Raw genomic sequence first — 68,524 nt, 5'->3', positions numbered from 1 at the left:
CGGGAGTCTCAGGATACCCGCACCGACCCCCCCCATCTCAGACACGCACCTTTCCCTCGACAGCTCACCTGCCCGGCCTCCATCAGATACGGTTGCCATCTTGAGGCTCGCCCACCACCTGCAAGAGCCAAACGCACGTTGCTCACGACCACCTGCAACGCGACCCCTCAGGACGAAATCGCTACGCTTTCAGCCCACCCGTCACCGCTCACCCCGTGCGATTCCCCTCCGGTGCCCGGATCCCGCTCGGCTCCTCGCACGCGCCCAAAGAAAAACACCATAATGGGCTCATAGAGCCAACAGCCACATCTTCCCTCTAGATACACCGCACACCAACTCACCTGCTGACAGCGCCGTCCTCCATCACCCTGCACGACTCCTCCCTCGGCACCTGCCAAACCGATGCCAAACAAGTCACCTGCGTGCACAGCGACAGCTGAACCACGACGCAGGTCTCGATCGCGTGTAGGAACACCCCTCGAGAGCCCAACTAGGGCGGCTCTTAAACATGAGCACGATACATCAAACATTAAGCCCAGCACACAGACAAGCCAGAACACCCTTGACACGCTACCTGCTCAGCTAAGACTCTAGCTCCCTCCCCCAGACACCTACGGTTGTTCCCTGGGGGCCCATAAAACCCAACAGGAATTACTTCCCTCACCCACCGACGATAGCCAGTCGATCCAAGACGGCTGCAAAATTCCTTCCCCCCCTCCCCCACCCCCGCAAAGCCTGGGCGCATCCCTAGATGCCAGCACCACCCACCTCGCCCTGACTCTACATCCCCGGGCAGGGCGGCTCCAAGACAAACGCAGAACAACGCTACACAGAACGCTACAGGCAACGCGCCCCGAAGGGTGAGAGGCAGCTCTCGGAGAGAACGACGACACCCAGACGGAACCCCCCGTCCGGCAAGACCGCCTGCGGGGCCCCGACGGTGACGTCGGCAGGCCCTACGGCAACGCCAGAGAACGCCGACAGCTCCGTGGCCCGTGACGAGAGCTTCCTCTCACAACCGAGACGACAGACGCGCAACCGGCCCAGCTTCAAGACCTAACCGCCTAAGGATGCGAGGAAGAAAGGCCGGTCCCCAAAAAACCTCACAGCGACAGAGCGGCGCCGCTCACACGGCCGGGAACGACGACGCCCAAGACGACCGTCCGAGACGCCAAAACGATCCACGCCCGAAGCTTGCGACGCCAAAAGAGAAGCGCCCGACGGGCGCCGAGCCCACGACTAGGGCCTCGCCGGGCCCTAGTAACGCTGCCGAGGCACCTGCCTGGCTCCTAAAGAACAAAGAGAACAACCGAGACCCGAGGAAGGTCGGAGACACCCAACACAAAACACACGCACTGCGCAATCTCACACACACAGCCTGGAACCGCCCTGCCCGGCACACGTTCCCGTCACATTGAAGAGGAACCCGCTCCTTTTCCCTGCTCTCAAAGGGGACCGCTTCCCGGACAGCCCGCTCCGCTGCGCCATCTTTAAAACCCCTCCCTCCCGCAACCCCTTCCTCAGCACCGTGGCCTCAACTTAGCTTTCAAGGGGCCGAGAGTCTCGGTCCACCCATCCTTCAGAAGAACGAGCGCACAGGCAGCCCACTGCATCGGTCCTCCAAGTGCCAGGTGCCTTTTCATCATCTAAACAAAAACAACAAAAATACACACACCGCCCTGTCAGTCAGCATCCCATCGCTCCACAAAGACCTAGGCCGCTGCGTCCGTCTACCTCAGACGCGCCCGGCTGCTCCGCTCACCCGGCTGCTCCGTGCCCGTTCCGGACGAGGACGAACGCCATCCCCTGCGGCCCCTAGAGATACCACAGGGCACACAAAGTTACCGTCGCTCTGCCAAAAGAGGAAGAACGAACCACACCGGCCCCGCGCCCCTCCCCTCTGCGACCCGGCTCACCTCAAACGCGCATCCAGGCCCAAAGGCAGCCGGCGCGCAACCTGCAACACCAAAGACAAGCGCTTCAATTGAGTGGCCGTACGACACCTTGCTCTCAAACAGCCGCCTGGCCTTCAAGCCCCTCACCTCTCGGACCTCTCGTCGGCACGCGGCGTCTCCCCTCCGAAGCCTGCGTGCGGCACCTGCAAGAACCCAAGCAAAAATGGACCCGCTCACGTGCTGCGGGAGTCTCAGGATACCCGCACCGACCCCCCCCATCTCAGACACGCACCTTTCCCTCGACAGCTCACCTGCCCGGCCTCCATCAGATACGGTTGCCATCTTGAGGCTCGCCCACCACCTGCAAGAGCCAAACGCACGTTGCTCACGACCACCTGCAACGCGACCCCTCAGGACGAAATCGCTACGCTTTCAGCCCACCCGTCACCGCTCACCCCGTGCGATTCCCCTCCGGTGCCCGGATCCCGCTCGGCTCCTCGCACGCGCCCAAAGAAAAACACCATAATGGGCTCATAGAGCCAACAGCCACATCTTCCCTCTAGATACACCGCACACCAACTCACCTGCTGACAGCGCCGTCCTCCATCACCCTGCACGACTCCTCCCTCGGCACCTGCCAAACCGATGCCAAACAAGTCACCTGCGTGCACAGCGACAGCTGAACCACGACGCAGGTCTCGATCGCGTGTAGGAACACCCCTCGAGAGCCCAACTAGGGCGGCTCTTAAACATGAGCACGATACATCAAACATTAAGCCCAGCACACAGACAAGCCAGAACACCCTTGACACGCTACCTGCTCAGCTAAGACTCTAGCTCCCTCCCCCAGACACCTACGGTTGTTCCCTGGGGGCCCATAAAACCCAACAGGAATTACTTCCCTCACCCACCGACGATAGCCAGTCGATCCAAGACGGCTGCAAAATTCCTTCCCCCCCTCCCCCACCCCCGCAAAGCCTGGGCGCATCCCTAGATGCCAGCACCACCCACCTCGCCCTGACTCTACATCCCCGGGCAGGGCGGCTCCAAGACAAACGCAGAACAACGCTACACAGAACGCTACAGGCAACGCGCCCCGAAGGGTGAGAGGCAGCTCTCGGAGAGAACGACGACACCCAGACGGAACCCCCCGTCCGGCAAGACCGCCTGCGGGGCCCCGACGGTGACGTCGGCAGGCCCTACGGCAACGCCAGAGAACGCCGACAGCTCCGTGGCCCGTGACGAGAGCTTCCTCTCACAACCGAGACGACAGACGCGCAACCGGCCCAGCTTCAAGACCTAACCGCCTAAGGATGCGAGGAAGAAAGGCCGGTCCCCAAAAAACCTCACAGCGACAGAGCGGCGCCGCTCACACGGCCGGGAACGACGACGCCCAAGACGACCGTCCGAGACGCCAAAACGATCCACGCCCGAAGCTTGCGACGCCAAAAGAGAAGCGCCCGACGGGCGCCGAGCCCACGACTAGGGCCTCGCCGGGCCCTAGTAACGCTGCCGAGGCACCTGCCTGGCTCCTAAAGAACAAAGAGAACAACCGAGACCCGAGGAAGGTCGGAGACACCCAACACAAAACACACGCACTGCGCAATCTCACACACACAGCCTGGAACCGCCCTGCCCGGCACACGTTCCCGTCACATTGAAGAGGAACCCGCTCCTTTTCCCTGCTCTCAAAGGGGACCGCTTCCCGGACAGCCTGCTCCGCTGCGCCATCTTTAAAACCCCTCCCTCCCGCAACCCCTTCCTCAGCACCGTGGCCTCAACTTAGCTTTCAAGGGGCCGAGAGTCTCGGTCCACCCATCCTTCAGAAGAACGAGCGCACAGGCAGCCCACTGCATCGGTCCTCCAAGTGCCAGGTGCCTTTTCATCATCTAAACAAAAACAACAAAAATACACACACCGCCCTGTCAGTCAGCATCCCATCGCTCCACAAAGACCTAGGCCGCTGCGTCCGTCTACCTCAGACGCGCCCGGCTGCTCCGCTCACCCGGCTGCTCCGTGCCCGTTCCGGACGAGGACGAACGCCATCCCCTGCGGCCCCTAGAGATACCACAGGGCACACAAAGTTACCGTCGCTCTGCCAAAAGAGGAAGAACGAACCACACCGGCCCCGCGCCCCTCCCCTCTGCGACCCGGCTCACCTCAAACGCGCATCCAGGCCCAAAGGCAGCCGGCGCGCAACCTGCAACACCAAAGACAAGCGCTTCAATTGAGTGGCCGTACGACACCTTGCTCTCAAACAGCCGCCTGGCCTTCAAGCCCCTCACCTCTCGGACCTCTCGTCGGCACGCGGCGTCTCCCCTCCGAAGCCTGCGTGCGGCACCTGCAAGAACCCAAGCAAAAATGGACCCGCTCACGTGCTGCGGGAGTCTCAGGATACCCGCACCGACCCCCCCCATCTCAGACACGCACCTTTCCCTCGACAGCTCACCTGCCCGGCCTCCATCAGATACGGTTGCCATCTTGAGGCTCGCCCACCACCTGCAAGAGCCAAACGCACGTTGCTCACGACCACCTGCAACGCGACCCCTCAGGACGAAATCGCTACGCTTTCAGCCCACCCGTCACCGCTCACCCCGTGCGATTCCCCTCCGGTGCCCGGATCCCGCTCGGCTCCTCGCACGCGCCCAAAGAAAAACACCATAATGGGCTCATAGAGCCAACAGCCACATCTTCCCTCTAGATACACCGCACACCAACTCACCTGCTGACAGCGCCGTCCTCCATCACCCTGCACGACTCCTCCCTCGGCACCTGCCAAACCGATGCCAAACAAGTCACCTGCGTGCACAGCGACAGCTGAACCACGACGCAGGTCTCGATCGCGTGTAGGAACACCCCTCGAGAGCCCAACTAGGGCGGCTCTTAAACATGAGCACGATACATCAAACATTAAGCCCAGCACACAGACAAGCCAGAACACCCTTGACACGCTACCTGCTCAGCTAAGACTCTAGCTCCCTCCCCCAGACACCTACGGTTGTTCCCTGGGGGCCCATAAAACCCAACAGGAATTACTTCCCTCACCCACCGACGATAGCCAGTCGATCCAAGACGGCTGCAAAATTCCTTCCCCCCCTCCCCCACCCCCGCAAAGCCTGGGCGCATCCCTAGATGCCAGCACCACCCACCTCGCCCTGACTCTACATCCCCGGGCAGGGCGGCTCCAAGACAAACGCAGAACAACGCTACACAGAACGCTACAGGCAACGCGCCCCGAAGGGTGAGAGGCAGCTCTCGGAGAGAACGACGACACCCAGACGGAACCCCCCGTCCGGCAAGACCGCCTGCGGGGCCCCGACGGTGACGTCGGCAGGCCCTACGGCAACGCCAGAGAACGCCGACAGCTCCGTGGCCCGTGACGAGAGCTTCCTCTCACAACCGAGACGACAGACGCGCAACCGGCCCAGCTTCAAGACCTAACCGCCTAAGGATGCGAGGAAGAAAGGCCGGTCCCCAAAAAACCTCACAGCGACAGAGCGGCGCCGCTCACACGGCCGGGAACGACGACGCCCAAGACGACCGTCCGAGACGCCAAAACGATCCACGCCCGAAGCTTGCGACGCCAAAAGAGAAGCGCCCGACGGGCGCCGAGCCCACGACTAGGGCCTCGCCGGGCCCTAGTAACGCTGCCGAGGCACCTGCCTGGCTCCTAAAGAACAAAGAGAACAACCGAGACCCGAGGAAGGTCGGAGACACCCAACACAAAACACACGCACTGCGCAATCTCACACACACAGCCTGGAACCGCCCTGCCCGGCACACGTTCCCGTCACATTGAAGAGGAACCCGCTTCTTTTCCCTGCTCTCAAAGGGGACCGCTTCCCGGACAGCCCGCTCCGCTGCGCCATCTTTAAAACCCCTCCCTCCCGCAGCCCCTTCCTCAGCACCGTTGCCTCAACTTAGCTTTCAAGGGGCCGAGAGTCTCGGTCCACCCATCCTTCAGATACGGCTCGCCCACCACCTGCAAGAGCCAAATGCATGTTGCTCACAACCACCTGCGACGCGACACCTCAGGACGAATCGCTACGCTTCAGCCCACCCATCGCCGCTCACCGTAGCCTTCGCTGAGGTCTCGTCACCACACCGTGTCTCTCCCAAGAAGCCTACATGGAGCAGGTGCAAAAACTAAAGGAAGAAGATACATGCTACGATATTACCCAGAACAGCAACCTACCCACGCCGAATCCCGTTCTCACACATGTTCTCTTTGACAGCTTGCCTGCCCAGCCTCTGTCAGTTCCAGCTGCCGCTTTGAGGCTCACCCATCACCTGTAACACACAAGTAACACAGGTCACTTTTACCTTCGCTATCAACACAACACCTCAGAAAGAACCGCTACTTCAGCGCACCGATCACCTCTCATCCTGCTCCGCTCCCCTCCTGTGTCCAGCTCACACTTGGCTCATTCCTTACTGCCTTCTAACCCCCCAAAACACACTGCAGACTCATTCAGCCGTCAGTCACATCTTCCTTCTATATACCACACACTGGCCTACCTTCTTACAGCATTTCCCCGGCTTTCCTCTGTCACCCTGAACAACTCCTCCTCTGCCTCTGGAAAAAAAGAACATGGTGGAAGTCACCTGGATGCACAGCAATAGCTTAACCGATCCATAGGTCTCGCTCCCATGTAGGAATACCACGTAGAGCCCAACTACCACTTGCCGTTAAAGGATGTACGTTAACTCAAGCATTACACCCTATACACGTACAAACCCGAAGACCGTTAGGATGTACTCTCAGCTAGCACTCTAGCTGCCAGCTACAGTCATCCCCTTAACATCTACAAAATACTATTAAAGTTACTGACCTTTCCCATTGCTTTTGGCTATTGGCTCTGCACAAGGCTACACAGGGTTTTACAGAAGTCTATGGATATTAACCATCCACTTGTATTGCTCTTCTTTTCCCAAAGAAACAGCATATATAAATTCCCATACATAAAAGCATACAGAACACTCACCCTAACCCCTACCGCATCTTATCAATACCCTTAACAGTTAATGTCAACACCTTCCAGCTTACACAAGAGAGTTAACGAAAATAATTTTAAGATTCAATAAAGTTGAGAGTTCCAATAATAAAAAGAAACATACTTAAAACTAAAAAGAAAAAAATAACAGAGCAACATACTATCGAGCCATCTTACCACACCTGAGCCTCCAATACAGTATTAGATAAGGAAAAACATATAAGTTTAGACACAAATGATCTTTCAAATTTCAATGCCACCAACCCTTATCGAGTTCTAAAAGCCTTACCTCCCACAAACGCCTGCGTTTCTTTAAATATCAAAACATACCTATCCAAAATATTTAAACAGCTCAAAACTTACAATTAAGTGCAGGAACGCTAAAGCACCCACACTGGAGAAACCCAGGAAGAAAGTGAGCTCCCTCCCCAGAGGCTGTGGCTCATATACCCCGGGCCCTGCCCGCCACCCTTCCCACAATCACCTGGGAAAGGGGAGGGGTGAACCACCACAGGGTATAAAGGCAGCTGAAGGAACAGCAGGGAGTTTTCTCGAGTACTTTATGTTTACAGCATGGAAGAAAACTAAAAGAGTGGTTCTTACTTCAATTATACTACCGTTTGTTTTTCTTCACCTTCGTGTATTGCATCAGCAATGTAGCCAGGTAAGAAATTGCATTTCATTTTCCTGGGATGTATACAGGGAAAAACCATGTCTTACTAATTTATATAGAAGAGCAGCTCCTGGATTATAACAACACTATTATGACCATTAGTTGTATGTTTTACTTTTCTGTAAAACAGAGGAGTTATACGGTTATGGTTCATTTCTAGCAAAACCACACGTACTATCTACATACTAGCAGAGCTATAGTCTAGATATGACTGAATGGCAAAGTGAATTAAATCTCTGGTTCAAACAAAATTATTTTGTATAAATCGCTGATAATTCAGAGTAATTTTGACACTCTCTGACTGATTTCCTTAAGAGACTGATAGCAGTCTCAAAGGACAAAAATTACAAAAGGGAAATACAGGAATGGTATCAAAAGTTATATGAAGAGTCCTAATGAGCATATAAGCAGCTAAATAAAGAATAAATGGGGAAGTGCAATAAAAACTCATTGAGACGCGTGTTGCTAAAAATAGATCCACGCTATTGATTCTCCAAGAATCTCAAGAGACGATCAGAGCCACCCGTAGACATTTTTGGGGTACCAGATACCAAAGAGAAACATACAATAAGACAGAAAACAAATTAATTACTGCAGAGTACAACGATGGCTTTAGGAAAGGTTCTGGCAGAACAAGAGGCGTTGTCACAGGGATAGGAATAGTTTCTAATGGACCAGAGAAACTAAAGCAGTGGTGAGAATGCAGGAAGCTCAAAAGGGAATTCACCAAACTAACAGATATTCTCGGGGGAGCCGGAATAGGGGGGCGGCAAAGAATTGAGAAAAAACGGGGATCAGGGTGACAGATACCCGCTCAGGAATAGAGCTGGAGGGTAAAGAGGGGTGCAAAGTGCCCTTCTGAGCTAGAACAGGGTCCTGGGCTATAGGGGATGTCTCACGGGAACTCAGCAAACGGAGCAGAGGAGTGCCGAGGGAGCCCAAGACACCAAAGAAGCCTTGGAGCGGGAGCCTGAGGGAAGTCTAGGAAAGGACTGTGACTAGGATAGAAGATGTCCTGAGGAAGGCAGAGAGACAGAAAAGTATTTGGGGATGTGACAATTACATCCAAGAGGGCATCTGAGCTCAGTAAACGCAACGTGAGAGAGCCAGGGAACAAATGGAGGCACAAACGGGAGGAAGAAAGGACAGAATGACTGCTGTGCGCAGCATATACAGACTTGGGAAACCTTCAGATGGCGAGAGAGGGGTGCGAGTGCCACGGCAAAGCTAAAACTGCGCAGAATGCGACCTCAAGGGGACCGATAGGTGTTGCGGCACCCTGAGGGGTCCCGGATGAGGCGCAGAGACAAAAGAATGCTCTGGGAAACGAGGATACGGTCTGGAGGGGTGTGACCAAATTACAGATCTCCTCAGGAGCCGGGGACCGGCCGGAGGTACCGTAGTCAGCAGACGGTACGCTAGGAGCGCTCCGAGGCACAAGCAAACCCGAAGACTGGGTTCAGAGATAACAAGGGAAGACCAAAGTCCGCTACTGAGCTAAAACAGGGTTGTGGGACGCAAAGGGGCTCTCTGGACGCACGGCGACTGGGAGCGGAGAAGTCACGAAAGGCTCGCGGGGTAAGAGATTGAAAAGGAGAGTAAATGCTACCAAAATGCTGTGGAGCACAGGGAAGGTCTCGGGAGGCATCCTAGACGGCATAGAAAAGAAAAAGATTGCGCTTTTTTGGGAACAGATGTCTCGGGAGAGGTGCGCTTGCCACAAAAATGTGCTGCTGGGGAACGTCTAAGACGGTGAGGTAAAAGGACGATGAGGTAAAAGAAGAAATTTAAAAAGCTGTGACGCTAACAAAAGACAAGAAATGATTCAAGTGCTAATACGGCCAATGGATAACATGAGGCAGAAAGGTTAAAAACTGATAGTAAAGAAATAGGGAAAAACATAAATACCAAAGGCCAACTGAATTGGAGATGTAGAAAAAAAAAAAATTAAACACTGAGGGACGTTAGCAAAACAAAGAGAAAAATGAAAAGACAGAGACAGCAAACTGAAACGGGAGCGAAAAGAAAGTTAAAATGCAGCGGTACTAATGAAAGATAAGAAATAATTCTGAGAAACAGCAAAGGGAATAACAGTAGACAGAACACTTAGGAAGCAACACATTAGGAACAGGAAGGGCAAAAATAAACAGGGACCGCAATCTAAAAGAGAAAGCAAATTTAAAAATCTGTGACGCTAAGGGAAGAGAAGAAGTAATTTTAGAATAAGACAGCAAAGGGAGTTAAAACTGGCATAGAAAAGGTTTAAAAAGCAAGGGGGATTATGGAAATAAAGATAAAATTTAACACATAGGGACAGCAAACAGAGATGGATGAAGAAAACTGGTAAAGTGATGGTGTTAAGGGAAGACATATACTTGAAAGAAAACAGAGCAAAATAAGCACAGGACACTGGCTAAAGGAAGAAATCTGAAAAATGACGGGGATTAGGGAAACCGAGAGCAAACTATTAATAATAGGGATGAAAAATAGAAAAATATTATAAAAGCAAAGGTACTGCTACTAAAGACAAGAAATAACTCTAAAACATAAAGACACCAGATAAAATTATACAAAATTTTAGAGGCAAATACAATTCAAGAAATGAGGAAAAAAATTTAAAAATAGCAAAGGTCAAGTAAAATGGAAATGTAGAAAGTGGAAAAAGCAAGGTCATTAGTGAAATAGAAGAAATAATTTTTTAAAACTTCCAAAGGAATGAGAGTTAACTTACAAATAACATTTAAAAAGGAAGGGCTTATAGGGAAATAAAAGAAAAAAAATTAAAACAGAGACGGTAACCTAGAAGAGAGGTAGAAAGAAAATGGAAAAAGCGAGGGCGCTAGAGAGAGACGAGAAATAATTTTGCAAAGACGGCAAAGGGAACGGAGGTTGCTGTAGAAAGAATGCTTAGCAAGCAGTGAGTATTAGGAAATAAAGACAATCTTATGAAATAGGGACAGCGACCCCAAAAAAGACACGAAAAGGAAATGTAAAAAGCGAGAGCGCTATGAAAAAGAAAAATAATTGAGAAGTAACACCAGCGAAAGAGACAAAAGTAGAAAACTTTAAAAGCCAAGGGGTTAAGAGACAATAATAACTAAAAAATAGTAACAGAATTAAAACACAGACATAAAATTTAAAAAGTGATGGTGCTAAGGAAAATGCTGAAAATGAACAAGTGACCACAGCAAAGGTGATAATAGTACACAAAAAGAACACGATAAAAGCAAGGGTGGTTACGGTACCAATGGAAAAAAATTAAAAGGGATTGAATAAGGAGTTCTGCTATCTCAAAGGGGGAAAAGCATTCTTCCTTGGGAATTTGCAGGGCTCGGGGAGGCGGCTTTAAGGGAGACTCGAAGGGAAAGGGATATAGCCAGGCTTGCTAAAGAAGAGCCTAGGGGTGGCGTGCCGAGCTCGAGGGCAAAATCGACATCCCGGCTTGAGCGTGTCTACCCCGATGCACGCAGCACGGATGCCGTAAGGCAGGAGATAGAAGCTGTCGTGCAGCGGGATAGCTTTGATTTTCTTGCCGTCGCAGACATCGCAGAATCATAGAACGTTCTGGGTCAGAAGGGACCCACGAGGATTAGAGTCCGACTCCTTTCCCTGCACAGGACAACCCCAAATTCACCCCACGCCTCCGATGGTGTTGCCCTAGTGCTGCTTGATTATTGTCAGGCTTGGCGCTGTGCCTGCTTCCCTGGGGAGCCTGTTCCGTGTTCCGTGGCCCTCTGAGTGAAAAACCTTTTCCTAATACCCACCGTAAACCTCCCCTGGCGCATCCTCCTGCCATTCCCTCAGGTCCTATTGTTGGTCACCGGAGAAAAACGATTGGCACCTCCTCCACCCCTTGTGAGGAAGCTGCAGACTGAGATGAGGTCTCCCTGTCTCTAGGCTTAATAAACCAAGTGACTTTAGCTGCTCCTAGTACGGTTTCTCACCAGATGCGGTGGGATGCCTCGTACGATTCGAGTGCTGTGACGGACGGCTCTAATCTCTTACGAAAGGTTAGGCAAGGAAGGAGATGTGGTGGGGTGGCTCCGTATGTTACGTAGTGTTTTGGCTGTAGAGAGATCAATGATTGGGAGGATGAGGTTGATGGCTTATGGGTAAGGATGAGGGGAAAGGCCAATGAGGCAGGTATCCAGCTGGGGGTCTGCTGTAGACCACCTGACTGTAATGAAGAAGTAGCTGAAGAATTCTACAGGCAGCTGGCAGAACTCTCCCAATTGCTACCCCTTATTCTCACAGGGCACTTGAACTTACCAGATGTCTGCTGTAAAGAAAACACAGCAGAGGAAACTGTCTAGGAGGTTCATGGAGCACGTGGAAGGTAACTTCCTGAGGCAGCTGGTAAATGAGCCTACTGGGGAGGTGCCTCGACTGACCTGCTCTTTAGAAACAGAAGGACCGGTGGGAGATGTGGGGGTTGGAAGCCATTTTGTGTCTAGCGACTGCACCCTGATGGAATTCCTGATGCCTGGCAAAATAAGGAAGGGGGGCTGGCAAAATCTATACCGTGGACTTGCGGAGGGCAGGCTTTGGACTCTTCGGGACGCTGGTTAAAAGGGTTCCTTGGGAGGAAGTCCTGAAGGGCTAAGGGGTCCTGGAAAGCTGGACGTTCAAGAAGGAAATCTGGAAGGTACGGAACCAGGTTGTCCCCGTGTGTAGTAAGACAAACGGCCAGGAAGATGACAGGCCTGGCTGAACAGAGAGCTTTTGCGGTGGCTCGGTGGGGGGTGAGGGGTACGGAGAGTTTACTGCTTTTGAAGACTGGGTAGGCAAGTCAAGAACAGAACACAGAGCTTGTTATGCCAATCGGAGAGCAAACCAGGAAGGCAAAAGCCCAGCTAGAACTCAACTGGCCACTGTTGTTAGAGATGACAAAACATGCTTGTACATATATGCTAACAGCAGAAAGAGAGCCAAAGAGAATCTCCATCCTCTATTGGGGCCGGGGTGGGGAATGCTGCCACTGAGGAACAGACTGAGGTACTTGAGGCCTTCTTGGCCTCAGTCTCTAGTAGACTGGCTGTTTATCACCGGGGTAGTAATGGGTCACCTTCAGTGCATTCACCAGGCATGTACAGGATGACCAGGGGATCAGGCCCAGACGCCGCAGGTTCTTGAAAGGCAGGTTCTGCCTGACCAACCCAGTCTCCTTCTATGACCGGGTGACCTACCTAGTGGATATGGGAAGGGCCGTGGATGTTATCTACCTGTACTTCAGTAAAGCCTTTGACACTGTCTCCCACAGCATTTTCCTGGAGAAGCTGGTGGTTCCTAGCTTGGACAGGTGTACTCTTTGAGTACAAAACTAGCTGGATGGCTGAGCCCCAAGAGTAGTGGTGAAAGAAGTTAAATCAAATTTGTGGCTGGTCATGAGCGCTGTTCCCCAGGGGTCAACTTTAGGACTAGTCTTGTTCCATGTCTATATCAATGATCTGAATGAGGGGACAGTGTGCCTTCAGTAAGTTTGCAGATGATACCAAGTTGGCCGGGAGTGTTCATCTGTCTGAGGGTAGGAAGGCTCTGCAGAGGGATCTGGACAGGCTGGACCCACGGCCTGACGTCAGCTCTATGAGAATTAACAAGGCTGAGTGCCGGCTCCCGTGCTCGGGTCACAACGACCCGATGCAATAGGCTTGGGGAATAGCGGCTGGAAAACTGTGTGGCAGAGAAGGACCCGGGGGTGCCGGCTGACAGCCGGCTGAACGTGAGGCAGCAGTCTGCCTGGGTTGGGAAGGAGGCCGCTGGGGTCCTGCCTTGTATCAAAAATAGTGTGGCCAGCAGGAGTAGGGAAGTGATCGTACCCCTGACTTGGCACTGGTGAGGCCGTACCTTGAGTATCGTGTTCCCTTTTGGGCCCTTCAGGACAAAAAGGACATTGAGTAGTTGGAGTATGTCCAGAGAAGGGCAACAAAGCTTGGGGAAGGGTCTGGAAAACAAGCCTTATGAAGAGCGGCTGAGGGAACTGGGGTGGTTTAAGTCTGCAGAAGAGAAGACTCAAAGGAGGTTGTAGTGAACTGGGTGTAGGTTCCTTTTCCCAATGAGCTAGCGATTGGACAAGAGGAAATGGTGTCGAGCTCCATCAGGGAATGATCAGATAGGGTATTAGGAAAAATTTCTTTACCTGAAGAGTCATCAGGTATTGGAACAGGCTGCCCAGAGAGGTGGTGCAGTTGCCCTCCCTGGAGGCGTTCAAAAGATGCATATACGTGGCACTTGAGGACGTGCTTTAGGAGCCATGGTAGTGTGGGGTTGATGACTGGACTCAATGATATCACAGGTCTTTTCCAACCTTAAGTCTATTAAAAAAATAAACAGTGGCCTTGATAAAATATTTTAAAAGCAATGGGGTGCACGAACAACAAATAACCCTTAAAATTAGGGATTGGCAGCTTTGTAAAACTAAACCTAGAAAGAGAATTTTAAAAGCAATGGGGTAAGGGACAGACAGGAAAAAGTAAGAAATAGGGTCCGCAAACTAAATCAGTGAAGACAAACAAAACTGAAAAAGTGATTTAGTTGAGGACAGGCAGGAAGAAACAAACGTGGATGCGGAAGTGAACGTAGACAGACAGCGCAAATGTAAAAATCAACGGGGTTCTGGCCACATGGGTAGAAGTTAAATATCAAGAGAGGGAGACGGATAGATGGCCACAGAGAAAGGACGTAGGAAGAGCAAGCCGGGGCAGAGCAGAGGGAGTCACTTCAATGGAGATAGGTCGCTGGGTAGAGGCAGACCTGGAAATGCAATTTTTACAAGTAATAGGGAAGAAAGAAATAATAGCGGGTGTGGAGCCAGAAAAGGAGAGGCATAGGAAGGCCACACAGAAGGCGACGGGGTGCAGGGCAGTATTGGCAGAAGACCAAAAAAGCTTTGGAAAACTGTGCAGCCCGAAAAGCAGACAGAGGCAGGGACAGGCAAGGAGGTAGACAGAGACCGGGAAAAGCATAGCGGGTGGAGTGAGCAAGCAACTCCCTGGTGCAGAGTTGCCAGCTGGGGCTAAACCACGGCACGCGCTTGTCCTGGTTTGGCAGGGAGCGGACCGTCGGTCGCCTGGCTCCTGGAGCGACGGGCTGCTGGGCAGAGGGGGAGGCCACCAAAGGTGAGGAGCAGGGCACAGGACAGTAGGAGGAGAGAAGAGAAAAGCAGCATGCGGCTGGACGGGGGCGGGGGGAGCGTGTGTGCCTGTAGTGAGAAGGCACGAGGCAGGGAACAGGATGGCCAGAGAAGGACAGGGAGCCTGACGGATGTGAAGATAAAAGCAGCAGAGAGAGGGGAAGAGAGGCAGCAGAAAGAGGGAAGAGCAGGACAGAGACCAACAAAGAAGGATGAGGAGCAGGCTGGAAACGCACAAAGAACCTGGGGCAGGCAGCACGACAGCGAGTGAGGAAAGAAGAATAGGGGCAGAAAGCTGAACCGAGCGAGATGGAGAAAGACAAGAAAAGCGACAAGAACAGGGCAGAGAGGGAAGAATGAAGCCACGGGGACAGGGAGCCGAGAGAGCCAACGACGGAGGGAAGGGGCCGGGGTAGGGAACACCACAAAACAAACCATGGGGCTACGTGGTACAGAGCATGAGCAGGGAGAGAATTAACCATTAGGGACAGGGAGCCAGAGGAAAAAGAAAATACACCAAAAGGGAGATGGAGAGCAAAAGGAATCGCAATGCGTACAGAAAGAAGAGCAAAACAGTTCTAAAATAGGGACATGGGGAAGCCAGAAAGGACAAAAGCTACAGGCTACAGGGCAGAGAGGGAAGAATTAACGATAGACACAGAGAGCTGGGCAGAAAGAGATGGAGAAAGGCTAAAGATCACACGGCCAACAGGGAAGAGAGGCAGGAAGTTTAAAAACAGGGGCAAGAAGCCAGAGAGAGGGAGAGACAGGCAACAATAAAATGGGGACGGGCCACGGGGCAGCGAGGAGGGAACCGATGAATAAGAAAAGGAGGCCAAAGAGAACACAATGTAGTATGGAAAAAAGGAACAGTGGCCTACGGGGAAGGAGGAATTAAAGATCAGGCACTGGGAGGCAGACAGAGACAAACGAAGAAACAAGTGAAAAAACCAACAGCAATGGGCTACCAAGACAGAGAGGGAGGAAACTGGGCAATAAAACATAGCAGCAAGGAGCTGGACAGAGAGAGTTGAGGACAAACAAACAGCACGGGTCTATGTGAAAGAGAACATGGAATTAGTACACAGAGAGGGAGCCTGTCAGAGGTGGAGATAAAAGCAGCAGAGAGGGGAAGAGAGGCAGCAGAAAGAGGTAAGAGCAGGACAGAGACCAAGAAAGAACGATGAGGAGCAGGCTGGAAACGCACAAAGAACCAGGGGGCAGGCAGCACAACAGCGAGGGAGGAAAGAAGAATAGGGGCAGAAAGCTGAGCGAGCGAGATGGAGGAAGACAAGAAAAGCAACAAGAACAGGGCAGAGTTGAGAGAATGAAGCCACGGGGACAGGGATCCGAGACAGCCAACGACAGAGGGAAGGGGCCGGGGAGGGAACACCACAAAACAAACCATGGGGCTACGTGGTACAGAGCATGAGCAGGGAGAAAATTAGCAATCAGGGACAGGGAGCCAGAGGAAAAAGAAAATACACCAAAAGGGAGATGGAGAGCAAAAGGAATCGCAATGTGTACAGAAAGAAGAGCGAAACAATTCTAAAATAGGGACACGGGGAAGCCAGAAAGGACAAAAGCTACAGGCTACAGGGCAGAGAGGGAAGAATTAACGATAGACACGGAGAGCTGGGCGGAAAGAGATGGAGAAAGGCTAAAGATCACACGGCCAACAGGGAAGAGAGGCAGGAAGTTTAAAAACAGGGGCAAGAAGCCAGAGAGAGGGAGAGAGAGGCAACAATAAAATGGGGACGGGCCACGGGGCAGCGAGGAGGGAACCGATGAATAAGAAAAGGAGGCCAAAGAGAACACAATGTAGTATGGAAAAAAGGAACAGCGGCCTACGGGGAAGGAGGAATTAAAGATCAGACACTGGGAGGCAGACAGAGACAAACGAAGAAACAAGTGAAAAAACCAACAGCAATGGGCTACCAAGACAGAGAGGGAGGAAATTGAGCAATAAAACATAGCAGCAAGGAGCTGGACAGAGAGAGATGAGGACAAACAAACAGCACGGGTCTATGTGAAAGAGAACTTGGAATTAGAACACAGAGAGGGAGCCTGTCAGAGGTGGAGATAAAAGCAGCAGAGAGGGGAAGAGAGGCAGCAGAAAGAGGTAAGAGCAGGACAGAGACCAAGAAAGAACGATGAGGAGCAGGCTGGAAACGCACAAAGAACCTGGGGCAGGCAGCACAACAGCGAGTGAGGAAAGAAGAATAGGGGCAGAAAGCTGAACCGAGCGAGATGGAGAAAGACAAGAAAAGCGACAAGAACAGGGCAGAGAGGGAAGAATGAAGCCACGGGGACAGGGAGCCGAGAGAGCCAACGACGGAGGGAAGGGGCCGGGGTAGGGAAGACCTCAAAACAAACCATGGGGCTACGTGGTACAGAGCATGAGCAGGGAGAGAATTAACCATTAGGGACAGGGAGCCAGAGGAAGAAGAAAATACACCAAAAGGGAGATGGAGAGCAAAAGGAATCGCAATGCGTACAGAAAGAAGAGCGAAACAATTCTAAAATAGGGACATGGGGAAGCCAGAAAGGACAAACGCTACAGGCTACAGGGCAGAGAGGGAAGAATTAACGATAGACACAGAGAGCTGGGCGGAAAGAGATGGAGAAAGGCTAAAGATCACACGGCCAACAGGGAAGAGAGGGAAGACGTTTAAAAACAGGGGCAAGAAGCCAGAGAGAGGGAGAGAGAGGCAACAATAAAATGGGGACGGGCCACGGGGCAGCGAGGAGGGAGCCGATGAATAAGAAAAGGAGGCCAAAGAGAACACAATGTAGTATGGAAAAAAGGAACAGCGGCCTACGGGGAAGGAGGAATTAAAGATCAGGCACTGGGAGGCAGACAGAGACAAACGAAGAAACAAGTGAAAAAACCTACAGCAATGGGCTACCAAGACAGAGAGGGAGGAAATTGGGCAATAAAACATAGCAGCAAGGAGCGGGACAGAGATAGTTGAGGACAAACAAACAGCACGGGTCTATGTGAAAGAGAACTTGGAATTAGAACACAGAGAGGGAGCCTGTCAGAGGTGGAGATAAAAGCAGCAGAGAGGGGAAGAGAGGCAGCAGAAAGAGGTAAGAGCAGGACAGAGACCAAGAAAGAACGATGAGGAGCAGGCTGGAAACGCACAAAGAACCTGGGGCAGGCAGCACAACAGCGAGTGAGGAAAGAAGAATAGGGGCAGAAAGCTGAACCGAGCGAGATGGAGAAAGACAAGAAAAGCGACAAGAACAGGGCAGAGAGGGAAGAATGAAGCCACGGGGACAGGGAGCCGAGAGAGCCAACGACAGAGGGAAGGGGCCGGGGTAGGGAAGACCTCAAAACAAACCATGGGGCTACGTGGTACAGAGCATGAGCAGGGAGAGAATTAACCATTAGGGACAGGGAGCCAGAGGAAGAAGAAAATACACCAAAAGGGAGATGGAGAGCAAAAGGAATCGCAATGCGTACAGAAAGAAGAGCGAAACAATTCTAAAATAGGGACATGGGGAAGCCAGAAAGGACAAACGCTACAGGCTACAGGGCAGAGAGGGAAGAATTAACGATAGACACAGAGAGCTGGGCGGAAAGAGATGGAGAAAGGCTAAAGATCACACGGCCAACAGGGAAGAGAGGCAGGAAGTTTAAAAACAGGGGCAAGAAGCCAGAGAGAGGGAGAGAGAGGCAACAATAAAATGGGGACGGGCCACGGGGCAGCGAGGAGGGAACCGATGAATAAGAAAAGGAGGCCAAAGAGAACACAATGTAGTATGGAAAAAAGGAACAGCGGCCTACGGGGAAGGAGGAATTAAAGATCCGGCACTGGGAGGCAGACAGAGACAAACGAAGAAACAAGTGAAAAAACCTACAGCAACGGGCTACCAAGACAGAGAGGGAGGAAATTGGGCAATAAAACATAGCAGCAAGGAGCTGGACAGAGAGAGATGAGGACAAACAAACAGCACGGGTCTACGTGACAGAGAACGTGGAATTAGAACACAGAGAGAGGGAGCCGGACAGGGAGGGGCCGAGAGAAAAATCTAGACAGGCTACAGTGGGCAGAGGCAGGATTTAAAACCTAGGGACAGGGAGCTGGACAGAGAGATGGAGATCACAGGGAACAGCGGTGGTTGCAGGAAGAGCAGGAATTCAAGAATAGGGAAAGGGAGTTGGACAGAGAAGAACTCAGAAAGGCAAGAACAGTAGCAGGCTACAGAGCAGAGAATATGAATTAAAAAGCACGGGGGGAGCGTTGAGGCAGACAGAGAGATTAAGAAAATGTCACGGGCTACGTGGCAAAGCAGGAGGAATTCAGAAACGGGGATGGGAACCAAGGAAGAGTGAGTTGGTGAAGGATAACAGGCATTAAAAGTGAGGGACGGGGAGCTGGGAAAAGCGAGAGGCAGAGAAAAACAGAATCACAGAAAGCCAAAAAAGAAGAAACAGAACAACAGGAACAGGTGTAACCAAAGCGATGAAATCAATCAACCAGAGACGTTGTTACATTATGGGAACATGGAGTGTACGAATCAGTGTATCTGTTGATCTGCATTTTAGTCCCTAGGTAATCATTAATGTGAACAGAACAACAGGCAATGTGCTTCTGTCAGAAAAGGATGACAAAACGCGGTTTCGTGTAGCAGACTGAGAGAACTAGCCAGGACTGCCAAGAAGATAAAAGGTAATTCCGGCAGGGGGAAGATCGCGACCACCGACTCACGGACCACCACCGACCCAAGTAACGCCACCTACTCAGAAGAGGACAACCGAGCCTGCGCAGTAATTTACATAAGGAACGAGCAAGTTTGTACCAATCAGTAGACAGGACAATAATGAATACGTCTGACTACGTAAAATTTTGAGCTATAAATTGTAGGGGAAAGGTGTGTGAGGTACGCACGTTAGGAGGAGCGATCCCCCGTGCATCCGGCGCCGTGAATAAAGAATGCCTGCTCTTTAATACTAAATTGGTGTTACAGAGTTGTTTCCAATTTTACCACGATTTTTGGTAACACAGGGAGTCAGACCAAGAGAGCCAGAGAAAGACAAAGTACCGACAGGCTACAGGACAGAGCAGGAGGAATACAAAAAAACGGAGCCAGAGCCAGGCAGAGAGAGGCAGAGAAAGAAAAAGTAGCCACAGGCTACAGGACAGAGAGAGGGAGGACTGAAAAGACAGGGAGGCAGGGAGCCACTCAGAGCGAGATGTAGAAAGAAGGTGCGGGGGGAACGCAAAAAAAAAAATAATTTTGCAGCAGGTAAGGAAAGAGAGGGGGCCAGGGGAGAGACAGGGAGGGCCCAGGACGCACAAGAGAGGCAACAGGGCCCCAGTGGCCCAGGACTCACCGCAACTCTCGCTCTCAGTGCTGCTGGCACAATTTAGCCGTTCAGATGCTTCTTTCCCCTTCCCTCCTCCCTGCCTCTTCTGCAGCTCCAGACTCTAGGCCATCCTCCACCTAAAGAGAATACATGGGTGTCTTACAGCTCTTACAAGATGAGGCTTCCTAGGCACGTGGCCTAGCTCGCTCGTGCGCTACACGCCCGTACCGAACTCCGGGTTACGCGTACAGACCCTGCGGTGCACGTTGGTGGCCTGGCCCGCTGCGGACTATGAAGGGGGATCCTTCCTTCCTCACCTGCAGGGACAGGCTCTCTTGCCTGCGGCAGGAAGGCAGGTGGCAGCCAGAGCGCCTTCAATTTCTTCTTCTTTACCTTTCGTTGGCATCGCCAGCTTCAGCCGAGGCAGCTCCTGTCCACAGCTGGGAAGGGCTTTGTCTATCCCTTTTCGGCCCCGCGCTGCAAGGACGGCGAGGCCGGGCAGAGAGAAGCCACGCAAGCCTGAGACGGCCACAGTCAACGGCATCCCCGGGGGAAGGACAGACAACCACGTCCGCAGCAAGGTCTCTGGGAGAGGGAAAGAAGAAACAGCGACCGTCATTACCGTCGATCGACCTTGACCAAAGCCTCTCCTTCCGCAGGGGCTTCTGGACACACCGCTCCTTCCCCGCGCTACTGCTAAGGGCCCCTGCGCCGAGGGGGAATCCCGTGCGCTTGAGGGCCGGCTCGCTGCCTTCACGACAGGGCCTGGGGGCGGCCTAGGGCTACGCAGCACGCTTCAGGGGAGGTGCCGGAGCTGGGGGCAGGCGCGCGGGGTGGGGGGGAGGGGGCAGGCGCGCGGGGTGGGGGGGAGGGGGCAGGCGCGCGGGGTGGGGGGGAGGGGGCAGGCGCGCGGGTCGAAGCAGGCGCACGGGGCAGGCGGGCGGGGGGAGCAGGTGCGCGGGGCGAGGCAAGCGCGCGGGGCGGGGGGGGCAGGCGGGCGGGGGGAGCAGGCGCGGGGGGGGGCAGGCGGGCGGGGGGAGCAGGCGCGCGGGGCGGGAGGGGAGGGCAGGCGCGCGGGCAAGGCGGGCCAGGGGAGGCTGAGGGGGAGCTCCGGTGAGCCGGGGAGGCGGCCATCTTCTGCGCCCTGGGCAGGGGAAAAGAGCATCCTCCTCCTCCCTTCTGTCAGCTCCCGGGTAACTCACCGCTTCTCGGGGAGCGGCCGCACCTGGAAGCCCCCAGAAATCAACACGAATCCAACCCCAAAAATACACCTCGCGTACCGCACGCGGCACGGCCGCCCGGCACCCGAGCGCCGGAACACCGCGCCTCCCGCCGCGCCCCGGCGAACCACGTGACAGGGCCGGCAGCCGCGCGCCACAGGGACTACAGCTCCCGGCACGCCGCGAGCCCGCCCTCCCCGCTCTCTGACCCTTCGGGGCACCGTTCTTCCCGCCGATGCACCCGGAAGCCCCACCGAGCCCTCAGCACAGCCTCGCTCTCCCCACAGCCCGCTCCGACCCGGCGCTGCCCCGCCGCAGCCCTCCTCGGGGCTTTACCCGGGACGCAGCCGTCCACCACCCAGCCCCCGCTCACCTCCTCCCTCGCTACAGTCGCAGCCCGCTGACGCTCAGCCACAGCTCCGCCCCGTCCCGCCCTCGGCTCACACTGGCCCCCCGGAGCAGGGCACCACCCCTTTTCCAGGTAGGAGCCGGCACCGGCAGCCCCACTGCCCGCACCTGGGGCTCCTCCATCCAGCCCCCGCCCGCAGCTGAGGCACAGCAGCAACGGGGGGCCCCTCCCCCACCCCCACAGTGCACCACCTTCTCCCCAGGGCTCCATCACAGCCCCCTGCCCCACGCAAAGGGAGCGCAAACGCAGCCCCGAGGGCAAAGGAGAGGGCAAGTGTTTGCGCAGGCAGCGTGCATGTAACAAGTCCCAGGAGCGATTCGTGGCTCAGGGTCCCCAACGCTCCCCCTGCCCCCAGGCCACCTCGGCCGCCGTTGCCGGAGCCGCACGGAGCTGGTTTTGGCTAGGATAGTGCTCATTTTCTCCATAGAAGCTAGGAAAGGATAAGTTTTGGATTTATGATGTTCAACACAGCGTTAACAATGTAGAGATGTGCTGAGCACTGCTTCCACAGTCAGAGCCTCTTCTGGTTTTCTCAGTGCCCCACCAGCAAGTAGGCTGGGAGAGGACACAGCTGGGAAAGCTTTCCCAGCTAACTGACCAAAGGGCTATTCCATACCATTTGACATCACGCTGAGTACATGCAGATGGGGAAGAAGGGGGAGGCCTTAGGGGCTACGGCATTTCACTCCCTAAGTAACCATTACACATGATAGAGCCCTGCTTTCCCAGAGAAGGCTCAACACCTGCCCACCGAAAAGGAGTGTGAATGAATTCCTTGCTTTGCTTCCACGCACAGCTGTTGCTCTACCTATTAAACACCCATGAGTTTTCTCACTTTTACCCTTCCAGCTCTCTCCCCCAGCCCACTGAGGGTGGAGCGAGCAAGCAGCTCCCTGGTGCAGAGTTGCCAGCTGGGGCTAAACCACGGCACGCGCTTGTCCTGGTTTGGCAGGGAGCGGACCGTCCGTCGCCTGGCTCCTGGAGCGACAGGCTGCTGGGCAGAGAGGGAGGCCACCAAAGGTGAGGAGCAGGGCACAGGACAGTAGGAGGAGAGAAGAGAAAAGCGGCATGCGGCTGGACGGGTTGGGGGGGCGTGTGTGCGTGTAGTGAGAAGGCACGAGGCAGGGAACAGGATGGCCAGAGAAGGACAGGGAGCCTGACTGAGGTGGAGATAAAAGCAGCAGAGAGAGGGGAAGAGACGCAGCAGAAAGAGGGACGAGCAGGACAGATACCAACAAAGAAGGATGAGGAGCAGGCTGGAAACGCACAAAGAACCTGGGGCAGGCAGCACAACAGCGAGTGAGGAAAGAAGAATGGGGCAGAAAGCTGAACCGAGCGAGATGGAGAAAGACAAGAAAAGCGACAAGAACAGGGCAGAGAGGGAAGAATGAAGCCACGGGGACAGGGATCCGAGAGAGCCAACGACAGAGGGAAGGGGCCGGGGTAGGGAAGACCACAAAACAAACCATGGGGCTACGTGGTACAGAGCATGAGCAGGGAGAGAATTAACCATTAGGGACAGGGAGCCAGAGGAAGAAGAAAATACACCAAAAGGGAGATGGAGAGCAAAAGGAATCGCAATGCGTACAGAAAGAAGAGCGAAACAATTCTAAAATAGGGACATGGGGAAGCCAGAAAGGACAAACGCTACAGGCTACAGGGCAGAGAGGGAAGAATTAACGATAGACACAGAGAGCTGGGCGGAAAGAGATGGAGAAAGGCTAAAGATCACACGGCCAACAGGGAAGAGAGGCAGGAAGTTTAAAAACAGGGGCAAGAAGCCAGAGAGAGGGAGAGAGAGGCAACAATAAAATGGGGACGGGCCACGGGGCAGCGAGGAGGGAACCGATGAATAAGAAAAGGAGGCCAAAGAGAACACAATGTAGTATGGAAAAAAGGAACAGCGGCCTACGGGGAAGGAGGAATTAAAGATCCGGCACTGGGAGGCAGACAGAGACAAACGAAGAAACAAGTGAAAAAACCTACAGCAACGGGCTACCAAGACAGAGAGGGAGGAAATTGGGCAATAAAACATAGCAGCAAGGAGCTGGACAGAGAGAGATGAGGACAAACAAACAGCACGGGTCTACGTGACAGAGAACGTGGAATTAGAACACAGAGAGAGGGAGCCGGACAGGGAGGGGCCGAGAGAAAAATCTAGACAGGCTACAGTGGGCAGAGGCAGGATTTAAAACCTAGGGACAGGGAGCTGGACAGAGAGATGGAGATCACAGGGAACAGCGGTGGTTGCAGGAAGAGCAGGAATTCAAGAATAGGGAAAGGGAGTTGGACAGAGAAGAACTCAGAAAGGCAAGAACAGTAGCAGGCTACAGAGCAGAGAATATGAATTAAAAAGCACGGGGGGAGCGTTGAGGCAGACAGAGAGATTAAGAAAATGTCACGGGCTACGTGGCAAAGCAGGAGGAATTCAGAAACGGGGATGGGAACCAAGGAAGAGTGAGTTGGTGAAGGATAACAGGCATTAAAAGTGAGGGACGGGGAGCTGGGAAAAGCGAGAGGCAGAGAAAAACAGAATCACAGAAAGCCAAAAAAGAAGAAACAGAACAACAGGAACAGGTGTAACCAAAGCGATGAAATCAATCAACCAGAGACGTTGTTACATTATGGGAACATGGAGTGTACGAATCAGTGTATCTGTTGATCTGCATTTTAGTCCCTAGGTAATCATTAATGTGAACAGAACAACAGGCAATGTGCTTCTGTCAGAAAAGGATGACAAAACGCGGTTTCGTGTAGCAGACTGAGAGAACTAGCCAGGACTGCCAAGAAGATAAAAGGTAATTCCGGCAGGGGGAAGATCGCGACCACCGACTCACGGACCACCACCGACCCAAGTAACGCCACCTACTCAGAAGAGGACAACCGAGCCTGCGCAGTAATTTACATAAGGAACGAGCAAGTTTGTACCAATCAGTAGACAGGACAATAATGAATACGTCTGACTACGTAAAATTTTGAGCTATAAATTGTAGGGGAAAGGTGTGTGAGGTACGCACGTTAGGAGGAGCGATCCCCCGTGCATCCGGCGCCGTGAATAAAGAATGCCTGCTCTTTAATACTAAATTGGTGTTACAGAGTTGTTTCCAATTTTACCACGATTTTTGGTAACACAGGGAGTCAGACCAAGAGAGCCAGAGAAAGACAAAGTACCGACAGGCTACAGGACAGAGCAGGAGGAATACAAAAAAACGGAGCCAGAGCCAGGCAGAGAGAGGCAGAGAAAGAAAAAGTAGCCACAGGCTACAGGACAGAGAGAGGGAGGACTGAAAAGACAGGGAGGCAGGGAGCCACTCAGAGCGAGATGTAGAAAGAAGGTGCGGGGGGAACGCAAAAAAAAAAATAATTTTGCAGCAGGTAAGGAAAGAGAGGGGGCCAGGGGAGAGACAGGGAGGGCCCAGGACGCACAAGAGAGGCAACAGGGCCCCAGTGGCCCAGGACTCACCGCAACTCTCGCTCTCAGTGCTGCTGGCACAATTTAGCCGTTCAGATGCTTCTTTCCCCTTCCCTCCTCCCTGCCTCTTCTGCAGCTCCAGACTCTAGGCCATCCTCCACCTAAAGAGAATACATGGGTGTCTTACAGCTCTTACAAGATGAGGCTTCCTAGGCACGTGGCCTAGCTCGCTCGTGCGCTACACGCCCGTACCGAACTCCGGGTTACGCGTACAGACCCTGCGGTGCACGTTGGTGGCCTGGCCCGCTGCGGACTATGAAGGGGGATCCTTCCTTCCTCACCTGCAGGGACAGGCTCTCTTGCCTGCGGCAGGAAGGCAGGTGGCAGCCAGAGCGCCTTCAATTTCTTCTTCTTTACCTTTCGTTGGCATCGCCAGCTTCAGCCGAGGCAGCTCCTGTCCACAGCTGGGAAGGGCTTTGTCTATCCCTTTTCGGCCCCGCGCTGCAAGGACGGCGAGGCCGGGCAGAGAGAAGCCACGCAAGCCTGAGACGGCCACAGTCAACGGCATCCCCGGGGGAAGGACAGACAACCACGTCCGCAGCAAGGTCTCTGGGAGAGGGAAAGAAGAAACAGCGACCGTCATTACCGTCGATCGACCTTGACCAAAGCCTCTCCTTCCGCAGGGGCTTCTGGACACACCGCTCCTTCCCCGCGCTACTGCTAAGGGCCCCTGCGCCGAGGGGGAATCCCGTGCGCTTGAGGGCCGGCTCGCTGCCTTCACGACAGGGCCTGGGGGCGGCCTAGGGCTACGCAGCACGCTTCAGGGGAGGTGCCGGAGCTGGGGGCAGGCGCGCGGGGTGGGGGGGAGGGGGCAGGCGCGCGGGGTGGGGGGGAGGGGGCAGGCGCGCGGGGTGGGGGGGAGGGGGCAGGCGCGCGGGTCGAAGCAGGCGCACGGGGCAGGCGGGCGGGGGGAGCAGGTGCGCGGGGCGAGGCAAGCGCGCGGGGCGGGGGGGGCAGGCGGGCGGGGGGAGCAGGCGCGGGGGGGGGCAGGCGGGCGGGGGGAGCAGGCGCGCGGGGCGGGAGGGGAGGGCAGGCGCGCGGGCAAGGCGGGCCAGGGGAGGCTGAGGGGGAGCTCCGGTGAGCCGGGGAGGCGGCCATCTTCTGCGCCCTGGGCAGGGGAAAAGAGCATCCTCCTCCTCCCTTCTGTCAGCTCCCGGGTAACTCACCGCTTCTCGGGGAGCGGCCGCACCTGGAAGCCCCCAGAAATCAACACGAATCCAACCCCAAAAATACACCTCGCGTACCGCACGCGGCACGGCCGCCCGGCACCCGAGCGCCGGAACACCGCGCCTCCCGCCGCGCCCCGGCGAACCACGTGACAGGGCCGGCAGCCGCGCGCCACAGGGACTACAGCTCCCGGCACGCCGCGAGCCCGCCCTCCCCGCTCTCTGACCCTTCGGGGCACCGTTCTTCCCGCCGATGCACCCGGAAGCCCCACCGAGCCCTCAGCACAGCCTCGCTCTCCCCACAGCCCGCTCCGACCCGGCGCTGCCCCGCCGCAGCCCTCCTCGGGGCTTTACCCGGGACGCAGCCGTCCACCACCCAGCCCCCGCTCACCTCCTCCCTCGCTACAGTCGCAGCCCGCTGACGCTCAGCCACAGCTCCGCCCCGTCCCGCCCTCGGCTCACACTGGCCCCCCGGAGCAGGGCACCACCCCTTTTCCAGGTAGGAGCCGGCACCGGCAGCCCCACTGCCCGCACCTGGGGCTCCTCCATCCAGCCCCCGCCCGCAGCTGAGGCACAGCAGCAACGGGGGGCCCCTCCCCCACCCCCACAGTGCACCACCTTCTCCCCAGGGCTCCATCACAGCCCCCTGCCCCACGCAAAGGGAGCGCAAACGCAGCCCCGAGGGCAAAGGAGAGGGCAAGTGTTTGCGCAGGCAGCGTGCATGTAACAAGTCCCAGGAGCGATTCGTGGCTCAGGGTCCCCAACGCTCCCCCTGCCCCCAGGCCACCTCGGCCGCCGTTGCCGGAGCCGCACGGAGCTGGTTTTGGCTAGGATAGTGCTCATTTTCTCCATAGAAGCTAGGAAAGGATAAGTTTTGGATTTATGATGTTCAACACAGCGTTAACAATGTAGAGATGTGCTGAGCACTGCTTCCACAGTCAGAGCCTCTTCTGGTTTTCTCAGTGCCCCACCAGCAAGTAGGCTGGGAGAGGACACAGCTGGGAAAGCTTTCCCAGCTAACTGACCAAAGGGCTATTCCATACCATTTGACATCACGCTGAGTACATGCAGATGGGGAAGAAGGGGGAGGCCTTAGGGGCTACGGCATTTCACTCCCTAAGTAACCATTACACATGATAGAGCCCTGCTTTCCCAGAGAAGGCTCAACACCTGCCCACCGAAAAGGAGTGTGAATGAATTCCTTGCTTTGCTTCCACGCACAGCTGTTGCTCTACCTATTAAACACCCATGAGTTTTCTCACTTTTACCCTTCCAGCTCTCTCCCCCAGCCCACTGAGGGTGGAGCGAGCAAGCAGCTCCCTGGTGCAGAGTTGCCAGCTGGGGCTAAACCACGGCACGCGCTTGTCCTGGTTTGGCAGGGAGCGGACCGTCCGTCGCCTGGCTCCTGGAGCGACAGGCTGCTGGGCAGAGAGGGAGGCCACCAAAGGTGAGGAGCAGGGCACAGGACAGTAGGAGGAGAGAAGAGAAAAGCGGCATGCGGCTGGACGGGTTGGGGGGGCGTGTGTGCGTGTAGTGAGAAGGCACGAGGCAGGGAACAGGATGGCCAGAGAAGGACAGGGAGCCTGACTGAGGTGGAGATAAAAGCAGCAGAGAGAGGGGAAGAGACGCAGCAGAAAGAGGGACGAGCAGGACAGATACCAACAAAGAAGGATGAGGAGCAGGCTGGAAACGCACAAAGAACCTGGGGCAGGCAGCACAACAGCGAGTGAGGAAAGAAGAATGGGGCAGAAAGCTGAACCGAGCGAGATGGAGAAAGACAAGAAAAGCGACAAGAACAGGGCAGAGAGGGAAGAATGAAGCCACGGGGACAGGGATCCGAGAGAGCCAACGACAGAGGGAAGGGGCCGGGGTAGGGAAGACCACAAAACAAACCATGGGGCTACGTGGTACAGAGCATGAGCAGGGAGAGAATTAACCATTAGGGACAGGGAGCCAGAGGAAGAAGAAAATACACCAAAAGGGAGATGGAGAGCAAAAGGAATCGCAATGCGTACAGAAAGAAGAGCGAAACAATTCTAAAATAGGGACATGGGGAAGCCAGAAAGGACAAACGCTACAGGCTACAGGGCAGAGAGGGAAGAATTAACGATAGACACGGAGAGCTGGGCGGAAAGAGATGGAGAAAGGCTAAAGATCACACGGCCAACAGGGAAGAGAGGCAGGAAGTTTAAAAACAGGGGCAAGAAGCCAGAGAGAGGGAGAGAGAGGCAACAATAAAATGGGGACGGGCCACGGGGCAGCGAGGAGGGAACCGATGAATAAGAAAAGGAGGCCAAAGAGAACACAATGTAGTATGGAAAAAAGGAACAGTGGCCTACGGGGAAGGAGGAATTAAAGATCAGGCACTGGGAGGCAGACAGAGACAAACGAAGAAACAAGTGAAAAAACCAACAGCAATGGGCTACCAAGACAGAGAGGGAGGAAACTGGGCAATAAAACATAGCAGCAAGGAGCTGGACAGAGAGAGTTGAGGACAAACAAACAGCACGGGTCTATGTGAAAGAGAACATGGAATTAGTACACAGAGAGGGAGCCTGTCAGAGGTGGAGATAAAAGCAGCAGAGAGGGGAAGAGAGGCAGCAGAAAGAGGTAAGAGCAGGACAGAGACCAAGAAAGAACGATGAGGAGCAGGCTGGAAACGCACAAAGAACCAGGGGGCAGGCAGCACAACAGCGAGGGAGGAAAGAAGAATAGGGGCAGAAAGCTGAGCGAGCGAGATGGAGGAAGACAAGAAAAGCAACAAGAACAGGGCAGAGTTGAGAGAATGAAGCCACGGGGACAGGGATCCGAGACAGCCAACGACAGAGGGAAGGGGCCGGGGAGGGAACACCACAAAACAAACCATGGGGCTACGTGGTACAGAGCATGAGCAGGGAGAAAATTAGCAATCAGGGACAGGGAGCCAGAGGAAAAAGAAAATACACCAAAAGGGAGATGGAGAGCAAAAGGAATCGCAATGTGTACAGAAAGAAGAGCGAAACAATTCTAAAATAGGGACATGGGGAAGCCAGAAAGGACAAAAGCTACAGGCTACAGGGCAGAGAGGGAAGAATTAACGATAGACACGGAGAGCTGGGCGGAAAGAGATGGAGAAAGGCTAAAGATCACACGGCCAACAGGGAAGAGAGGCAGGAAGTTTAAAAACAGGGGCAAGAAGCCAGAGAGAGGGAGAGAGAGGCAACAATAAAATGGGGACGGGCCACGGGGCAGCGAGGAGGGAACCGATGAATAAGAAAAGGAGGCCAAAGAGAACACAATGTAGTATGGAAAAAAGGAACAGCGGCCTACGGGGAAGGAGGAATTAAAGATCAGACACTGGGAGGCAGACAGAGACAAACGAAGAAACAAGTGAAAAAACCAACAGCAATGGGCTACCAAGACAGAGAGGGAGGAAATTGAGCAATAAAACATAGCAGCAAGGAGCTGGACAGAGAGAGATGAGGACAAACAAACAGCACGGGTCTATGTGAAAGAGAACTTGGAATTAGAACACAGAGAGGGAGCCTGTCAGAGGTGGAGATAAAAGCAGCAGAGAGGGGAAGAGAGGCAGCAGAAAGAGGTAAGAGCAGGACAGAGACCAAGAAAGAACGATGAGGAGCAGGCTGGAAACGCACAAAGAACCTGGGGCAGGCAGCACAACAGCGAGTGAGGAAAGAAGAATAGGGGCAGAAAGCTGAACCGAGCGAGATGGAGAAAGACAAGAAAAGCGACAAGAACAGGGCAGAGAGGGAAGAATGAAGCCACGGGGACAGGGAGCCGAGAGAGCCAACGACGGAGGGAAGGGGCCGGGGTAGGGAAGACCACAAAACAAACCATGGGGCTACGTGGTACAGAGCATGAGCAGGGAGAGAATTAACCATTAGGGACAGGGAGCCAGAGGAAGAAGAAAATACACCAAAAGGGAGATGGAGAGCAAAAGGAATCGCAATGCGTACAGAAAGAAGAGCGAAACAATTCTAAAATAGGGACATGGGGAAGCCAGAAAGGACAAACGCTACAGGCTACAGGGCAGAGAGGGAAGAATTAACGATAGACACAGAGAGCTGGGCGGAAAGAGATGGAGAAAGGCTAAAGATCACACGGCCAACAGGGAAGAGAGGGAAGACGTTTAAAAACAGGGGCAAGAAGCCAGAGAGAGGGAGAGAGAGGCAACAATAAAATGGGGACGGGCCACGGGGCAGCGAGGAGGGAGCCGATGAATAAGAAAAGGAGGCCAAAGAGAACACAATGTAGTATGGAAAAAAGGAACAGCGGCCTACGGGGAAGGAGGAATTAAAGATCAGGCACTGGGAGGCAGACAGAGACAAACGAAGAAACAAGTGAAAAAACCTACAGCAATGGGCTACCAAGACAGAGAGGGAGGAAATTGGGCAATAAAACATAGCAGCAAGGAGCGGGACAGAGATAGTTGAGGACAAACAAACAGCACGGGTCTATGTGAAAGAGAACTTGGAATTAGAACACAGAGAGGGAGCCTGTCAGAGGTGGAGATAAAAGCAGCAGAGAGGGGAAGAGAGGCAGCAGAAAGAGGTAAGAGCAGGACAGAGACCAAGAAAGAACGATGAGGAGCAGGCTGGAAACGCACAAAGAACCTGGGGCAGGCAGCACAACAGCGAGTGAGGAAAGAAGAATAGGGTCAGAAAGCTGAACCGAGCGAGATGGAGAAAGACAAGAAAAGCGACAAGAACAGGGCAGAGAGGGAAGAATGAAGCCACGGGGACAGGGAGCCGAGAGAGCCAACGACAGAGGGAAGGGGCCGGGGTAGGGAAGACCTCAAAACAAACCATGGGGCTACGTGGTACAGAGCATGAGCAGGGAGAGAATTAACCATTAGGGACAGGGAGCCAGAGGAAGAAGAAAATACACCAAAAGGGAGATGGAGAGCAAAAGGAATCGCAATGCGTACAGAAAGAAGAGCGAAACAATTCTAAAATAGGGACATGGGGAAGCCAGAAAGGACAAACGCTACAGGCTACAGGGCAGAGAGGGAAGAATTAACGATAGACACAGAGAGCTGGGCGGAAAGAGATGGAGAAAGGCTAAAGATCACACGGCCAACAGGGAAGAGAGGGAAGACGTTTAAAAACAGGGGCAAGAAGCCAGAGAGAGGGAGAGAGAGGCAACAATAAAATGGGGACGGGCCACGGGGCAGCGAGGAGGGAGCCGATGAATAAGAAAAGGAGGCCAAAGAGAACACAATGTAGTATGGAAAAAAGGAACAGCGGCCTACGGGGAAGGAGGAATTAAAGATCAGGCACTGGGAGGCAGACAGAGACAAACGAAGAAACAAGTGAAAAAACCTACAGCAATGGGCTACCAAGACAGAGAGGGAGGAAATTGGGCAATAAAACATAGCAGCAAGGAGCGGGACAGAGATAGTTGAGGACAAACAAACAGCACGGGTCTATGTGAAAGAGAACTTGGAATTAGAACACAGAGAGGGAGCCTGTCAGAGGTGGAGATAAAAGCAGCAGAGAGGGGAAGAGAGGCAGCAGAAAGAGGTAAGAGCAGGACAGAGACCAAGAAAGAACGATGAGGAGCAGGCTGGAAACGCACAAAGAACCTGGGGCAGGCAGCACAACAGCGAGTGAGGAAAGAAGAATAGGGGCAGAAAGCTGAACCGAGCGAGATGGAGAAAGACAAGAAAAGCGACAAGAACAGGGCAGAGAGGGAAGAATGAAGCCACGGGGACAGGGAGCCGAGAGAGCCAACGACAGAGGGAAGGGGCCGGGGTAGGGAAGACCTCAAAACAAACCATGGGGCTACGTGGTACAGAGCATGAGCAGGGAGAGAATTAACCATTAGGGACAGGGAGCCAGAGGAAGAAGAAAATACACCAAAAGGGAGATGGAGAGCAAAAGGAATCGCAATGCGTACAGAAAGAAGAGCGAAACAATTCTAAAATAGGGACATGGGGAAGCCAGAAAGGACAAACGCTACAGGCTACAGGGCAGAGAGGGAAGAATTAACGATAGACACAGAGAGCTGGGCGGAAAGAGATGGAGAAAGGCTAAAGATCACACGGCCAACAGGGAAGAGAGGGAAGACGTTTAAAAACAGGGGCAAGAAGCCAGAGAGAGGGAGAGAGAGGCAACAATAAAATGGGGACGGGCCACGGGGCAGCGAGGAGGGAGCCGATGAATAAGAAAAGGAGGCCAAAGAGAACACAATGTAGTATGGAAAAAAGGAACAGCGGCCTACGGGGAAGGAGGAATTAAAGATCAGGCACTGGGAGGCAGACAGAGACAAACGAAGAAACAAGTGAAAAAACCTACAGCAACGGGCTACCAAGACAGAGAGGGAGGAAATTGGGCAATAAAACATAGCAGCAAGGAGCGGGACAGAGATAGTTGAGGACAAACAAACAGCACGGGTCTACGTGAAAGAGAACATGGAATTAGAACACAGAGAGGGAGCCTGTCAGAGGTGGAGATAAAAGCAGCAGAGAGGGGAAGAGCAGGACAGAGGCCAAGAAAGAACGATGAGGAGCAGGCTGGAAACGCACAAAGAACCTGGGGCAGGCAGCACAACAGCGAGTGAGGAAAGAAGAATGGGGCAGAAAGCTGAACCGAGCGAGATGGAGAAAGACAAGAAAAGCGACAAGAACAGGGCAGAGAGGGAAGAATGAAGCCACGGGGACAGGGATCCGAGAGAGCCAACGACGGAGGGAAGGGGCCGGGGATGGGGAAGACCTCAAAACAAACCATGGGGCTACGTGGTACAGAGCATGAGCAGGGAGAGAATTAACCATTAGGGACAGGGAGCCAGAGGAAAAAGAAATTACACCAAAAGGGAGATGGAGAGCAAAAGGAATCGCAATGCGTACAGAAAGAAGAGCGAAACAATTCTAAAATAGGGACATGGGGAAGCCAGAAAGGACAAAAGCTACAGGCTACAGGGCAGAGAGGGAAGAATTAACGATAGACACGGAGAGCTGGGCGGAAAGAGATGGAGAAAGGCTAAAGATCACACGGCCAACAGGGAAGAGAGGCAGGAAGTTTAAAAACAGGGGCAAGAAGCCAGAGAGAGGGAGAGAGAGGCAACAATAAAATGGGGACGGGCCACGGGGCAGCGAGGAGGGAACCGATGAATAAGAAAAGGAGGCCAAAGAGAACACAATGTAGTATGGAAAAAAGGAACAGCGGCCTACGGGGAAGGAGGAATTAAAGATCAGGCACTGGGAGGCAGACAGAGACAAACGAAGAAACAAGTGAAAAAACCAACAGCAATGGGCTACCAAGACAGACAGGGAGGAGACGAGGAAATATAGCAGCAAGGAGCTGGACAGAAGAGTTGAGGACAAACAAACAGCACGGGTCTATGTGAAAGAGAACTTGGAATTAGAACACAGAGAGGGAGCCTGTCAGAGGTGGAGATAAAAGCAGCAGAGAGGGGAAGAGAGGCAGCAGAAAGAGGTAAGAGCAGGACAGAGACCAAGAAAGAACGGTGAGGAGCAGGCTGGAAACGCACAAAGAAGCTGGGGCAGGCAGCACAACAGCGAGTGAGGAAAGAAGAATAGGGGCAGAAAGCTGAGCGAGCGAGATGGAGGAAGACAAGAAAAGCAACAAGAACAGGGCAGAGAGGGAAGAATGAAGCCACGGGGACAGGGATCCGAGAGAGCCAACGACAGAGGGAAGGGGCCGGGGTAGGGAACACCACAAAACAAACCATGGGGCTACGTGGTACAGAGCATGAGCAGGGAGAGAATTAACCATTAGGGACAGGGAGCCAGAGGAAGAAGAAAATACACCAAAAGGGAGATGGAGAGCAAAAGGAATCGCAATGCGTACAGAAAGAAGAGCGAAACAATTCTAAAATAGGGACATGGGGAAGCCAGAAAGGACAAACGCTACAGGCTACAGGGCAGAGAGGGAAGAATTAACGATAGACACGGAGAGCTGGGCGGAAAGAGATGGAGAAAGGCTAAAGATCACACGGCCAACAGGGAAGAGAGGCAGGAAGTTTAAAAACAGGGGCAAGAAGCCAGAGAGAGGGAGAGAGAGGCAACAATAAAATGGGGACGGGCCACGGGGCAGCGAGGAGGGAACCGATGAATAAGAAAAGGAGGCCAAAGAGAACACAATGTAGTATGGAAAAAAGGAACAGCGGCCTACGGGGAAGGAGGAATTAAAGATCCGGCACTGGGAGGCAGACAGAGACAAACGAAGAAACAAGTGAAAAAACCTACAGCAACGGGCTACCAAGACAGAGAGGGAGGAAATTGGGCAATAAAACATAGCAGCAAGGAGCTGGACAGAGAGAGATGAGGACAAACAAACAGCACGGGTCTACGTGACAGAGAACGTGGAATTAGAACACAGAGAGAGGGAGCCGGACAGGGAGGGGCCGAGAGAAAAATCTAGACAGGCTACAGTGGGCAGAGGCAGGATTTAAAACCTAGGGACAGGGAGCTGGACAGAGAGATGGAGATCACAGGGAACAGCGGTGGTTGCAGGAAGAGCAGGAATTCAAGAATAGGGAAAGGGAGTTGGACAGAGAAGAACTCAGAAAGGCAAGAACAGTAGCAGGCTACAGAGCAGAGAATATGAATTAAAAAGCACGGGGGGAGCGTTGAGGCAGACAGAGAGATTAAGAAAATGTCACGGGCTACGTGGCAAAGCAGGAGGAATTCAGAAACGGGGATGGGAACCAAGGAAGAGTGAGTTGGTGAAGGATAACAGGCATTAAAAGTGAGGGACGGGGAGCTGGGAAAAGCGAGAGGCAGAGAAAAACAGAATCACAGAAAGCCAAAAAAGAAGAAACAGAACAACAGGAACAGGTGTAACCAAAGCGATGAAATCAATCAACCAGAGACGTTGTTACATTATGGGAACATGGAGTGTACGAATCAGTGTATCTGTTGATCTGCATTTTAGTCCCTAGGTAATCATTAATGTGAACAGAACAACAGGCAATGTGCTTCTGTCAGAAAAGGATGACAAAACGCGGTTTCGTGTAGCAGACTGAGAGAACTAGCCAGGACTGCCAAGAAGATAAAAGGTAATTCCGGCAGGGGGAAGATCGCGACCACCGACTCACGGACCACCACCGACCCAAGTAACGCCACCTACTCAGAAGAGGACAACCGAGCCTGCGCAGTAATTTACATAAGGAACGAGCAAGTTTGTACCAATCAGTAGACAGGACAATAATGAATACGTCTGACTACGTAAAATTTTGAGCTATAAATTGTAGGGGAAAGGTGTGTGAGGTACGCACGTTAGGAGGAGCGATCCCCCGTGCATCCGGCGCCGTGAATAAAGAATGCCTGCTCTTTAATACTAAATTGGTGTTACAGAGTTGTTTCCAATTTTACCACGATTTTTGGTAACACAGGGAGTCAGACCAAGAGAGCCAGAGAAAGACAAAGTACCGACAGGCTACAGGACAGAGCAGGAGGAATACAAAAAAACGGAGCCAGAGCCAGGCAGAGAGAGGCAGAGAAAGAAAAAGTAGCCACAGGCTACAGGACAGAGAGAGGGAGGACTGAAAAGACAGGGAGGCAGGGAGCCACTCAGAGCGAGATGTAGAAAGAAGGTGCGGGGGGAACGCAAAAAAAAAAATAATTTTGCAGCAGGTAAGGAAAGAGAGGGGGCCAGGGGAGAGACAGGGAGGGCCCAGGACGCACAAGAGAGGCAACAGGGCCCCAGTGGCCCAGGACTCACCGCAACTCTCGCTCTCAGTGCTGCTGGCACAATTTAGCCGTTCAGATGCTTCTTTCCCCTTCCCTCCTCCCTGCCTCTTCTGCAGCTCCAGACTCTAGGCCATCCTCCACCTAAAGAGAATACATGGGTGTCTTACAGCTCTTACAAGATGAGGCTTCCTAGGCACGTGGCCTAGCTCGCTCGTGCACTACACGCCCGTACCGAACTCCGGGTTACGCGTACAGACCCTGCGGTGCACGTTGGTGGCCTGGCCCGCTGCGGACTATGAAGGGGGATCCTTCCTTCCTCACCTGCAGGGACAGGCTCTCTTGCCTGCGGCAGGAAGGCAGGTGGCAGCCAGAGCGCCTTCAATTTCTTCTTCTTTACCTTTCGTTGGCATCGCCAGCTTCAGCCGAGGCAGCTCCTGTCCACAGCTGGGAAGGGCTTTGTCTATCCCTTTTCGGCCCCGCGCTGCAAGGACGGCGAGGCCGGGCAGAGAGAAGCCACGCAAGCCTGAGACGGCCACAGTCAACGGCATCCCCGGGGGAAGGACAGACAACCACGTCCGCAGCAAGGTCTCTGGGAGAGGGAAAGAAGAAACAGCGACCGTCATTACCGTCGATCGACCTTGACCAAAGCCTCTCCTTCCGCAGGGGCTTCTGGACACACCGCTCCTTCCCCGCGCTACTGCTAAGGGCCCCTGCGCCGAGGGGGAATCCCGTGCGCTTGAGGGCCGGCTTGCTGCCTTCACGACAGGGCCTGGGGGCGGCCTAGGGCTACGCAGCACGCTTCAGGGGAGGTGCCGGAGCTGGGGGCAGGCGCGCGGGGCGGGGGGGGGGGGGCAGGCGCGCGGGGTGGGGGGGAGGGGGCAGGCGCGCGGGTCGAAGCAGGCGCACGGGGCAGGCGGGCGGGGGGAGCAGGTGCGCGGGGCGAGGCAAGCGCGCGGGGCGGGGGGGGCAGGCGGGCGGGGGGAGCAGGCGCGGGGGGGGGCAGGCGGGCGGGGGGAGCAGGCGCGCGGGGCGGGAGGGGAGGGCAGGCGCGCGGGCAAGGCGGGCCAGGGGAGGCTGAGGGGGAGCTCCGGTGAGCCGGGGAGGCGGCCATCTTCTGCGCCCTGGGCAGGGGAAAAGAGCATCCTCCTCCTCCCTTCTGTCAGCTCCCGGGTAACTCACCGCTTCTCGGGGAGCGGCCGCACCTGGAAGCCCCCAGAAATCAACACGAATCCAACCCCAAAAATACACCTCGCGTACCGCACGCGGCACGGCCGCCCGGCACCCGAGCGCCGGAACACCGCGCCTCCCGCCGCGCCCCGGCGAACCACGTGACAGGGCCGGCAGCCGCGCGCCACAGGGACTACAGCTCCCGGCACGCCGCGAGCCCGCCCTCCCCGCTCTCTGACCCTTCGGGGCACCGTTCTTCCCGCCGATGCACCCGGAAGCCCCACCGAGCCCTCAGCACAGCCTCGCTCTCCCCACAGCCCGCTCCGACCCGGCGCTGCCCCGCCGCAGCCCTCCTCGGGGCTTTACCCGGGACGCAGCCGTCCACCACCCAGCCCCCGCTCACCTCCTCCCTCGCTACAGTCGCAGCCCGCTGACGCTCAGCCACAGCTCCGCCCCGTCCCGCCCTCGGCTCACACTGGCCCCCCGGAGCAGGGCACCACCCCTTTTCCAGGTAGGAGCCGGCACCGGCAGCCCCACTGCCCGCACCTGGGGCTCCTCCATCCAGCCCCCGCCCGCAGCTGAGGCACAGCAGCAACGGGGGGCCCCTCCCCCACCCCCACAGTGCACCACCTTCTCCCCAGGGCTCCATCACAGCCCCCTGCCCCACGCAAAGGGAGCGCAAACGCAGCCCCGAGGGCAAAGGAGAGGGCAAGTGTTTGCGCAGGCAGCGTGCATGTAACAAGTCCCAGGAGCGATTCGTGGCTCAGGGTCCCCAACGCTCCCCCTGCCCCCAGGCCACCTCGGCCGCCGTTGCCGGAGCCGCACGGAGCTGGTTTTGGCTAGGATAGTGCTCATTTTCTCCATAGAAGCTAGGAAAGGATAAGTTTTGGATTTATGATGTTCAACACAGCGTTAACAATGTAGAGATGTGCTGAGCACTGCTTCCACAGTCAGAGCCTCTTCTGGTTTTCTCAGTGCCCCACCAGCAAGTAGGCTGGGAGAGGACACAGCTGGGAAAGCTTTCCCAGCTAACTGACCAAAGGGCTATTCCATACCATTTGACATCACGCTGAGTACATGCAGATGGGGAAGAAGGGGGAGGCCTTAGGGGCTACGGCATTTCACTCCCTAAGTAACCATTACACATGATAGAGCCCTGCTTTCCCAGAGAAGGCTCAACACCTGCCCACCGAAAAGGAGTGTGAATGAATTCCTTGCTTTGCTTCCACGCACAGCTGTTGCTCTACCTATTAAACACCCATGAGTTTTCTCACTTTTACCCTTCCAGCTCTCTCCCCCAGCCCACTGAGGGTGGAGCGAGCAAGCAGCTCCCTGGTGCAGAGTTGCCAGCTGGGGCTAAACCACGGCACGCGCTTGTCCTGGTTTGGCAGGGAGCGGACCGTCCGTCGCCTGGCTCCTGGAGCGACAGGCTGCTGGGCAGAGAGGGAGGCCACCAAAGGTGAGGAGCAGGGCACAGGACAGTAGGAGGAGAGAAGAGAAAAGCGGCATGCGGCTGGACGGGTTGGGGGGGCGTGTGTGCGTGTAGTGAGAAGGCACGAGGCAGGGAACAGGATGGCCAGAGAAGGACAGGGAGCCTGACTGAGGTGGAGATAAAAGCAGCAGAGAGAGGGGAAGAGACGCAGCAGAAAGAGGGACGAGCAGGACAGATACCAACAAAGAAGGATGAGGAGCAGGCTGGAAACGCACAAAGAACCTGGGGCAGGCAGCACAACAGCGAGTGAGGAAAGAAGAATGGGGCAGAAAGCTGAACCGAGCGAGATGGAGAAAGACAAGAAAAGCGACAAGAACAGGGCAGAGAGGGAAGAATGAAGCCACGGGGACAGGGATCCGAGAGAGCCAACGACAGAGGGAAGGGGCCGGGGTAGGGAAGACCACAAAACAAACCATGGGGCTACGTGGTACAGAGCATGAGCAGGGAGAGAATTAACCATTAGGGACAGGGAGCCAGAGGAAGAAGAAAATACACCAAAAGGGAGATGGAGAGCAAAAGGAATCGCAATGCGTACAGAAAGAAGAGCGAAACAATTCTAAAATAGGGACATGGGGAAGCCAGAAAGGACAAACGCTACAGGCTACAGGGCAGAGAGGGAAGAATTAACGATAGACACGGAGAGCTGGGCGGAAAGAGATGGAGAAAGGCTAAAGATCACACGGCCAACAGGGAAGAGAGGCAGGAAGTTTAAAAACAGGGGCAAGAAGCCAGAGAGAGGGAGAGAGAGGCAACAATAAAATGGGGACGGGCCACGGGGCAGCGAGGAGGGAACCGATGAATAAGAAAAGGAGGCCAAAGAGAACACAATGTAGTATGGAAAAAAGGAACAGCGGCCTACGGGGAAGGAGGAATTAAAGATCCGGCACTGGGAGGCAGACAGAGACAAACGAAGAAACAAGTGAAAAAACCTACAGCAACGGGCTACCAAGACAGAGAGGGAGGAAATTGGGCAATAAAACATAGCAGCAAGGAGCTGGACAGAGAGAGATGAGGACAAACAAACAGCACGGGTCTACGTGACAGAGAACGTGGAATTAGAACACAGAGAGAGGGAGCCGGACAGGGAGGGGCCGAGAGAAAAATCTAGACAGGCTACAGTGGGCAGAGGCAGGATTTAAAACCTAGGGACAGGGAGCTGGACAGAGAGATGGAGATCACAGGGAACAGCGGTGGTTGCAGGAAGAGCAGGAATTCAAGAATAGGGAAAGGGAGTTGGACAGAGAAGAACTCAGAAAGGCAAGAACAGTAGCAGGCTACAGAGCAGAGAATATGAATTAAAAAGCACGGGGGGAGCGTTGAGGCAGACAGAGAGATTAAGAAAATGTCACGGGCTACGTGGCAAAGCAGGAGGAATTCAGAAACGGGGATGGGAACCAAGGAAGAGTGAGTTGGTGAAGGATAACAGGCATTAAAAGTGAGGGACGGGGAGCTGGGAAAAGCGAGAGGCAGAGAAAAACAGAATCACAGAAAGCCAAAAAAGAAGAAACAGAACAACAGGAACAGGTGTAACCAAAGCGATGAAATCAATCAACCAGAGACGTTGTTACATTATGGGAACATGGAGTGTACGAATCAGTGTATCTGTTGATCTGCATTTTAGTCCCTAGGTAATCATTAATGTGAACAGAACAACAGGCAATGTGCTTCTGTCAGAAAAGGATGACAAAACGCGGTTTCGTGTAGCAGACTGAGAGAACTAGCCAGGACTGCCAAGAAGATAAAAGGTAATTCCGGCAGGGGGAAGATCGCGACCACCGACTCACGGACCACCACCGACCCAAGTAACGCCACCTACTCAGAAGAGGACAACCGAGCCTGCGCAGTAATTTACATAAGGAACGAGCAAGTTTGTACCAATCAGTAGACAGGACAATAATGAATACGTCTGACTACGTAAAATTTTGAGCTATAAATTGTAGGGGAAAGGTGTGTGAGGTACGCACGTTAGGAGGAGCGATCCCCCGTGCATCCGGCGCCGTGAATAAAGAATGCCTGCTCTTTAATACTAAATTGGTGTTACAGAGTTGTTTCCAATTTTACCACGATTTTTGGTAACACAGGGAGTCAGACCAAGAGAGCCAGAGAAAGACAAAGTACCGACAGGCTACAGGACAGAGCAGGAGGAATACAAAAAAACGGAGCCAGAGCCAGGCAGAGAGAGGCAGAGAAAGAAAAAGTAGCCACAGGCTACAGGACAGAGAGAGGGAGGACTGAAAAGACAGGGAGGCAGGGAGCCACTCAGAGCGAGATGTAGAAAGAAGGTGCGGGGGGAACGCAAAAAAAAAAATAATTTTGCAGCAGGTAAGGAAAGAGAGGGGGCCAGGGGAGAGACAGGGAGGGCCCAGGACGCACAAGAGAGGCAACAGGGCCCCAGTGGCCCAGGACTCACCGCAACTCTCGCTCTCAGTGCTGCTGGCACAATTTAGCCGTTCAGATGCTTCTTTCCCCTTCCCTCCTCCCTGCCTCTTCTGCAGCTCCAGACTCTAGGCCATCCTCCACCTAAAGAGAATACATGGGTGTCTTACAGCTCTTACAAGATGAGGCTTCCTAGGCACGTGGCCTAGCTCGCTCGTGCACTACACGCCCGTACCGAACTCCGGGTTACGCGTACAGACCCTGCGGTGCACGTTGGTGGCCTGGCCCGCTGCGGACTATGAAGGGGGATCCTTCCTTCCTCACCTGCAGGGACAGGCTCTCTTGCCTGCGGCAGGAAGGCAGGTGGCAGCCAGAGCGCCTTCAATTTCTTCTTCTTTACCTTTCGTTGGCATCGCCAGCTTCAGCCGAGGCAGCTCCTGTCCACAGCTGGGAAGGGCTTTGTCTATCCCTTTTCGGCCCCGCGCTGCAAGGACGGCGAGGCCGGGCAGAGAGAAGCCACGCAAGCCTGAGACGGCCACAGTCAACGGCATCCCCGGGGGAAGGACAGACAACCACGTCCGCAGCAAGGTCTCTGGGAGAGGGAAAGAAGAAACAGCGACCGTCATTACCGTCGATCGACCTTGACCAAAGCCTCTCCTTCCGCAGGGGCTTCTGGACACACCGCTCCTTCCCCGCGCTACTGCTAAGGGCCCCTGCGCCGAGGGGGAATCCCGTGCGCTTGAGGGCCGGCTTGCTGCCTTCACGACAGGGCCTGGGGGCGGCCTAGGGCTACGCAGCACGCTTCAGGGGAGGTGCCGGAGCTGGGGGCAGGCGCGCGGGGCGGGGGGGGGGGGGCAGGCGCGCGGGGTGGGGGGGAGGGGGCAGGCGCGCGGGTCGAAGCAGGCGCACGGGGCAGGCGGGCGGGGGGAGCAGGTGCGCGGGGCGAGGCAAGCGCGCGGGGCGGGGGGGGGCAGGCGGGCGGGGGGAGCAGGCGCGGGGGGGGGCAGGCGGGCGGGGGGAGCAGGCGCGCGGGGCGGGAGGGGAGGGCAGGCGCGCGGGCAAGGCGGGCCAGGGGAGGCTGAGGGGGAGCTCCGGTGAGCCGGGGAGGCGGCCATCTTCTGCGCCCTGGGCAGGGGAAAAGAGCATCCTCCTCCTCCCTTCTGTCAGCTCCCGGGTAACTCACCGCTTCTCGGGGAGCGGCCGCACCTGGAAGCCCCCAGAAATCAACACGAATCCAACCCCAAAAATACACCTCGCGTACCGCACGCGGCACGGCCGCCCGGCACCCGAGCGCCGGAACACCGCGCCTCCCGCCGCGCCCCGGCGAACCACGTGACAGGGCCGGCAGCCGCGCGCCACAGGGACTACAGCTCCCGGCACGCCGCGAGCCCGCCCTCCCCGCTCTCTGACCCTTCGGGGCACCGTTCTTCCCGCCGATGCACCCGGAAGCCCCACCGAGCCCTCAGCACAGCCTCGCTCTCCCCACAGCCCGCTCCGACCCGGCGCTGCCCCGCCGCAGCCCTCCTCGGGGCTTTACCCGGGACGCAGCCGTCCACCACCCAGCCCCCGCTCACCTCCTCCCTCGCTACAGTCGCAGCCCGCTGACGCTCAGCCACAGCTCCGCCCCGTCCCGCCCTCGGCTCACACTGGCCCCCCGGAGCAGGGCACCACCCCTTTTCCAGGTAGGAGCCGGCACCGGCAGCCCCACTGCCCGCACCTGGGGCTCCTCCATCCAGCCCCCGCCCGCAGCTGAGGCACAGCAGCAACGGGGGGCCCCTCCCCCACCCCCACAGTGCACCACCTTCTCCCCAGGGCTCCATCACAGCCCCCTGCCCCACGCAAAGGGAGCGCAAACGCAGCCCCGAGGGCAAAGGAGAGGGCAAGTGTTTGCGCAGGCAGCGTGCATGTAACAAGTCCCAGGAGCGATTCGTGGCTCAGGGTCCCCAACGCTCCCCCTGCCCCCAGGCCACCTCGGCCGCCGTTGCCGGAGCCGCACGGAGCTGGTTTTGGCTAGGATAGTGCTCATTTTCTCCATAGAAGCTAGGAAAGGATAAGTTTTGGATTTATGATGTTCAACACAGCGTTAACAATGTAGAGATGTGCTGAGCACTGCTTCCACAGTCAGAGCCTCTTCTGGTTTTCTCAGTGCCCCACCAGCAAGTAGGCTGGGAGAGGACACAGCTGGGAAAGCTTTCCCAGCTAACTGACCAAAGGGCTATTCCATACCATTTGACATCACGCTGAGTACATGCAGATGGGGAAGAAGGGGGAGGCCTTAGGGGCTACGGCATTTCACTCCCTAAGTAACCATTACACATGATAGAGCCCTGCTTTCCCAGAGAAGGCTCAACACCTGCCCACCGAAAAGGAGTGTGAATGAATTCCTTGCTTTGCTTCCACGCACAGCTGTTGCTCTACCTATTAAACACCCATGAGTTTTCTCACTTTTACCCTTCCAGCTCTCTCCCCCAGCCCACTGAGGGTGGAGCGAGCAAGCAGCTCCCTGGTGCAGAGTTGCCAGCTGGGGCTAAACCACGGCACGCGCTTGTCCTGGTTTGGCAGGGAGCGGACCGTCCGTCGCCTGGCTCCTGGAGCGACAGGCTGCTGGGCAGAGAGGGAGGCCACCAAAGGTGAGGAGCAGGGCACAGGACAGTAGGAGGAGAGAAGAGAAAAGCGGCATGCGGCTGGACGGGTTGGGGGGGCGTGTGTGCGTGTAGTGAGAAGGCACGAGGCAGGGAACAGGATGGCCAGAGAAGGACAGGGAGCCTGACTGAGGTGGAGATAAAAGCAGCAGAGAGAGGGGAAGAGACGCAGCAGAAAGAGGGACGAGCAGGACAGATACCAACAAAGAAGGATGAGGAGCAGGCTGGAAACGCACAAAGAAGCTGGGGCAGGCAGCACAACAGTGAGGGAGGAAAGAAGAATAGGGGCAGAAAGCTGAGCGAGCGAGATGGAGGAAGACAAGAAAAGCGACAAGAACAGGGCAGAGAGGGAAGAATGAAGCCACGGGGACAGGGATCCGAGAGAGCCAACGACGGAGGGAAGGGGCCGGGGTAGGGAAGACCTCAAAACAAACCATGGGGCTACGTGGTACAGAGCATGAGCAGGGAGAGAATTAACCATTAGGGACAGGGAGCCAGAGGAAAAAGAAAATACACCAAAAGGGAGATGGAGAGCAAAAGGAATCGCAATGCGTACAGAAAGAAGAGCGAAACAATTCTAAAATAGGGACATGGGGAAGCCAGAAAGGACAAACGCTACAGGCTACAGGGCAGAGAGGGAAGAATTAACGATAGACACAGAGAGCTGGGCGGAAAGAGATGGAGAAAGGCTAAAGATCACACGGCCAACAGGGAAGAGAGGCAGGAAGTTTAAAAACAGGGGCAAGAAGCCAGAGAGAGGGAGAGAGAGGCAACAATAAAATGGGGACGGGCCACGGGGCAGCGAGGAGGGAGCCGATGAATAAGAAAAGGAGGCCAAAGAGAACACAATGTAGTATGGAAAAAAGGAACAGCGGCCTACGGGGAAGGAGGAATTAAAGATCCGGCACTGGGAGGCAGACAGAGACAAACGAAGAAACAAGTGAAAAAAACCAACAGCAATGGGCTACCAAGACAGAGAGGGAGGAAATTGGACAATAAAACATAGCAGCAAGGAGCGGGACAGAGATACTTGAGGACAAACAAATAGCACGGGTCTACGTGAAAGAAAACATGGAATTAGAACACAGAGAGGGAGCCTGTCAGAGGTGCAGATAAAAGCAGCAGAGAGGGGAAGAGCAGGACAGAGACCAAGAAAGAACGGTGAGGAGCAGGCTGGAAACGCACAAAGAACCTGGGGCAGGCAGCACAACAGCGAGGGAGGAAAGAAGAATAGGGGCAGAAAGCTGAGCGAGCGAGATGGAGGAAGACAAGAAAAGCGACAAGAACAGGGCAGAGAGGGAAGAATGAAGCCACGGGGACAGGGATCCGAGAGAGCCAACGACGGAGAAAAGGGGCCGGGGTAAGGAACACCACAAAACAAACCATGGGGCTACGTGGTACAGAGCATGAGCAGGGAGAGAATTAGCAATCAGGGACAGGGAGCCAGAGGAAAAAGAAAATACACCAAAAGGGAGATGGAGAGCAAAAGGAATCGCAATGCGTACAGAAAGAAGAGCGAAACAATTCTAAAATAGGGACATGGGGAAGCCAGAAAGGACAAACGCTACAGGCTACAGGGCAGAGAGGGAAGAATTAACGATAGACACGGAGAGCTGGGCGGAAAGAGATGGAGAAAGGCTAAAGATCACACGGCCAACAGGGAAGAGAGGCAGGAAGTTTAAAAACAGGGGCAAGAAGCCAGAGAGAGGGAGAGAGAGGCAACAATAAAATGGGGACGGGCCACGGGGCAGCGAGGAGGGAACCGATGAATAAGAAAAGGAGGCCAAAGAGAACACAATGTAGTATGGAAAAAAGGAACAGCGGCCTACGGGGAAGGAGGAATTAAAGATCAGACACTGGGAGGCAGACAGAGACAAACGAAGAAACAAGTGAAAAAACCAACAGCAACGGGCTACCAAGACAGAGAGGGAGGAAATTGGGCAATAAAACATAGCAGCAAGGAGCTGGACAGAGAGAGATGAGGACAAACAAACAGCACGGGTCTACGTGAAAGAGAACATGGAATTAGAACACAGAGAGGGAGCCTGTCAGAGGTGGAGATAAAAGCAGCAGAGAGGGGAAGAGCAGGACAGAGACCAAGAAAGAACGGTGAGGAGCAGGCTGGAAACGCACAAAGAAGCTGGGGCAGGCAGCACAACAGCGAGGGAGGAAAGAAGAATAGGGGCAGAAAGCTGAACCGAGCGAGATGGAGGAAGACAAGAAAAGCGACAAGAACAGGGCAGAGAGGGAAGAATGAAGCCACGGGGACAGGGATCCATGAGAGCCAACGACGGAGGGAAGGGGCCGGGGTAGGGAAGACCTCAAAACAAACCATGGGGCTACGTGGTACAGAGCATGAGCAGGGAGAGAATTAACCATTAGGGACAGGGAGCCAGAGGAAAAAGAAAATACATCAAAAGGGAGATGGAGAGCAAAAGGACTCGCAATGCGTACAGAAAGAAGAGCGAAACAATTCTAAAATAGGGACATGGGGAAGCCAGAAAGGACAAAAGCTACAGGCTACAGGGCAGAGAGGGAAGAATTAACGATAGACACAGAGAGCTGGGCGGAAAGAGATGGAGAAAGGCTAAAGATCACACGGCCAAAATGGAAGAGAGGGAAGACTTTAAAAACAGGGGCAAGAAGCCAGAGAGAGGGAGAGAGAGGCAACAATAAAATGGGGACGGGCCACGGGGCAGCGAGGAGGGAGCCGATGAATAAGAAAAGGAGGCCAAAGAGAACACAATGTAGTATGGAAAAAAGGAACAGCGGCCTACGGGGAAGGAGGAATTAAAGATCAGGCACTGGGAGGCAGACAGAGACGAAGAAACAAGTGAAAAAACCAACAGCAATGGGCTACCAAGACAGACAGGGAGGAGACGAGGAAATATAGCAGCAAGGAGCTGGACAGAAGAGTTGAGGACAAACAAACAGCACGGGTCTATGTGAAAGAGAACTTGGAATTAGAACACAGAGAGGGAGCCTGTCAGAGGTGGAGATAAAAGCAGCAGAGAGGGGAAGAGAGGCAGCAGAAAGAGGTAAGAGCAGGACAGAGACCAAGAAAGAACGATGAGGAGCAGGCTGGAAACGCACAAAGAACCTGGGGCAGGCAGCACAACAGCGAGTGAGGAAAGAAGAATAGGGGCAGAAAGCTGAGCGAGCGAGATGGAGGAAGACAAGAAAAGCGACAAGAACAGGGCAGAGAGGGAAGAATGAAGCCACGGGGACAGGGATCCGAGACAGCCAACGACAGAGGGAAGGGGCCGGGGTAAGGAACACCACAAAACAAACCATGGGGCTACGTGGTACAGAGCATGAGCAGGGAGAGAATTAGCAATCAGGGACAGGGAGCCAGAGGAAAAAGAAAATACACCAAAAGGGAGATGGAGAGCAAAAGGAATCGCAATGTGTACAGAAAGAAGAGCGAAACAATTCTAAAATAGGGACATGGGGAAGCCAGAAAGGACAAAAGCTACAGGCTACAGGGCAGAGAGGGAAGAATTAACGATAGACACAGAGAGCTGGGCGGAAAGAGATGGAGAAAGGCTAAAGATCACACGGCCAAAATGGAAGAGAGGGAAGACGTTTAAAAACAGGGGCAAGAAGCCAGAGAGAGGGAGAGAGAGGCAACAATAAAATGGGGACGGGCCACGGGGCAGCGAGGAGGGAGCCGATGAATAAGAAAAGGAGGCCAAAGAGAACACAATGTAGTATGGAAAAAAGGAACAGCGGCCTACGGGGAAGGAGGAATTAAAGATCCGGCACTGGGAGGCAGACAGAGACAAACGAAGAAACAAGTGAAAAAACCAACAGCAACGGGCTACCAAGACAGAGAGGGAGGAAATTGGGCAATAAAACATAGCAGCAAGGAGCTGGACAGAGATAGTTGAGGACAAACAAACAGCACAGGTCTACGTGAAAGAGAACATGGAATTAGAACAGAGAGGGAGCCTGTCAGAGGTAGAGATAAAAGCAGCAAAGAGGGGAAGAGCAGGACAGAGACCAAGAAAGAACGATGAGGAGCAGGCTGGAAACGCACAAAGAAGCTGGGGCAGGCAGCACAACAGCGAGTGAGGAAAGAAGAATAGGGGCAGAAAGCTGAACCGAGCGAGATGGAGAAAGACAAGAAAAGCGACAAGAACAGGGCAGAGAGGGAAGAATGAAGCCACGGGGACAGGGATCCGAGAGAGCCAACGACGGAGGGAAGGGGCCGGGGTAGGGAAGACCTCAAAACAAACCATGGGGCTACGTGGTACAGAGCATGAGCAGGGAGAGAATTAACCATTAGGGACAGGGAGCCAGAGGAAAAAGAAAATACACCAAAAGGGAGATGGAGAGCAAAAGGAATCGCAATGCGTACAGAAAGAAGAGCGGAACAATTCTAAAATAGGGACATGGGGAAGCCAGAAAGGACAAAAGCTACAGGCTACAGGGCAGAGAGGGAAGAATTAACGATAGACACAGAGAGCTGGGCGGAAAGAGATGGAGAAAGGCTAAAGATCACACGGCCAACAGGGAAGAGAGGCAGGAAGTTTAAAAACAGGGGCAAGAAGCCAGAGAGAGGGAGAGAGAGGCAAAAATAAAATGGGGACGGGCCACGGGGCAGCGAGGAGGGAACCGATGAATAAGAAAAGGAGGCCAAAGAGAACACAATGTAGTATGGAAAAAGGAACAGCGGCCTACGGGGAAGGAGGAATTAAAGATCAGGCACTGGGAGGCAGACAGAGACAAACGAAGAAACAAGTGAAAAAACCTACAGCAATGGGCTACCAAGACAGAGAGGGAGGAAATTGGGCAATAAAACATAGCAGCAAGGAGCGGGACAGAGATAGTTGAGGACAAACAAACAGCACGGGTCTACGTGAAAGAGAACATGGAATTAGAACACAGAGAGGGAGCCTGTCAGAGGTAGAGATAAAAGCAGCAGAGAGGGGAAGAGCAGGACAGAGACCAAGAAAGAACGGTGAGGAGCAGGCTGGAAACGCACAAAGAAGCTGGGGCAGGCAGCACAACAGCGAGGGAGGAAAGAAGAATAGGGGCAGAAAGCTGAACCGAGCGAGATGGAGGAAGACAAGAAAAGCGACAAGAACAGGGCAGAGAGGGAAGAATGAAGCCACGGGGACAGGGAGCCGAGAGAGCCAACGACGGAGGGAAGGGGCCGGGGTAGGGAAGACCTCAAAACAAACCATGGGGCTACGTGGTACAGAGCATGAGCAGGGAGAGAATTAACCATTAGGGACAGGGAGCCAGAGGAAAAAGAAAATACATCAAAAGGGAGATGGAGAGCAAAAGGACTCGCAATGCGTACAGAAAGAAGAGCGAAACAATTCTAAAATAGGGACATGGGGAAGCCAGAAAGGACAAAAGCTACAGGCTACAGGGCAGAGAGGGAAGAATTAACGATAGACACGGAGAGCTGGGCGGAAAGAGATGGAGAAAGGCTAAAGATCACACGGCCAAAAGGGAAGAGAGGGAAGACGTTTAAAAACAGGGGCAAGAAGCCAGAGAGAGGGAGAGAGAGGCAACAATAAAATGGGGACGGGCCACGGGGCAGCGAGGAGGGAGCCGATGAATAAGAAAAGGAGGCCAAAGAGAACACAATGTAGTATGGAAAAAAGGAACAGCGGCCTACGGGGAAGGAGGAATTAAAGATCCGGCACTGGGAGGCAGACAGAGACAAACGAAGAAACAAGTGAAAAAACCAACAGCAACGGGCTCCCAAGACAGAGAGGGAGGAAATTGGGCAATAAAACATAGCAGCAAGGAGCTGGACAGAGATAGTTGAGGACAAACAAACAGCACAGGTCTACGTGAAAGAGAACATGGAATTAGAACAGAGAGGGAGCCTGTCAGAGGTAGAGATAAAAGCAGCAAAGAGGGGAAGAGCAGGACAGAGACCAAGAAAGAACGATGAGGAGCAGGCTGGAAACGCACAAAGAACCTGGGGCAGGCAGCACAACAGCGAGGGAGGAAAGAAGAATGGGGCAGAAAGCTGAACCGAGCGAGATGGAGAAAGACAAGAAAAGCGACAAGAACAGGGCAGAGAGGGAAGAATGAAGCCACGGGGACAGGGATCCGAGAGAGCCAACGACGGAGGGAAGGGGCCGGGGTAGGGAAGACCTCAAAACAAACCATGGGGCTACGTGGTACAGAGCATGAGCAGGGAGAGAATTAACCATTAGGGACAGGGAGCCAGAGGAAAAAGAAAATACACCAAAAGGGAGATGGAGAGCAAAAGGAATCGCAATGCGTACAGAAAGAAGAGCGAAACAATTCTAAAATAGGGACATGGGGAAGCCAGAAAGGACAAACGCTACAGGCTACAGGGCAGAGAGGGAAGAATTAACGATAGACACGGAGAGCTGGGCGGAAAGAGATGGAGAAAGGCTAAAGATCACACGGCCAAAATGGAAGAGAGGGAAGACTTTAAAAACAGGGGCAAGAAGCCAGAGAGAGGGAGAGAGAGGCAACAATAAAATGGGGACGGGCCACGGGGCAGCGAGGAGGGAGCCGATGAATAAGAAAAGGAGGCCAAAGAGAACACAATGTAGTATGGAAAAAAGGAACAGCGGCCTACGGGGAAGGAGGAATTAAAGATCAGGCACTGGGAGGCAGACAGAGACGAAGAAACAAGTGAAAAAACCAACAGCAATGGGCTACCAAGACAGACAGGGAGGAGACGAGGAAATATAGCAGCAAGGAGCTGGACAGAAGAGTTGAGGACAAACAAACAGCACGGGTCTATGTGAAAGAGAACTTGGAATTAGAACACAGAGAGGGAGCCTGTCAGAGGTGGAGATAAAAGCAGCAGAGAGGGGAAGAGAGGCAGCAGAAAGAGGTAAGAGCAGGACAGAGACCAAGAAAGAACGATGAGGAGCAGGCTGGAAACGCACAAAGAACCTGGGGCAGGCAGCACAACAGCGAGTGAGGAAAGAAGAATAGGGGCAGAAAGCTGAGCGAGCGAGATGGAGGAAGACAAGAAAAGCGACAAGAACAGGGCAGAGAGGGAAGAATGAAGCCACGGGGACAGGGATCCGAGACAGCCAACGACAGAGGGAAGGGGCCGGGGTAAGGAACACCACAAAACAAACCATGGGGCTACGTGGTACAGAGCATGAGCAGGGAGAGAATTAGCAATCAGGGACAGGGAGCCAGAGGAAAAAGAAAATACACCAAAAGGGAGATGGAGAGCAAAAGGAATCGCAATGTGTACAGAAAGAAGAGCGAAACAATTCTAAAATAGGGACATGGGGAAGCCAGAAAGGACAAAAGCTACAGGCTACAGGGCAGAGAGGGAAGAATTAACGATAGACACAGAGAGCTGGGCGGAAAGAGATGGAGAAAGGCTAAAGATCACACGGCCAAAATGGAAGAGAGGGAAGACGTTTAAAAACAGGGGCAAGAAGCCAGAGAGAGGGAGAGAGAGGCAACAATAAAATGGGGACGGGCCACGGGGCAGCGAGGAGGGAGCCGATGAATAAGAAAAGGAGGCCAAAGAGAACACAATGTAGTATGGAAAAAAGGAACAGCGGCCTACGGGGAAGGAGGAATTAAAGATCCGGCACTGGGAGGCAGACAGAGACAAACGAAGAAACAAGTGAAAAAACCAACAGCAACGGGCTACCAAGACAGAGAGGGAGGAAATTGGGCAATAAAACATAGCAGCAAGGAGCTGGACAGAGATAGTTGAGGACAAACAAACAGCACAGGTCTACGTGAAAGAGAACATGGAATTAGAACAGAGAGGGAGCCTGTCAGAGGTAGAGATAAAAGCAGCAAAGAGGGGAAGAGCAGGACAGAGACCAAGAAAGAACGATGAGGAGCAGGCTGGAAACGCACAAAGAAGCTGGGGCAGGCAGCACAACAGCGAGTGAGGAAAGAAGAATAGGGGCAGAAAGCTGAACCGAGCGAGATGGAGAAAGACAAGAAAAGCGACAAGAACAGGGCAGAGAGGGAAGAATGAAGCCACGGGGACAGGGATCCGAGAGAGCCAACGACGGAGGGAAGGGGCCGGGGTAGGGAAGACCTCAAAACAAACCATGGGGCTACGTGGTACAGAGCATGAGCAGGGAGAGAATTAACCATTAGGGACAGGGAGCCAGAGGAAAAAGAAAATACACCAAAAGGGAGATGGAGAGCAAAAGGAATCGCAATGCGTACAGAAAGAAGAGCGGAACAATTCTAAAATAGGGACATGGGGAAGCCAGAAAGGACAAAAGCTACAGGCTACAGGGCAGAGAGGGAAGAATTAACGATAGACACAGAGAGCTGGGCGGAAAGAGATGGAGAAAGGCTAAAGATCACACGGCCAACAGGGAAGAGAGGCAGGAAGTTTAAAAACAGGGGCAAGAAGCCAGAGAGAGGGAGAGAGAGGCAAAAATAAAATGGGGACGGGCCACGGGGCAGCGAGGAGGGAACCGATGAATAAGAAAAGGAGGCCAAAGAGAACACAATGTAGTATGGAAAAAGGAACAGCGGCCTACGGGGAAGGAGGAATTAAAGATCAGGCACTGGGAGGCAGACAGAGACAAACGAAGAAACAAGTGAAAAAACCTACAGCAATGGGCTACCAAGACAGAGAGGGAGGAAATTGGGCAATAAAACATAGCAGCAAGGAGCGGGACAGAGATAGTTGAGGACAAACAAACAGCACGGGTCTACGTGAAAGAGAACATGGAATTAGAACACAGAGAGGGAGCCTGTCAGAGGTAGAGATAAAAGCAGCAGAGAGGGGAAGAGCAGGACAGAGACCAAGAAAGAACGGTGAGGAGCAGGCTGGAAACGCACAAAGAAGCTGGGGCAGGCAGCACAACAGCGAGGGAGGAAAGAAGAATAGGGGCAGAAAGCTGAACCGAGCGAGATGGAGGAAGACAAGAAAAGCGACAAGAACAGGGCAGAGAGGGAAGAATGAAGCCACGGGGACAGGGAGCCGAGAGAGCCAACGACGGAGGGAAGGGGCCGGGGTAGGGAAGACCTCAAAACAAACCATGGGGCTACGTGGTACAGAGCATGAGCAGGGAGAGAATTAACCATTAGGGACAGGGAGCCAGAGGAAAAAGAAAATACATCAAAAGGGAGATGGAGAGCAAAAGGACTCGCAATGCGTACAGAAAGAAGAGCGAAACAATTCTAAAATAGGGACATGGGGAAGCCAGAAAGGACAAAAGCTACAGGCTACAGGGCAGAGAGGGAAGAATTAACGATAGACACGGAGAGCTGGGCGGAAAGAGATGGAGAAAGGCTAAAGATCACACGGCCAAAAGGGAAGAGAGGGAAGACGTTTAAAAACAGGGGCAAGAAGCCAGAGAGAGGGAGAGAGAGGCAACAATAAAATGGGGACGGGCCACGGGGCAGCGAGGAGGGAGCCGATGAATAAGAAAAGGAGGCCAAAGAGAACACAATGTAGTATGGAAAAAAGGAACAGCGGCCTACGGGGAAGGAGGAATTAAAGATCCGGCACTGGGAGGCAGACAGAGACAAACGAAGAAACAAGTGAAAAAACCAACAGCAACGGGCTCCCAAGACAGAGAGGGAGGAAATTGGGCAATAAAACATAGCAGCAAGGAGCTGGACAGAGATAGTTGAGGACAAACAAACAGCACAGGTCTACGTGAAAGAGAACATGGAATTAGAACAGAGAGGGAGCCTGTCAGAGGTAGAGATAAAAGCAGCAAAGAGGGGAAGAGCAGGACAGAGACCAAGAAAGAACGATGAGGAGCAGGCTGGAAACGCACAAAGAACCTGGGGCAGGCAGCACAACAGCGAGGGAGGAAAGAAGAATAGGGGCAGAAAGCTGAACCGAGCGAGATGGAGAAAGACAAGAAAAGCGACAAGAACAGGGCAGAGAGGGAAGAATGAAGCCACGGGGACAGGGAGCCGAGAGAGCCAACGACAGAGGGAAGGGGCCGGGGTAGGGAAGACCTCAAAACAAACCATGGGGCTACGTGGTACAGAGCATGAGCAGGGAGAGAATTAACCATTAGGGACAGGGAGCCAGAGGAAAAAGAAAATACACCAAAAGGGAGATGGAGAGCAAAAGGAATCGCAATGCGTACAGAAAGAAGAGCGGAACAATTCTAAAATAGGGACATGGGGAAGCCAGAAAGGACAAACGCTACAGGCTACAGGGCAGAGAGGGAAGAATTAACGACAGACACAGAGAGCTGGGCGGAAAGAGATGGAGAAAGGCTAAAGATCACACGGCCAAAATGGAAGAGAGGGAAGACGTTTAAAAACAGGGGCAAGAAGCCAGAGAGAGGGAGAGAGAGGCAACAATAAAATGGGGACGGGCCACGGGGCAGCGAGGAGGGAACCGATGAATAAGAAAAGGAGGCCAAAGAGAACACAATGTAGTATGGAAAAAAGGAACAGCGGCCTACGGGGAAGGAGGAATTAAAGATCCGGCACTGGGAGGCAGACAGAGACAAACGAAGAAACAAGTGAAAAAACCAACAGCAACGGGCTCCCAAGACAGAGAGGGAGGAAATTGGGCAATAAAACATAGCAGCAAGGAGCTGGACAGAGATAGTTGAGGACAAACAAACAGCACAGGTCTACGTGAAAGAGAACATGGAATTAGAACAGAGAGGGAGCCTGTCAGAGGTAGAGATAAAAGCAGCAAAGAGGGGAAGAGCAGGACAGAGACCAAGAAAGAACGATGAGGAGCAGGCTGGAAACGCACAAAGAACCTGGGGCAGGCAGCACAACAGCGAGGGAGGAAAGAAGAATGGGGCAGAAAGCTGAACCGAGCGAGATGGAGAAAGACAAGAAAAGCGACAAGAACAGGGCAGAGAGGGAAGAATGAAGCCACGGGGACAGGGATCCGAGAGAGCCAACGACGGAGGGAAGGGGCCGGGGTAGGGAAGACCTCAAAACAAACCATGGGGCTACGTGGTACAGAGCATGAGCAGGGAGAGAATTAACCATTAGGGACAGGGAGCCAGAGGAAAAAGAAAATACACCAAAAGGGAGATGGAGAGCAAAAGGAATCGCAATGCGTACAGAAAGAAGAGCGAAACAATTCTAAAATAGGGACATGGGGAAGCCAGAAAGGACAAACGCTACAGGCTACAGGGCAGAGAGGGAAGAATTAACGATAGACACAGAGAGCTGGGCGGAAAGAGATGGAGAAAGGCTAAAGATCACACGGCCAACAGGGAAGAGAGGCAGGAAGTTTAAAAACAGGGGCAAGAAGCCAGAGAGAGGGAGAGAGGCAACAATAAAATGGGGACGGGCCACGGGGCAGCGAGGAGGGAGCCGATGAATAAGAAAAGGAGGCCAAAGAGAACACAATGTAGTATGGAAAAAAGGAACAGCGGCCTACGGGGAAGGAGGAATTAAAGATCCGGCACTGGGAGGCAGACAGAGACAAACGAAGAAACAAGTGAAAAAACCTACAGCAACGGGCTACCAAGACAGAGAGGGAGGAAATTGGGCAATAAAACATAGCAGCAAGGAGCTGGACAGAGATAGTTGAGGACAAACAAACAGCACAGGTCTACGTGAAAGAGAACATGGAATTAGAACAGAGAGGGAGCCTGTCAGAGGTAGAGATAAAAGCAGCAAAGAGGGGAAGAGCAGGACAGAGACCAAGAAAGAACGATGAGGAGCAGGCTGGAAACGCACAAAGAACCTGGGGCAGGCAGCACAACAGCGAGGGAGGAAAGAAGAATAGGGGCAGAAAGCTGAACCGAGCGAGATGGAGAAAGACAAGAAAAGCGACAAGAACAGGGCAGAGAGGGAAGAATGAAGCCACGGGGACAGGGATCCGAGAGAGCCAACGACGGAGGGAAGGGGCCGGGGTAGGGAAGACCTCAAAAGAAACCATGGGGCTACGTGGTACAGAGCATGAGCAGGGAGAGAATTAACCATTAGGGACAGGGAGCCAGAGGAAAAAGAAAATACACCAAAAGGGAGATGGAGAGCAAAAGGAATCGCAATGCGTACAGAAAGAAGAGCGGAACAATTCTAAAATAGGGACATGGGGAAGCCAGAAAGGACAAACGCTGCAGGCTACAGGGCAGAGAGGGAAGAATTAACGATAGACACAGAGAGCTGGGCGGAAAGAGATGGAGAAAGGCTAAAGATCACACGGCCAAAATGGAAGAGAGGGAAGACGTTTAAAAACAGGGGCAAGAAGCCAGAGAGAGGGAGAGAGAGGCAACAATAAAATGGGGACGGGCCACGGGGCAGCGAGGAGGGAGCCGATGAATAAGAAAAGGAGGCCAAAGAGAACACAATGTAGTATGGAAAAAAGGAACAGCGGCCTACGGGGAAGGAGGAATTAAAGATCCGGCACTGGGAGGCAGACAGAGACAAACGAAGAAACAAGTGAAAAAACCAACAGCAACGGGCTCCCAAGACAGAGAGGGAGGAAATTGGGCAATAAAACATAGCAGCAAGGAGCTGGACAGAGATAGTTGAGGACAAACAAACAGCACAGGTCTACGTGAAAGAGAACATGGAATTAAAACAGAGAGGGAGCCTGTCAGAGGTGGAGATAAAAGCAGCAAAGAGGGGAAGAGCAGGACAGAGACCAAGAAAGAACGATGAGGAGCAGGCTGGAAACGCACAAAGAACCTGGGGCAGGCAGCACAACAGCGAGGGAGGAAAGAAGAATGGGGCAGAAAGCTGAACCGAGCGAGATGGAGAAAGACAAGAAAAGCGACAAGAACAGGGCAGAGAGGGAAGAATGAAGCCACGGGGACAGGGATCCGAGAGAGCCAACGACGGAGGGAAGGGGCCGGGGTAGGGAAGACCTCAAAAGAAACCATGGGGCTACGTGGTACAGAGCATGAGCAGGGAGAGAATTAACCATTAGGGACAGGGAGCCAGAGGAAAAAGAAAATACACCAAAAGGGAGATGGAGAGCAAAAGGAATCGCAATGCGTACAGAAAGAAGAGCGGAACAATTCTAAAATAGGGACATGGGGAAGCCAGAAAGGACAAACGCTACAGGCTACAGGGCAGAGAGGGAAGAATTAACGATAGACACAGAGAGCTGGGCGGAAAGAGATGGAGAAAGGCTAAAGATCACACGGCCAAAATGGAAGAGAGGGAAGACGTTTAAAAACAGGGGCAAGAAGCCAGAGAGAGGGAGAGAGAGGCAACAATAAAATGGGGACGGGCCACGGGGCAGCGAGGAGGGAACCGATGAATAAGAAAAGGAGGCCAAAGAGAACACAATGTAGTATGGAAAAAAGGAACAGCGGCCTACGGGGAAGGAGGAATTAAAGATCCGGCACTGGGAGGCAGACAGAGACAAACGAAGAAACAAGTGAAAAAACCAACAGCAACGGGCTCCCAAGACAGAGAGGGAGGAAATTGGGCAATAAAACATAGCAGCAAGGAGCTGGACAGAGATAGTTGAGGACAAACAAACAGCACAGGTCTACGTGAAAGAGAACATGGAATTAGAACAGAGAGGGAGCCTGTCAGAGGTGGAGATAAAAGCAGCAAAGAGGGGAAGAGCAGGACAGAGACCAAGAAAGAACGATGAGGAGCAGGCTGGAAACGCACAAAGAACCTGGGGCAGGCAGCACAACAGCGAGTGAGGAAAGAAGAATAGGGGCAGAAAGCTGAGCGAGCGAGATGGAGGAAGACAAGAAAAGCGACAAGAACAGGGCAGAGAGGGAAGAATGAAGCCACGGGGACAGGGATCCGAGAGAGCCAACGACGGAGGGAAGGGGCCGGGGTAGGGAAGACCTCAAAACAAACCATGGGGCTACGTGGTACAGAGCATGAGCAGGGAGAGAATTAACCATTAGGGACAGGGAGCCAGAGGAAGAAGAAAATACACCAAAAGGGAGATGGAGAGCAAAAGGACTCGCAATGCGTACAGAAAGAAGAGCGAAACAATTCTAAAATAGGGACATGGGGAAGCCAGAAAGGACAAAAGCTACAGGCTACAGGGCAGAGAGGGAAGAATTAACGATAGACACGGAGAGCTGGGCGGAAAGAGATGGAGAAAGGCTAAAGATCACACGGCCAAAAGGGAAGAGAGGGAAGACGTTTAAAAACAGGGGCAAGAAGCCAGAGAGAGGGAGAGAGGCAACAATAAAATGGGGACGGGCCACGGGGCAGCGAGGAGGGAACCGATGAATAAGAAAAGGAGGCCAAAGAGAACACAATGTAGTATGGAAAAAAGGAACAGCGGCCTACGGGGAAGGAGGAATTAAAGATCCGGCACTGGGAGGCAGACAGAGACAAACGAAGAAACAAGTGAAAAAACCTACAGCAACGGGCTACCAAGACAGAGAGGGAGGAAATTGGGCAATAAAACATAGCAGCAAGGAGCGGGACAGAGATAGTTGAGGACAAACAAACAGCACGGGTCTACGTGAAAGAGAACATGGAAATAGAACACAGAGAGGGAGCCTGTCAGAGGTAGAAATAAAAGCAGCAGAGAGGGGAAGAGCAGGACAGAGACCAAATGGTGATACAGAGTTGTTTCCAGTTTTACCACGATTTTTGGTAACACAGGGAGTCAGACCAAGAGAGCCAGAGAAAGACAAAGTACCGACAGGCTACAGGACAGAGCAGGAGGAATACACAAAAAAGGAGCCTGAGCCAGGCAGAGAGAGGCAGAGAAAGAAAAAGTAGCCACAGGCTACAGGACAGCGAGGACTGAAAAGACGGGGAGGCAGGGAGCCACTCAGAGCGAGACGGAGAAAGAAGGTGCCGGGGGCGCAAAAATAATTTTGCAGCAGGTAAGGAAAGAGCGGGCTGGGGAGGGACAGGGAGGGCCCAGGACGCACAAGAGAGGCAACGGGGCCCAGTAGCCCAGGAATCACCGCAACTCTCGCTCTCAGCGCTGCTGGCACAATTTAGACGTTCAGCTGCTTCTTTCCCTTCCATGCTCACTGCCTCTTTTGCAGTTCCCTATTCTGAGGCCTTCTGGCTAAAAATGCTTTTACCCCCGAAGAGGACATTTTGATTTACTGCCAGCAATAGAGAACAAGTTTTCTTGTGCATGAGCTTGCTCTACCAGAAATAGCAGAGTCCTGGATGTAACTTTCGTCTTTTCCCCTTTGGTGTGGGAGAAATTCTGGGTTATGAGGCTTTCAGCAGCAATGTTATCGGAAATACTTTAGGCGAGAATAGGAAGCTTTTGCTTAGTGGGAGGCTATGCAGGCCATTTACACAGGCTGCATCTGCTCGTGTGTTGCTGGAGGAGGGAAAGGACTGGCAATGTAGTCTGGCAGAGACCCCTTAGGTGTGGGAGCAAACCCGGGCCGTTATGGGTAAAGACGACAGTGTCGGTGCAACACTTATTGGGGTTCTGCCAGCCACTCCTAGTCACCGCAGAAACACATAACGGGATCCCGTTGGACACGTGTGGTAGGCGGCAAACCAGGTCAAAGGGTCCTGCCAGGAATTTCCGGTAGTCACGAGTTCAGTTTATGTCATCCGGGCAGGAATTTCCCATTGTAAGAGCAATACTTAAAGTCGTTTGTATGTTGCCTTCCACTAACCGCTGCAACACTTAATATCTTCTGGCAGAGCATCTGAAGTCATCTGCCCAGCAGTTAAGGATCCAACCGCCACAATGGCGTGCGGCGGCAAAACCGGGCCGGATCTGGCCTGCGAAAAGGCGTGCGGCGGCAAAACCGGGCCGGATCCGGCCTGCGAAATGGCGTGCCGCGGCAAAACCGGGCCGGATCCGGCCTGCGAAATGGCGTGCCGCGGCAAAACCGGCCCGGATCCGGCCTCCGAAATGGCGTACCGCGGCAAAACCGGGCCGGATCCGGCCTGCGAAATGGCGTGCGGCGGCAAAACCGGGCCGGATCCGGCCTCCGAAATGGCGTGCCGCGTCAAAACCGGGCCGGATTCGGCCTGCGAAATGGCGTGCCGCGGCAAAACCGGGCCGGATTCGGCCTGCGAAATGGCGTGCCGCGGCAAACCGGCCCGGATCCGGCCTGCAAAATGGCGTGCCGCGGCAAAACCGGGCCGGATCCGGCCTGCGACATGGCGTGCGGCGGCAAAACCGGGCCGGATCCGGCCTGCGAAATGGCGTGCCGCGGCAAAACCGCGCCGGATCCGGCCTGCGAAATGGCGTGCCGCGGCAAAACGGGGCCGGATCCGGCCTGCGAAATGGCGTGCCGCGGCAAAACCGGGCCAGATCCGGCCTGCGACATGGCGTGCGGCGGCAAAACCGGCCCGGATCCGGCCTGCGAAATGGCGTGCGGCGGCAAAACCGGGCCGGATCCGGCCTGCGAAATGGCGTGCCGCGGCAAAACCGCGCCGGATCCGGCCTGCGAAATGGCGTGCCGCGGCAAAACGGGGCCGGATCCGGCCTGCGAAATGGCGTGCCGCGGCAAAACCGGGCCGGATCCGGCCTGCGACATGGCGTGCGGCGGCAAAACCGGGCCGGATCCGGCCTCCGAAATGGCGTGCCGCGTCAAAACCGGGCCGGATTCGGCCTGCGAAATGGCGTGCCGCGGCAAAACCGGGCCGGATTCGGCCTGCGAAATGGCGTGCCGCGGCAAAACCGGGCCGGATTCGGCCTGCGAAATGGCGTGCCGCGGCAAAACCGAGCCGGATCCGGCCTCCGAAATGGTGTGCGGCGGCAAAACCGGGCCGGATCCGGCCTGCGAAATGGCGTGCCGCGGCAAACCGGCCCGGATCCGGCCTGCAAAATGGCGTGCCGCGGCAAAACCGGGCCGGATCCGGCCTGCGACATGGCGTGCGGCGGCAAAACCGGGCCGGATCCGGCCTGCGAAATGGCGTGCCGCGGCAAAACCGCGCCGGATCCGGCCTGCGAAATGGCGTGCCGCGGCAAAACGGGGCCGGATCCGGCCTGCGAAATGGCGTGCCGCGGCAAAACCGGGCCGGATTCGGCCTGCGAAATGGCGTGCCGCGGCAAAACCGGGCCGGATCCGGCCTGCCAAATGGCGTGCCGCGGCAAAACGGGGCCGGATCCGGCCTGCGACATGGCGTGCGGCGGCAAAACCGGGCCGGATCCGGCCTCCGAAATGGCGTGCCGCGGCAAAACCGGGCCGGATCCGGCCTGCGAAATGGCGTGCCGCGGCATAACCGGGCCGGATCCGGCCTGCGAAATGGCGTGCCGCGTCAAAACGGGGCCGGATCCGGCCTGCGAAATGGCGTGCGACGGCAAAACCGGGCCGGATCCGGCCTGCGAAATGGCGTGTGGTGGCAAAACCGGGCCGGATCCGGCCTGCGAAATGGCGTGCCGCGGCAAAACCGGGCCGGATCCGGCCTGCGAAATGGCGTGTGGCGGCAAAACCGGGCCGGATCCGGCCTGCGAAATGGCGTGCCGCGGCAAAACCGGGCCGGATCCGGCCTGCGAAATGGCGTGCGGCGGCAAAACCGGGCCGGATCCGGCCTGCGACATAGCGTGCGGCGGCAAAACCGGGCCAGATCCGGCCTGCGAAATGGCGTGCCGCGGCAAAACCGGGCCGGATCCGGCCTGCGACATGGCGTGCCGCGGCAAAACCGGGCCGGATCCGGCCTGCCAAATGGCGTGCCGCGGCAAAACCGGGCCGGATCCGGCCTGCGAAATGGCGTGCCGCGGCAAAACCGGGCCAGATCCGGCCTGCGAAATGGCGTGCCGCGGCAAAACCGGGCCGGATCCGGCCTGCGAAATGGCGTGCCGCGGCAAACCGGCCCGGATCCGGCCTGCAAAATGGCGTGCCGCGGCAAAACCGGGCCGGATCCGGCCTGCAAAATGGCGTGCCGCGGCAAAACCGGGCCGGATCCGGCCTGCGAAATGGCGTGCCGCGGCAAAACCGCGCCGGATCCGGCCTGCGAAATGGCGTGCCGCGGCAAAACGGGGCCGGATCCGGCCTGCGAAATGGCGTGCGGCGGCAAAACCGGCCCGGATCCGGCCTGCGAAATGGCGTGCGGCGGCAAAACCGGGCCGGATCCGGCCTGCGAAATGGCGTGCGGCGGCAAAACCGGGCCGGATCCGGCCTGCGAAATGGCGTGCGGCGGCAAAACGGGGCCGGATCCGGCCTGCGAAATGGCGTGCCGCGGCAAAACCGGGCCGGATCCGGCCTGCGAAATGGCGTGCCGCGGCAAAACGTGGCCGGATCCGGCCTGCGAAATGGCGTGCCGCGGCAAAACCGGGCCGGATCCGGCCTCCGAAATGGCGTGCCGCGTCAAAACGGGGCCGGATTCGGCCTGCCAAATGGCGTGCCGCGGCAAAACCGGGCCGGATCCGGCCTGCGACATGGCGTGCCGCGGCAAAACCGGGCCGGATCCGGCCTGCGAAATGGCGTGCGGCGGCAAAACCGGGCCGGATCCGGCCTGCGACATAGCGTGCGGCGGCAAAACCGGGCCAGATCCGGCCTGCGAAATGGCGTGCCGCGGCAAAACCGGGCCGGATCCGGCCTGCGACATGGCGTGCCGCGGCAAAACCGGGCCGGATCCGGCCTGCCAAATGGCGTGCCGCGGCAAAACCGGGCCGGATCCGGCCTGCGAAATGGCGTGCCGCGGCAAAACCGGGCCAGATCCGGCCTGCGAAATGGCGTGCCGCGTCAAAACCGGGCCGGATCCGGCCTGCGAAATGGCGTGCCGCGGCAAACCGGCCCGGATCCGGCCTGCAAAATGGCGTGCCGCGGCAAAACCGGGCCGGATCCGGCCTGCAAAATGGCGTGCCGCGGCAAAACCGGGCCGAATCCGGCCTGCGAAATGGCGTGCCGCGGCAAAACCGCGCCGGATCCGGCCTGCGAAATGGCGTGCCGCGGCAAAACGGGGCCGGATCCGGCCTGCGAAATGGCGTGCGGCGGCAAAACCGGCCCGGATCCGGCCTGCGAAATGGCGTGCGGCGGCAAAACCGGGCCGGATCCGGCCTGCGAAATGGCGTGCGGCGGCAAAACCGGGCCGGATCCGGCCTGCGAAATGGCGTGCGGCGGCAAAACGGGGCCGGATCCGGCCTGCGAAATGGCGTGCCGCGGCAAAACCGGGCCGGATCCGGCCTCCGAAATGGCGTGCCGCGTCAAAACGGGGCCGGATTCGGCCTGCCAAATGGCGTGCCGCGGCAAAACCGGGCCGGATCCGGCCTGCGACATGGCGTGCGGCGGCAAAACCGGCCCGGATCCGGCCTGCGAAATGGCGTGCGGCGGCAAAACCGGCCCGGATCCGGCCTGCGAAATGGCGTGCCGCGGCAAAACCGGGCCGGATCCGGCCTGCGACATGGCGTGCGGCGGCAAAACCGGGCCGGATCCGGCCTGCGAAATGGCGTGCCGCGGCAAAACCGGGCCGGATCCGGCCTCCGAAATGGCGTGCCGCGGCAAAACCGGGCCGGATCCGGCCTGCGAAATGGCGTGCCGCGGCAAAACCGGGCCGGATCCGGCCTGCGAAATGGCGTGCCGCGGCAAAACCGGGCCGGATCCGGCCTGCGAAATGGCGTGCGGCGGCAAAACCGGCCCGGATCCGGCCTGCGAAATGGCGTGCGGCGGCAAAACCGGGCCGGATCCGGCCTGCGAAATGGCGTGCGGCGGCAAAACCGGGCCGGATCCGGCCTCCGAAATGGCGTGCCGCGTCAAAACCGGGCCGGATTCGGCCTGCCAAATGGCGTGCCGCGGCAAAACCGGGCCAGATCCGGCCTCCGAAATGCCGTGTGGCGGCAAAAGCGGCCCGGATCCGGCCTCCGAAATGGCGTGCCGCGTCAAAACGGGGCCGGATTCGGCCTGCGAAATGGCGTGCCGCGGCAAAACCGGGCCGGATCCGGCCTCCGAAATGGCGTGCCGCGTCAAAACGGGGCCGGATCCGGCCTGCGAAATGGCGTGCGGCGGCAAAACCGGGCCGGATCCGGCCTGCGAAATGGCGTGCCGCGGCAAAACTGGGCCGGATCCGGCCTGCGAAATGGCGTGCTGCGGCAAAACCGGGCCGGATCCGGCCTCCGAAATGGTGTGCGGCGGCAAAACCGGGCCGGATCCGGCCTCCGAAATGGCGTGCCGCGGCAAAACCGGCCCGGATCCGGCCTCCGAAATGGCGTGCCGCGTCAAAACGGGGCCGGATCCGGCCTGCGAAATGGCGTGCGGCGGCAAAACCGGGCCGGATCCGGCCTGCGAAATGGCGTGCCGCGGCAAAACCGAGCCGGATCCGGCCTCCGAAATGGTGTGCGGCGGCAAAACCGGGCCGGATCCGGCCTGCGAAATGGCGTGCCGCGGCAAAACCGGGCCGGATCCGGCCTCCGAAATGGCGTGCCGCCGCAAAACCGGGCCGGATCCGGCCTGCGACATGGCGTGCGGCGGCAAAACCGGGCCGGATCCGGCCTGCGAAATGGCATGCCGCGGCAAAACCGGGCCGGATCCGGCCTGCGACATGGCGTGCGGCGGCAAAAACCGGGCCGGATCTGGCCTGCGACATGGCGTGCGGCGGCAAAACCGGGCCGGATCCGGCCTGCGACATGGCGTGCGGCGGCAAAACCGGGCCGCATCCGACCTGCGAAATGGCGTGCCGCGGCAAAAACCGGGCCGGATCCGGCCTGCGAAATGGCGTGCCGCGGCATAACCGGGCCGGATCCGGCCTGCGAAATGGCGTGCCGCGTCAAAACGGGGCCGGATCCGGCCTGCGAAATGGCGTGCGGCGGCAAAACCGGGCCGGATCCGGCCTGCGAAATGGCGTGTGGTGGCAAAACCGGGCCGGATCCGGCCTGCGAAATGGCGTGCCGCGGCAAAACCGGGCCGGATCCGGCCTGCGAAATGGCGTGTGGCGGCAAAACCGGCCCGGATCCGGCCTGCGAAATGGCGTGCCGCGGCAAAACCGGGCCGGATCCGGCCTCCGCAATGGCGTGCTGCGGCAAAACCGGGCCGGATCCGGCCTGCGAAATGGCGTGCGGCGGCAAAACCGGGCCGGATCCGGCCTGCGAAATGGCGTGCGGCGGCAAAACCGGGCCGGATCCGGCCTGCGAAATGGCGTGCGGCGGCAAAACCGGGCCGGATCCGGCCTGCGAAATGGCGTGCCGCGGCAAAACCGGGCCGGATCCGGCCTGCGAAATGGCGTGCGGCGGCAAAACCGGGCCGTATCCGGCCTGCGACATCGCGTGCGGCGGCAAAACCGGGCCAGATCCGGCCTGCGAAATGGCGTGCCGCGGCAAAACCGGGCCGGATCCGGCCTGCGACATGGCGTGCCGCGGCAAAACCGGGCCGGATCCGGCCTGCCAAATGGCGTGCCGCGGCAAAACCGGGCCGGATCCGGCCTGCGAAATGGCGTGCCGCGGCAAAACCGGGCCGGATCCGGCCTGCGAAATGGCGTGCCGCGGCAAAACTGGGCCGGATCCGGCCTGCGAAATGGCGTGCTGCGGCAAAACCGAGCCGGATCCGGCCTCCGAAATGGTGTGCGGCGGCAAAACCGGGCCGGATCCGGCCTCCGAAATGGCGTGCCGCGGCAAAACCGGCCCGGATCCGGCCTCCGAAATGGCGTGCCGCGTCAAAACGGGGCCGGATCCGGCCTGCGAAATGGCGTGCGGCGGCAAAACCGGGCCGGATCCGGCCTGCGAAATGGCGTGCCGCGGCAAAACCGAGCCGGATCCGGCCTCCGAAATGGTGTGCGGCGGCAAAACCGGGCCGGATCCGGCCTGCGAAATGGCGTGCCGCGGCAAAACCGGGCCGGATCCGGCCTCCGAAATGGCGTGCCGCCGCAAAACCGGGCCGGATCCGGCCTGCGACATGGCGTGCGGCGGCAAAACCGGGCCGGATCCGGCCTGCGAAATGGCATGCCGCGGCAAAACCGGGCCGGATCCGGCCTGCGACATGGCGTGCGGCGGCAAAACCGGGCCGGATCCGGCCTCCGAAATGGCGTGCCGCGTCAAAACGGGGCCGGATCCGGCCTGCGAAATGGCGTGCGGCGGCAAAACCGGGCCGGATCCGGCCTGCGAAATGGCGTGCCGCGGCAAAACCGAGCCGGATCCGGCCTCCGAAATGGTGTGCGGCGGCAAAACCGGGCCGGATCCGGCCTGCGAAATGGCGTGCCGCGGCAAAACCGGGCCGGATCCGGCCTCCGAAATGGCGTGCCGCCGCAAAACCGGGCCGGATCCGGCCTGCGACATGGCGTGCGGCGGCAAAACCGGGCCGGATCCGGCCTGCGAAATGGCATGCCGCGGCAAAACCGGGCCGGATCCGGCCTGCGACATGGCGTGCGGCGGCAAAACCGGGCCGGATCCGGCCTGCGAAATGGCGTGCCGCGGCAAAACCGGGCCGGATCCGGCCTGCGAAATGGCGTGCGGCGGCAAAACCGGGCCGTATCCGGCCTGCGACATCGCGTGCGGCGGCAAAACCGGGCCAGATCCGGCCTGCGAAATGGCGTGCCGCGGCAAAACCGGGCCGGATCCGGCCTGCGACATGGCGTGCCGCGGCAAAACCGGGCCGGATCCGGCCTGCCAAATGGCGTGCCGCGGCAAAACCGGGCCGGATCCGGCCTGCGAAATGGCGTGCCGCGGCAAAACCGGGCCGGATCCGGCCTGCGAAATGGCGTGCCGCGGCAAAACTGGGCCGGATCCGGCCTGCGAAATGGCGTGCTGCGGCAAAACCGAGCCGGATCCGGCCTCCGAAATGGTGTGCGGCGGCAAAACCGGGCCGGATCCGGCCTCCGAAATGGCGTGCCGCGGCAAAACCGGGCCGGATCCGGCCTCCGAAATGGCGTGCCGCGGCAAAACGGGGCCGGATCCGGCCTCCGAAATGGCGTGCCGCGTCAAAACGGGGCCGGATCCGGCCTGCGAAATGGCGTGCGGCGGCAAAACCGGGCCGGATCCGGCCTGCGAAATGGCGTGCCGCGGCAAAACCGAGCCGGATCCGGCCTCCGAAATGGTGTGCGGCGGCAAAACCGGGCCGGATCCGGCCTGCGAAATGGCGTGCCGCGGCAAAACCGGGCCGGATCCGGCCTCCGAAATGGCGTGCCGCCGCAAAACCGGGCCGGATCCGGCCTGCGACATGGCGTGCGGCGGCAAAACCGGGCCGGATCCGGCCTGCGAAATGGCATGCCGCGGCAAAACCGGGCCGGATCCGGCCTGCGACATGGCGTGCGGCGGCAAAACCGGGCCGGATCTGGCCTGCGACATGGCGTGCGGCGGCAAAACCGGGCCGGATCCGGCCTGCGACATGGCGTGCGGCGGCAAAACCGGGCCGCATCCGACCTGCGAAATGGCGTGCCGCGGCAAAACCGGGCCGGATCCGGCCTGCGAAATGGCGTGCCGCGGCATAACCGGGCCGGATCCGGCCTGCGAAATGGCGTGCCGCGTCAAAACGGGGCCGGATCCGGCCTGCGAAATGGCGTGCGGCGGCAAAACCGGGCCGGATCCGGCCTGCGAAATGGCGTGTGGTGGCAAAACCGGGCCGGATCCGGCCTGCGAAATGGCGTGCCGCGGCAAAACCGGGCCGGATCCGGCCTGCGAAATGGCGTGTGGCGGCAAAACCGGCCCGGATCCGGCCTGCGAAATGGCGTGCCGCGGCAAAACCGGGCCGGATCCGGCCTCCGCAATGGCGTGCTGCGGCAAAACCGGGCCGGATCCGGCCTGCGAAATGGCGTGCGGCGGCAAAACCGGGCCGGATCCGGCCTGCGAAATGGCGTGCGGCGGCAAAACCGGGCCGGATCCGGCCTGCGAAATGGCGTGCGGCGGCAAAACCGGGCCGGATCCGGCCTGCGAAATGGCGTGCCGCGGCAAAACCGGGCCGGATCCGGCCTGCGAAATGGCGTGCGGCGGCAAAACCGGGCCGTATCCGGCCTGCGACATCGCGTGCGGCGGCAAAACCGGGCCAGATCCGGCCTGCGAAATGGCGTGCCGCGGCAAAACCGGGCCGGATCCGGCCTGCGACATGGCGTGCCGCGGCAAAACCGGGCCGGATCCGGCCTGCCAAATGGCGTGCCGCGGCAAAACCGGGCCGGATCCGGCCTGCGAAATGGCGTGCCGCGGCAAAACCGGGCCGGATCCGGCCTGCGAAATGGCGTGCCGCGGCAAAACTGGGCCGGATCCGGCCTGCGAAATGGCGTGCTGCGGCAAAACCGAGCCGGATCCGGCCTCCGAAATGGTGTGCGGCGGCAAAACCGGGCCGGATCCGGCCTCCGAAATGGCGTGCCGCGGCAAAACCGGCCCGGATCCGGCCTCCGAAATGGCGTGCCGCGTCAAAACGGGGCCGGATCCGGCCTGCGAAATGGCGTGCGGCGGCAAAACCGGGCCGGATCCGGCCTGCGAAATGGCGTGCCGCGGCAAAACCGAGCCGGATCCGGCCTCCGAAATGGTGTGCGGCGGCAAAACCGGGCCGGATCCGGCCTGCGAAATGGCGTGCCGCGGCAAAACCGGGCCGGATCCGGCCTCCGAAATGGCGTGCCGCCGCAAAACCGGGCCGGATCCGGCCTGCGACATGGCGTGCGGCGGCAAAACCGGGCCGGATCCGGCCTGCGAAATGGCATGCCGCGGCAAAACCGGGCCGGATCCGGCCTGCGACATGGCGTGCGGCGGCAAAACCGGGCCGGATCTGGCCTGCGACATGGCGTGCGGCGGCAAAACCGGGCCGGATCCGGCCTGCGACATGGCGTGCGGCGGCAAAACCGGGCCGCATCCGACCTGCGAAATGGCGTGCCGCGGCAAAACCGGGCCGGATCCGGCCTGCGAAATGGCGTGCCGCGGCATAACCGGGCCGGATCCGGCCTGCGAAATGGCGTGCCGCGTCAAAACGGGGCCGGATCCGGCCTGCGAAATGGCGTGCGGCGGCAAAACCGGGCCGGATCCGGCCTGCGAAATGGCGTGTGGTGGCAAAACCGGGCCGGATCCGGCCTGCGAAATGGCGTGCCGCGGCAAAACCGGGCCGGATCCGGCCTGCGAAATGGCGTGTGGCGGCAAAACCGGCCCGGATCCGGCCTGCGAAATGGCGTGCCGCGGCAAAACCGGGCCGGATCCGGCCTCCGCAATGGCGTGCTGCGGCAAAACCGGGCCGGATCCGGCCTGCGAAATGGCG

General features: G+C 56.1%; 4 long non-coding RNA genes across 4 annotated transcripts; all 4 read right to left on the bottom strand.

The window, feature by feature from the left end:
* Positions 1 to 14,555: 14,555 nt before the first annotated feature.
* On the bottom strand, positions 14,556 to 21,298 carry LOC142051063 (uncharacterized). The gene is made up of 4 exons (XR_012658285.1): positions 21,211 to 21,298; positions 20,402 to 20,593; positions 20,036 to 20,145; positions 14,556 to 14,648 (listed from the first exon to the last, which is right to left on the bottom strand). It is a non-coding gene; the product is annotated as an uncharacterized LOC142051063 (long non-coding RNA).
* A 1,143-nt stretch (positions 21,299 to 22,441) lies between these two features.
* Positions 22,442 to 26,367, bottom strand: LOC142051061 (uncharacterized). The gene is made up of 4 exons (XR_012658284.1): positions 26,276 to 26,367; positions 25,467 to 25,658; positions 25,101 to 25,210; positions 22,442 to 22,628 (listed from the first exon to the last, which is right to left on the bottom strand). It is a non-coding gene; the product is annotated as an uncharacterized LOC142051061 (long non-coding RNA).
* A 763-nt stretch (positions 26,368 to 27,130) lies between these two features.
* On the bottom strand, positions 27,131 to 37,199 carry LOC142051060 (uncharacterized). The gene is made up of 4 exons (XR_012658283.1): positions 37,110 to 37,199; positions 36,328 to 36,519; positions 35,962 to 36,071; positions 27,131 to 27,693 (listed from the first exon to the last, which is right to left on the bottom strand). It is a non-coding gene; the product is annotated as an uncharacterized LOC142051060 (long non-coding RNA).
* A 1,141-nt stretch (positions 37,200 to 38,340) lies between these two features.
* On the bottom strand, positions 38,341 to 42,287 carry LOC142051059 (uncharacterized). Its single transcript, XR_012658282.1, has 4 exons — positions 42,149 to 42,287; positions 41,366 to 41,557; positions 41,000 to 41,109; positions 38,341 to 38,527 (listed from the first exon to the last, which is right to left on the bottom strand). It is a non-coding gene; the product is annotated as an uncharacterized LOC142051059 (long non-coding RNA).
* Between the last annotated feature and the right edge of the window lie 26,237 nt (positions 42,288 to 68,524).

This window comes from Phalacrocorax aristotelis, unplaced genomic scaffold (assembly GCF_949628215.1).
Source record: "Phalacrocorax aristotelis unplaced genomic scaffold, bGulAri2.1 scaffold_170, whole genome shotgun sequence".
Taxonomy (NCBI): domain Eukaryota; kingdom Metazoa; phylum Chordata; class Aves; order Suliformes; family Phalacrocoracidae; genus Phalacrocorax; species Phalacrocorax aristotelis.
Note: the sequence above shows the minus strand (reverse complement) of the source record. Positions and strands in the feature narration are given on the sequence as shown.